The 72,089-nt window shown below is 35.7% G+C and overlaps 8 protein-coding genes across 8 annotated transcripts; 5 read left to right on the forward strand and 3 right to left on the reverse strand.

The window, feature by feature from the left end:
• Positions 1-11,395: 11,395 nt before the first annotated feature.
• LOC110710231 (polygalacturonase-like) lies at positions 11,396-14,519 on the reverse strand. Its single transcript, XM_021888503.1, has 4 exons — positions 14,514-14,519; positions 12,997-13,458; positions 11,774-12,292; positions 11,396-11,680 (listed from the first exon to the last, which is right to left on the reverse strand). Exons 1-4 carry the CDS (start codon positions 14,517-14,519, stop codon positions 11,459-11,461), a joined length of 1,209 nt encoding a protein of 402 aa, XP_021744195.1. The 3' UTR covers positions 11,396-11,458.
• A 94-nt stretch (positions 14,520-14,613) lies between these two features.
• On the forward strand, positions 14,614-16,107 carry LOC110710232 (F-box/FBD/LRR-repeat protein At5g22660-like). The gene has a single exon (XM_021888504.1). The coding sequence runs from the start codon at positions 14,614-14,616 to the stop codon at positions 16,105-16,107; it is 1,494 nt and encodes a 497-aa protein (XP_021744196.1).
• A 3,111-nt stretch (positions 16,108-19,218) lies between these two features.
• Positions 19,219-20,688, forward strand: LOC110710233 (F-box/FBD/LRR-repeat protein At4g26340-like). The gene has a single exon (XM_021888505.1). The coding sequence runs from the start codon at positions 19,219-19,221 to the stop codon at positions 20,686-20,688; it is 1,470 nt and encodes a 489-aa protein (XP_021744197.1).
• A 5,966-nt stretch (positions 20,689-26,654) lies between these two features.
• Positions 26,655-27,752, forward strand: LOC110710234. The gene is made up of 2 exons (XM_021888506.1): positions 26,655-27,447; positions 27,550-27,752. Exons 1-2 carry the CDS (start codon positions 26,655-26,657, stop codon positions 27,750-27,752), a joined length of 996 nt encoding a protein of 331 aa, XP_021744198.1.
• A 1,041-nt stretch (positions 27,753-28,793) lies between these two features.
• On the forward strand, positions 28,794-29,764 carry LOC110710235. Its single transcript, XM_021888508.1, has 2 exons — positions 28,794-29,631; positions 29,751-29,764. The coding sequence occupies exons 1-2, from the start codon at positions 28,794-28,796 to the stop codon at positions 29,762-29,764; spliced, it is 852 nt and encodes a 283-aa protein (XP_021744200.1).
• Positions 29,765-32,352: 2,588 nt separating this feature from the next.
• LOC110710236 lies at positions 32,353-32,787 on the reverse strand. The gene has a single exon (XM_021888509.1). It carries the CDS (start codon positions 32,785-32,787, stop codon positions 32,353-32,355), a length of 435 nt encoding a protein of 144 aa, XP_021744201.1.
• A 13,502-nt stretch (positions 32,788-46,289) lies between these two features.
• Positions 46,290-47,115, reverse strand: LOC110710237 (probable LRR receptor-like serine/threonine-protein kinase At5g10290). The gene is made up of 3 exons (XM_021888510.1): positions 47,016-47,115; positions 46,761-46,917; positions 46,290-46,497 (listed from the first exon to the last, which is right to left on the reverse strand). Exons 1-3 carry the CDS (start codon positions 47,113-47,115, stop codon positions 46,290-46,292), a joined length of 465 nt encoding a protein of 154 aa, XP_021744202.1.
• Positions 47,116-68,987: 21,872 nt separating this feature from the next.
• On the forward strand, positions 68,988-71,039 carry LOC110710269 (F-box/FBD/LRR-repeat protein At5g22660-like). Its single transcript, XM_021888540.1, has one exon. It carries the CDS (start codon positions 69,191-69,193, stop codon positions 70,679-70,681), a length of 1,491 nt encoding a protein of 496 aa, XP_021744232.1. The 5' UTR covers positions 68,988-69,190; the 3' UTR covers positions 70,682-71,039.
• The last annotated feature ends 1,050 nt before the right edge of the window (positions 71,040-72,089 follow it).

A 72,089-nucleotide genomic window follows, 5' to 3' on the forward strand; every position in this document is an offset into this window, starting at 1 on the left:
ATCGATTAAAAAGCTAATTTTGGTGTATGTTAGGTTTTCTGGCATAAAAAGCCTTAAACACTGGTACATTTGTGTCTCTATCTCAGTCTTAACATACATCTAGCTTAACATACAGATCAAGATAGTGTTTCTCCCTCAGGCTCGAGGTGTTGAAAATCATAGATAAATATTGAAATGTTGCTAATTATGCATGTGTCCTTGTTTTGTTAAAAAATAGGAAAATTTGCGAGAAAGGACCTTTTAAAATGACTTGTTTGTGAGAAAGGACCTTATATAAAAAAAAAAGTGGCAGATTGGGACCTTACTTCAAAAAATAGTTGTAAGATGGGACCTTATTTCAAAAAAAAATTTGCGAGATGGGACCTTTTAATGAATTTTGGCGTGGCGGAGGTGGTATTTGGGGATCGATGTGGGATTTCAGCGAGGTGGAGGTGGTATTCGGGGGTTTGTGTAGGATTTCAGCGAGGTGGAGGTGGTTTTCGAGGGTAGGGGTGAGATTTTGGCCTGATGGAGATGGTTTTCGGGGGGTTCGGTGTGGGATTTGAGTGGGGTGGAGGTGGTTTTCGGGGATTGGTGTGGGATTTAGGCGGTGGAGGTGGCTTTCGAGGGTCAAGGTGGGATTTCGGCGAGGTGGAAGTGGTTTTCGAGGGTCAATGGCCGAATTTTGTCAAAAGGTCCCATCTCACAATTTTTTTTCGAGATAAGGTCCCAATTAGTCACTTTTTTTATATAAGGTCCTTTCTTACAAACAACTCATTGTAAAAGGTCTTTTCTCGCAAATTTTCCTTAAAAATATTCTTTGTTGCTTAACTTGGTATTTAGGACCTGTATAAAGCGAATGCACTTCGCTAATCTCTGTGTTCAGGTTCTGATCTTGTGTTTGGAAGTCTTCACCAGACATACATCATGTCTTCTCTACTGGTAAGAACCCTTTTTTTTTTTTTTTTTTTTTTTAATGAAATTCTCTTAGCAATGATCATTTTCTTTCAGTCACATGATTTTATGCATATAGTTATTCGAACTTCATATCCAAGAAGAAGACAATCCTATGATTACTACAATGGTAAATTGTTTCCTATGGGGTTAATCCTAGCTCCTTTTAGAAAGAGCCAACGGAGTAATTTTCTCTGGGGTTAGTCCTGGCACCTTTTAGAAAAGAGCCGAAAGAGTAATTTTCTCCGAGGTTTATCTTAGCTCCTTTTAGAAAGAGTCGAAGGAGTAATTTGCTCTGGGGTTAATCTTAGCTCCTTTAGAAAGAGCCGAGGAAATGGGAAGAAGTTTGTGTAGCATACAGATTCTGAGCTTTTTTAAATAAGCTTCTCATGCATAATTGCGTAAATTATGTTTTCTGTCTTGCCATATGCTCTTAAGAGCCATACATTATATTGGATTATTTGTTACTTTTGAGGTAATTAATCTTCTTAGGCCGCTTTTACTGGTATTTATCTTGTGCGATATACCAACAGACAGTGCTTACTTAGTACATAGTTGCTATGTTCTCTTAGTCTTTTATAAGTCATGACTCTGTATCAGTCCAGAATTTTATACTAGCATCGTGCTCAAAGTATGATCAACAAACATGGACAAAACAATAATCTAGTTCAGTGGTTTAGGCTCGCTTAAAACTACAAATGCCACTATACAGTTGATTTATAAGTGATTGTTACAAAGTAGCATCAAATGTCAAATTGTTGGTTTTGATCTCTGAAGGCATAACACTAAGCTAGTGAAATATGTTGTCCGCAAAGATGCATCTTTTTTGAGCATTTCTTAGCTCACTCCTTTCAAACTTTACCTGTCCTTTTTTACAGTGTAAAATTTGTACAGTTCTCGACACCTAGAGATATAAAATCTTTGTGTAGCAGTGTTGAAACTTGAAAGGGATTCTCCTCAGAACTTGAAGAACAGTAAGATTGTGCAGAATCTATATTTGACTGATGATGTGAGCAAAGCTTGTACGATTCAATAAATCAATTTCTGTTCAGATTGCATTAGCTGTTGTTCTGTTTACTAAAAACCGCCCCTGACTTTTGCAGTCACCTTACTATTGGCTGGTGATAGCTTTGAAGTTGGAGTTGATGATCTGTTCTAAAACGTTTGTGCATCTTTGTTGAAGTTGGTCTTGCATTGTTGGTTGCTTTTCGCAAGTCATTTCAGCCCCTTTTTCTTTGTTATTGCTTACAAGTAATTTTTTAGGCTTTACTCCATTTATTGATTCTAACTAACTTCATTTCTCTTAACTGTACATTTATACATTGCCATATGCTTTGGATTCATATTTGGAATGGGTTCCCTTGAAACCGTCTCTTTAACAATTGGTGCTTTATGTGTTCTTAATGAATATTCACTTGTTATTCTGTAGGAGCCAAATAATTTTCGAGTCATTAACTCTAAGGGATGTTTCCTTTCTTTTTTTGGACCCTTTGGCACCTCTCTTTTGGTAAGATGTGTATCTGATGTATTACCCTTACTGTTGTCCCAAACATGATATCTGATATTGTTCACAGGGCTACCCTTTTGTTGTTCTAGTTATTTATTATGTTGTGAAAAAATCTGTCAGACAATGTTTACTGTCTTGCTTTGATTTACTTCCGTTCAGTCCATTTCTTTTTCCTCTAGTTCAAAACTTCTGTATTTAAACTTTACTGCTGCTTCTAGTAATTTTGGTTATTGCATTCTTATATGATACTCTGTCGTGCAGCAGAATATTTTCTCTGTTTTGTCAATGACTGTTGTATTATTTTGACTCCTCGTTTTTATATCACATTTGTGACTAGCGAATAATAGTGTGTGTATTGTGTTGCCGTGTTGGTGATCATTTTGCATGTCAACTGATTAATGAACTTGTTACGGCTGTTGGATAGCTCAAAGCCAAACTGATCAGTTTGATCGTAATGAAGTTTAGAATTGCGTTAAGTGTGCGCGGAGTGCGAGGGAAGAATGGAAGCATGACTGCTAATTTTATGAAATTAAAGAAGATATGAAATTAAAGTCCTCTGTTACAAGGGAATCAATCGTTCACAGATTTGTAGACAAAATTGCTAATTTTAAAAGATAATTTTTTTTTTTTTAATTATATAAGCTTTCAAGTTTAATTCAATAGTTAATCTATTGTACCGATTTTTTTTTTTACTTCTATTTTTATTTATAATTAATTAGGTGGATTTTTAAGTTTGACCTAAATGAGTATTTATTAGCCTATTATGCCGTAAAAATATTCATATCCTTGATGCAAATCAAAATTTGGTCAAAAAAGTTATTATAGCGAGAAAAATGTCTGATAGCAAGAACATCACGTACTCTACCAAACGACGATGCTGGAGGTTGAGCGAGGTGCAAGATCGATTAAGTTCACTTCCAGACGCTATTCTCATCGAAATTCTGTCTCGTCTCCCAAACGATTCCGCTGTTGCCACCTCCGAGTTATCCCATTGATGACATCATCTTTGGACTAAGTCACTCGTTGAGGCTAAAGATGAAAATCTTAGATAAATTTGAACACATCAAAATCTACATCTGACAAACCTTCATATAAGTGATGACACTTTAATTTGCTACTTTCTTCAAAATCCAACCACGTTGGTTAAGGCAAATTTAAACTTGATGATGGATAGAAGGGCTCATGAATATGTCCAAGTTTATTCGGGGATTGTCTGGTGTGCGTGAGCTATTCCTTGGGTTAAGAAGGCGGACTCATATCCACCGTTATTTTAATACTTATATGTCTACAAATTACGAGCTTATGTCGGTTTTCCCTAATCTAGTAGCTCTTACGATGAGCTTAGATTATATTGGATGTAACTTGATGGATTTGCTACTATATATGCGATGATTTCCCAACTTAACGAATCTTGTGGTGAGACTAGATAACGAAGATGATCTTGGTCAAATGAAACTTTTATGTACAAACTTTTACTAAACTTGATGGATTTGCTACTTTATATGCAATGCTCTATACCATATTGTTTAGTAAACAAGCTCAAAACAATAAAAATAATGGGACTTAAAGGGATTGATGAAGAGATCAATTTGCTAGTGTACATTCTGAGTGAAGCAACTGTTTTGGACGAGCTTTGCGTATCTGTTCGTAACAAGGGTGAAACTAAAGAAGCTCAAGTGTGGAATGCGTATAGTTTCAGTAACCTGTTGTTCATGCTTCCAAGAGTATCTTCGACTTGTGAGATCGTGTTTTCAGATGGACATATGAGAGCATCAAGTAAATTCGACAAAAATGGAAACCTTACTTTAGACATTATTCAATGTAACTTCGAATGATAATTCCATATTCAACTTCTCGCTTCCCAATGTTAGATATTTAGAGTGTTATGGTTGCGCGCTCGCGACCATGAAGAAGCGCCCGCACATTATAGGCGCGGCCGCGCAGAGATCGCGCCTTAAAACCGCGCACCTCTCTGGAAAATCTGGTTGATTTTGATGACGCGCCCGCTCCTTGGAGTGGCACGCCCGCGTCTAGACCGCGCATCAAAACCGCGCACCATTCTGGAAAAATTGGATTTTTGGAAGAACGAGGAGGAGCGCCCGCGCGAGCAAGTGGCACGCCCGCGCGCAGGGGTGGCGCGCCCGCGCCCTATGATGGCGCGCCCGCGCCTCCTCGTTCACGCCCGCGCTGCCCCCTCGACTTCGGTTTTGCGGTTATTTCCTTTATATTGTATCGAGGCCTTTGGTTTTGCGGTACAGAAGTTATATTTTCCTCTCTGAAATTCTCTCTTCTCTACACCTTTATTGAAGAAACTTGCAATCTCTTCTTTAATCCTCTATCATTTAAGTTAATTGATTGAGAATTTGATCATCTTTCTACACATTTTTAAGTGCTTAAAGTGTAGAGTTCGTCTATTGTATCTCAAAGCGTATTTCTAGTTCAACCCAAGCACTGTTGTGGGGGAAATTAACGCTTTAGGAAAGTGTTCTCACGCCTTAGACGAGTATCAAGTATCGAAGACTCACGTGGTCCATGGTATTCTCGTGTTCTTGGTTGTTTCATTGGCTTGGAGTGAGGCAAGTGATTTTCTTCATACTTGTAGTTTATTGATTTTCTGTAATTTACTATCTAGACATATTGGTGTTTGGTTTGTTGTTGTAATTGATTATATTTTACTTTGTAATTTCATATTTCTCAAATTCTTAGGGTTAGGATTTGTAGTAGCATAAGCATTTTTCATAACACCCAAAAGCTTATATTTAAGGCATATTTTTCTAATTTCCTATTGATGTATTCATATAATTTGATGTATGGGTAATTTGACTTCTCAAAGTGTTGAATTTATATCACCATACTATAGCCTTGTTTTGCATTCATGTCTTTGGCTAATTCTGTATAACTAGAAGTAGTAATAGTAGTAGATTGGCGTGCTAATTAACTAACTAGATACATCCTTATGGTATACTTATCCGTCTCATTTTATTTGTCTTTATTTGACGTGCTTGCTTTTGCTCGCTAAATTCTAAATTGGATAGCTTGTGTTTTCAAAATAAGGTGTTAGATATAAAATGCCAATTACGTACTTTTAAACAATTAAACTATTTTTTTATTAAGTTTGATTGTATTGCATATAAAGCAACGACACGGTAAAAGAAAAAGTTGATGGATTAAATCTACTTTAAATTAAAAAAACATCATATCACATTAACCTTTAAAAATAAATAGAAATCTATTAGCTAGCCTTATGGGTTGAGGAAATTGAGTAATCAAAGTAACTTATTAATGCATGCACAAACTATCACTAATTCATGATCAATTGATTTTTCTTTTGGTTTGATTTATTTCTTTTCAGGTTTAGGCATCAGTGTAATTAACTTTTTTTACATTTTAAGTGTTGTGTTTTTTATTTATAAGATACATTTTATATATATACCAAGTATGAGTTAACTCAAATAAACTCTAAACTTGATGATACAACATGACTAACCATATGTAATTATATCGTACTAATAATTACATATACCCGACTCAAGCTAAACATTTAATTTAGCAAATCTAATGACTTGGAATCTTGGAGATATATATAGCCTGTGCTTGACTCACATTCCAGTAGCTACAAGAGATTACACAATCGAAAAACAAGGCTTATGAATCCAGAAACTGCTTATAATAAAGAACGAAATACATTTTACTTAATACTAAATTTATTACATTCAACTACTCAACAATTTTCTTGACAAACTTGTTACAAATCAACTAACTCAGCAATGTTCTTGACACAAATCACACTTACAACTGATAAAAATCAATCAACAAACACAAACTGATTGATGACTGACACACACACACACTAACATGCATAATTAGAAACCTCAGTATCAACCTAAAACCGAGTAATCATACTTATTTACACACTAACTAATATCATATCATACCTAGAATTAAAGACTAATTGAAATTTATAGTCTGAAATAAAAGAATTGATACTTAGGAAAAGTTTAGTATTATTGTACTTGTACGGGATAGTGTCGATGCCGTTAGGATTTGTTATACTAAAATGCGTTACGCAGTTAGCTGTCCATTATCACGCATATCGGCTTACTCTCCATACCAGCCTTAATCATGGCCACGTGGAAAGCTGCTTCCGACCACGTAGGCACCTGTTGCCTACGAAGTTAACTTGCCACCTATGTTGATAGGTGGCACCAGCTTGCTTTTCTTCCTATAAATACCCAAGCATAATTCATTGTTAAGGTACAATCTTTATCTCTCTAACTCTCTCTCTCTAAACACTCTTCATCTTTACTCTTATTCTTCTCCTCAAATTGCTAACTTTATTTAGCATCGGAGCGGTTATCCCCGAATAATCTCCCGGGTTAGCTAATTTGTGCTGACTGTGCTGGTGCTTAATTGGCCGATAAACCATTACGGATCCCAAGACTCAAGTTACCGGAGCTCACCCGGAAGAGTACTAAAGAATCAAATTGAGCCTAGGATCACATGGTCTTTCTTACGAGCCTAGGATTCCAAGCTTGGTACAATAATAATACGCGCGTTTGAGCGAATTATTATCTTGCACGTCAAAGATCCCTTTGGAATATTGAGTAGCGTGTGGGGTAAGTGTGGTCCAAATTCCATTGCCCAACTTATTACATCTCAATGTTTCTCAAGTTTTCTAGAAAACTCTACTACGTTGAGATATTGATGGTGAATAGTGGAAGAATCTAGAATTGGTGAGTGGTTATGAAGATTCTAGATTTATGTGGCAATTCAAAGAGCATGTGTGTAGAATTTTCCACACACTTCTTCCACCTCCATACATCACCTATAAATAGTGGTGTTGACCATCATATGAGAGAACATCATCCTCCAATGCTCCGATCCGAGTTTACTTACAAATATCCGCTCCCAAAGATATATATTATGATCAGAGTTTCTACATACACACAATCTCTCTAATTCACTACTCCCTCCATGTTTTAATAACTGTTACACTTTGAACGAAACATAGTTTTAGGCAATTTAATTGACTTAAATAAAATAAGATGTAAGTGGGGTAGTTGGTGTATTAAAAAATTGTAAAAAAGATAATGGGGTTAATAGTTTATTGAAAAGTAATGAATATAAGAAAAAAGAAATTATAAAAAAAATAGTAGTGAATTTAAGTAGGAACCATAAAAGAAGAAAAATATAGTATTATTATGTCACTGATAGATGGTTTATGATAGGAAAGCTACACACATACTATTAATTCGTTCCATCCATTGTAATACACATTTGTTGTAGACTATCCAGAAAAGAAAATGTCATCTTCTTTATTTTAGGATAATAATGTGGGTCTGTTTTCCCCACACTATTTTTTAGTAACAACCGAAGATGTGTAATGTTGGCCATTCTCACAACAAAATTTTAAATGTAGCTAACATAATCAACTTCTTCAAAGTATGACAGAGTATAATATCAATACTTTCTCCCCATAATTGAGTCGGAAATCCAACAAAACATTAAACTGAAGCATATCCTGACAGATTAATTTTAGGCAATTATGGTGCATCAATGAAGATTGTAACTGGATTAATCTTTGGGGTGTATTTGAATTATTAATTCCAAAAGTGAGGTGTTAATCCTCCAATATCGGACAACGTCTTAGAAGCGGTGCCAAACATAGAGGAATTTCGGTAAATTCTTCTAAGGATAACTTCACTAGTCCTGGAAGTCGAAATTTCTATTGCAATGGGCAATTCTATCGCATCTTTGCAAAGTAACTCCAAAGTTAGTGAGACTATAACACGAAAGATAATCATCGGACTTCCGATTCCATTGTAAAAGTCTTTAAGAATGATAATTCTGAAGGGAGTTAGGGGTGAGCACGAATCGGATATCCGATCCGAAATTGGATTTTGGATCAAATATCTGTATCCGAAAATTAGGATATTTGATATCAGATATCCAATCCGAAAGTTTCGAATATCTGAAATTTTCAGATCGTGATATTTTAGATATTTAGTATCCGAAGATTTTTAAATAAAATTGTAGAAAATTTCAATTTTATTTATAAATTTTTGATTTAGTAGAAATTGAATCAAAAGAATGATAATTGTTTCAATTTCTCATTAAAAAAACCCATCGACAAAAAGATAATTGAACATTTATGAAAACTAGATCAACACATATGAAGTATCAAATTTACAATCTGAATATCAAAAAAAAAAAAAAATACGATACGAATATTTACATCGATCTATCCCTAAAAGCGAAAATGAAAAACTAGATCTTAGCTAAACTAAAATTTCAGACGATTGATGGAATTGTTCTCTGTTGATATGTTCCGATCCTCTTTCCTCGGTCCAGCTAAAAGCTCATTAATGGCGGGCATTAATGGGGATTGTAAAGCAAGTTAAGCAACCATGATGAGGGGATTTTAAAGAAATAAAGAAGTAACATATTACTCCATCCGTCCCTTATTGATAGTCCTGGTGAAATTTCACGATAATTAAGAAACTTAAATTAGAAGTAGTAAAAGTACATTGAAACGGTAAATTTACATAGGGTATGCAAAAAAGTAACTAGAGAGAGAAAGTAATAAAATTATATGATAATGCAAAATTTACATATGGAAGATAAATTTGCACAAATATTGTTGCAAATTGGAGGAAATTTTGGTAAAAATTAATATTAATAGTTGTTGGAAAAAACGACTATCATTGTACGAGACTATCAATATGAGACGGAGGGAGTATAAAGTAGGTGATATTTTCGAATATCGGATATCCGAAACCCAATTTTTGGATATCCGATCCGATATCAGATCTTTTTGAATTGGATATTTGATCCGAAATCGATTTTGGATTGTATATCCGTAATTTTCGGATCGGATTGTTCGTATTTTCGGATTTTCAGATGGTTTTGCTAAGCCCTAAAGGTAGTTGTAGGTTGAATATTTGGATTTTGGGTGATTTGAGGTGTTGTAGGATTCTGTGAAAGTTCTTCGTGACTCCGGCAGCCAAGTTTTCTTCGTCGGTTTCGAGGTAGAAACAAGTAATGCCTTTCCATACACGGATACACCCCTCCGGCGCCTCGATAGGACGGAGGTGGTTATGGCGTTGTTGATATGGAGGTGGGAAACAATCTGCGTGAGGATGTCATCAGGAAGTAAACTCAAACGATCAATAATGATGGAGCAAGTTCTGTCGACCATTTGTGCAAATAAATAAGTGTTATTGTTACTCAGCAGAAGAGAACAAAAAGAAACAGAGGGAATTCTCGGGATCTTTTTTATGAAAGTATTATTTCTGAAATTTGAGTGCTTGAAATTAAAAAGAGTTGAGAAATGATTTGATTTATAAGGGAAGGTTGATATTTATAAGTGTAGTTTGGTTGTCACATGTAATTCAAGATTTATCCTAATGGATTTATTTAATTTTTTGAAAATTGAACGCTGGTTTTATTTTTATTTTTTCAAAAGTATATATGACATGGAAATTTAGCTCTTTATAATCAGAAAAATTCCTTATTACATATTTTTTTTTGGTGATCGCAAATGGCAAGCCCTATTTATTGGAAGCATGTTATATACACCCGAATAGGTGTACTGTATACCAATGAGTATTTTGTTCTTATTTTGATGATTGTTTTTAATTTAATCATCAAATGAATAACAAACCACTAACCTTGGATTACTTGAGTGTACGATACAGCCGGGTGTGTATAATAACAAATTCTACAAGTTATTATAATTAATATTAGATAGATTTGTGGTTATGTAAAACAAAAGTAAAAAAAAAAAAAAAAAAATTAACAAACAAAGTAAAGGAATATGTGGGTTTATATAAACCAAAACAATTCTGCCGTAGTTAAGGTTGAGCATGGAAGACAGGTTTAGTTCAATTTCAGATGAGATTAAATCTTCAAGTTTATGAATATGATTAACTCGTTTAACAAAATATTTTAGACATGAGATGTGTCTTGAGTAGGTGTTGAAGTTACTATATAATAGCCATCATGGATTTAAACATTAATGCCAACAATTCATTATTTGTATTTACTATAATGAATAGTAATTGTATATATATTTTTTTTGTTGCCCAAATTTTATGGTGATATAACTTATGTTAATTTATTTCTTTTCTTATAATTATTATATATGTTATTCATACATAAACACATTGGTAAATTAAGCCTAGAAAAAGAGCATTTATGGACAAAAATTATTATCGGTGCTGATTAGTAACGTACCTTCGATGTAATTCTAATTGCCTTAATTTTTGTTTTTTTTTTTTGACGGGGCCTCGTTTTCTTTAAGATCGAGATTTTATCTCTTTGCATTATCTCTTGAATATCTCTATTAAAAAAAAAATAATAAAATAAAAACTCTCTAAATACCATTGTTGTCTCACATACACGGATACACCCACCCACCTATTTTTTTTTTTCCTACAATTTCTTGATTGTCTCATAAAAAAAATTAAAATAAATGTACCCATAGTATTTCTCCTTATGTAATGATAATGCTCTTTTGATTAATGAGTAGTTTGCTTGCTTCCCCTAAAAAAAAAAAAAAAAAGAGTTAAAATTAACCTAAAATTACACTTTTATATTACAAAATTTACCATTTTCTTAAAATATATTTTACCCTTAAAAAGCCTTTATAATGTACTATAAAAGACATTAAAGTTACCATAAAAAATATTAAAGTTATCTCAAATTGACCATCTCACCATATAATATGATAATCTAGAAAAATAAGTACAGACAATTGTCTAAATCAAAATAGAAAAATCTTGTAGAAAAAATTAGAGTACGTAGATAAGTCTAAATATAATTAGAATATTGGAGTAATGAACCGACACTAGAAACACATGTTAGGTGTATCTTTATGTGGTGAGATTTAGTGTGAAACAGTATTCCACTTAGAGCTCTTACAAATAATGTAGTATGAAAAATATTAAACTTTACTTATATATACTTGATAAAAAAAATTAAGATTTTTAATTTTGTATTCTAAATTGTAGATAAAAATCACTCTAAACAACTTTTAGGTTGAACATCCCCAAGAGTTGACCCCTCACAATTACTGCAGAATGAAGAAGCTAGCTTGTTCTTATAAGTCAAATTTATATTCTTCAACTTTATGCCCGAACAACGATGTTTTGGGCTACAATCAAATTTCACAGCAATTGATGTTGCTGATGATCCATGAATATCATCATATGTCACGTCATTTATTCTTACCCCAGAAACCTATTCACAAAAATAACAAAAACCGTTAAATTTTTTTTAAGAAAAAAAAATAATTGAAATAAGATCTCAAATTTAAAAATATAGTTTATATACCTCTCCAGGACAATTCTTATGATTGGGGCAATATTTTTGGTCAATAATAATTGGATTTCGAGCATTCTCCATCGTAAGATGTTGAAAGACAACATTACTAACTAATCCATCACTTGGTCTCCCCCATGACTTAATTCTCACTCCATTTTCCGTATTAGTGAAGGTCGACGTTTGTACAGTGACATTGTGCACTTTTGCCTCGTGAAAAGTTTTTCCTAAACTCCCAATACTTATGCCATGACCGGGACCACATGTAATACCCTGAATCCATAAATTTTTAGTTCCCGGGCCAATTGAGATACAATCATCTCCCGTAGCAATGTTCGAACTCGATATTGTAACATCAATTGACGATTGTACATGAATACCATCGGTGTTAGGGCTATGACCCGAGGCGGAAATCGTAATTCCGTGCACTTTCACGTTTCGACAACCATCAATAACAATATGGTACAATTGACTATCTAATGAGGATATACCATTTATTTCAATGTTTTGGGAATTTAGAAAACCTAAACTCTGCAATAAAAAAAAATCGTTACTTATTTAATATAAAAAAATCAATAAAAAATTATATGGATTAATAAAAAATATTAATTTAATGTTTTTAACATCAATAACTGTATATTAAAAACAAAACTAAGAATTACACTTGTTATATCCTAGCCCATTTAACTTTCCTTTTTGCTCAGATTCTTCAAGGAAATTATTTTTTAATAATCCAAAATATTTCCTTTTTGCATTGCACGGGACTTAAACAAATGTAATAAAAGAATGAATTAGTAACTCAATTATTTTCATTAAATAGGGTTATTTACTCGAACTTGTATGTTAATTAAACAGATTAAATATTAATTTGCGGAAAAGAAAAATATCATTATCACAAGCTCTTTAGTATAAGTTAATAATTTACTCAAAAAAAAAAAGGAATAAGTTAATAACATTAACACAATAAAATACTATATGATTATATATCGGAATAACAACCAAAAATCCTAATGCTAGAAGGTTAAAGATTAAATAAAACTAATTAAATAGATTAATATTATTCTTTTAAAATTTTAAAACTAACTTTTTAATTTAAGTACATGCGTCACACAATAACTTTACGACTGAGATCAAATAACATAACAAAAAATAGGTACTAGTTAAATTATATATTAGAGCATTACTTCTATCATACTAGCATATTAAAATTTACACATAGAAAATAAATAACTTACTTCCACACCACGAGGACATGCTCCTTTTCCAGATCGTTTACAATTCCATAACTCAGCTCCTGCAGCGTCAAACACTCCACCAGAAAGAGTAACACCATCGACATGCTCAAATAACACCCATGTTTTTGAGTTTTGAAGCACCCGAAAATCACTAGGGGCTTTAAGGGTTCCGTTGATAACAAAATTAATCTTACTACTTTGACATCCCTTTCCAGAAAACTTGAGGGATTTTCTAACAAAGAATTCTCCTTCCGGAATATGAATTGTCGACTCGCCCGATGAATTACAAGCTATATTCCAAGCCGCCTCCAACGCCTTAGAAGAGTCCGAATTTGAATTGGCTTTTGCTCCAAGGGTTACTACATCATAATAGTTGTAAGTTGCGCTAACAAAATTTAGGTTGATGATCACTAAAATTATTGACAATGTTACAATTATGATCTTCATAGTAACAAAAAGCGACTGTATAATTATTAAGAAAAAGAATACGTAAAATTTTGGTGCGACTGTAGAGAAAAAATATGTGAAATTTTGGTGAAAGAATCTTTAATTTATAGATGTTGGATATGATATACTAGTTCCAAAAGCATACAAACACAATTTTTTTTTTGAAAATTATGGATAATATTGTTTTTAGTTAAGATGATTTGATAAATTTTCATAAGATTCTAATCATATGTCATTTTTTTTATCTTTTTAAATATTTTACTATCGAAATTTACTGTGTACATTATAGATTGATAAGATAAAAAATAAAAAATTTAAACTTAACTATCTCTAGAGCTACGTTATTTTTGCAAGTATTTGTTCCAGCTACCCAGGGCATCTTCAACTTGTGAGATTGTGTTTAGTTTATGTGGGTTTAAAGTATTAAGTGATGACTGAAATAACATTACTCCTGAAAACATCAGCCTTTTATTCTTCGCCTCTAATTCTATCTAAGTAACATTTCTGTATGCAACTTCTTGGTTCCCCAAAGCCAAAATAATCCAAGCGTTATGGCTGACAATAAGTATTGACTTCCAATAACTTTACTCTCTTGATGTATGCAGTTGTTTGTTTTATAAGTGCTCAATGTGTATCAACAACCTAAAACCTTGCTATTTATTCATCTTTTTGGTTATTGTTATTTAATCATTTTTAATTTACTTCTTGTAATTTTTTTATTTTTTTTTATAGTGATAGTGAGGTGTGACAATATGAGGTGACAAAAGAAACTTAGAATCACAAAAGGTAGTCCTCTGAACAATATCAGAGTGATAGAGAATATTCATAGAATATTCTCATCCTAGGTTTAAATATATTTTGTGTAAGAATATTTTTATGATATCTTTACATATATTAATTACCTAATATGATCAGGACTTTCATTGTAACTTTATAAATATCTTATAAATATTGATCAATGAAAGTCACTCTAATCATATTAGGTAATTAGCAAGATATATTCTATCATCTTGGATTATTTTTCAAGTATTAGCACCCATACCATCACCTATTTTTTACAGGACCAATACCATCATCTTAGCCCTCAACTTATATAATAGAACTCTTAGATCGACAGGAAGCAAGGGAGAGAAATAGGAGGGTTTCAATAAACCTACTCAATTCTGCAGTATGTGCACTACTAAAGCCTACAGGAGAATAAAGGGCACGGAAGATCGTTTGAGTTCACTTCCAGATGAGATTCTGGCCGATATACTCTCTCGTCTCAAAATCAATTCCGCCGTTGCCACCTCCGTCTTATCCCATCGATGGCGCTACCTTTGGACTGGTGTCACCGCTTTCAAATACTACGACAATGACGTACTTTACGTTTCCGAACTAGCCTCAAACAAATTCTCCACCATTGTCGTCGACATTGTTCGACAACTGACCTCTCAGACACTCCATGTCTTCAAACTTCAGTTAAGTTCGCTGTCCAACTTATGTAAACCTAGTGTTGCAGACGCATGTTTCCGGGAAGTTTGTGGCCGAAACGTGGAGCAGATCATTATTGAATCGGATTGCCCTCATTCTATGGATTGCTTTCCTGTTCCGGCGTTTCTGTTTTCTTCCAAGAATCTGGTAGTTTTGATATTAAAAGGTATGATCAAGTTTGATTTGCCAGATATTCAACTTCCGAATTTGAGGAAGATTGATCTAAAGTATCTTGTTAACATCCCTCCTTATCAGTTTATGGGGCGTCTATTCAAGTCTTCTAAACAATTGATAGAAGCAGAATTGATATTCTGGGACTGTATAACCCAACCCGAACCCCAGATTGTTCTGAATATATCAGCACCGAATCTGAGGTCGTTGCGAATAGAGATGATGGCAGATAAGCACACCCAACGACCTAAAACCTTCATCGATGCACCCAACTTGGAGACATTTTATGTAAGTAGCCTCACTTCAGATTATTACTCTATCCGAAATTCAACGAAATTAGTCAAAGCATCGATTCTCATGCATTGGAATGGAGGGTATTTAAATTTACCAGTTGGGCAAGAAGACTGTCTACGGGACGTATTCAAGTTTGTCGGGCAAATGTCTAGTGTTAGGGAGCTTCATCTATGGCTAGAGGATGACGAACTGACCAATGTATATCGTTACCTTAATTCTGTTAACCTCGGGCTTATGACAACCTTTCCTAATCTAGAACATCTTGATACGAATTTGGATTATGTTGGATGGAAGGATTTGCTACTTTGTATGAAACGCTTTCCTAACTTAAGGCGCCTTAAAGTGTACCTAAATACGGATTCAGATCTTGTTATGGATCCCACAAATTGGTGTGTACCAGAGTGTTTAAGTAAGTTGAAGACGTTAGACATATCTGGACTAGATGCTATTGATGATGAGCTCGTGTTGCTAGAGTACATTCTACACAATGCACTTGTTTTGGAAAAGCTTTATGTAACATGCGGTGAATATTTTACTGCTGAGGAAGAAGCTCGATTAAGGGAAACGTGTAATTTCTGTGAGTCTTTGTTCCGTCTAGCCAGGGCATCTTCAACTTGTGAGATTGTGTTTAGTTTATGTGGCCTTATAACATCAAGTGATGATCAGACGCTTACCCTTACACCTGAAAGAATCAGACAATGTTTCCTCATTAATCCAAGCCTATGATATCAATATAAATTCTAATGTAGTCTTATGACTTTTGACTACCACAATTTTTTTTTTTTAAAAATTGACGGCTGAGATTGTTTGTTTTTTAGTTTAGCTTTTGATGTATGCAGTAGTTTGTTTTATGCTTAGAATGACTTTAAACCTTGCTAATTACTCGTATTATCTTTTTGGTTATGGTTATGTAATCGTCTTTAATTTAATGGTAGTTCAGTTTTTGTTTCAAAAAAAAATAAAATTGGTAGTTCAGTTTTTAAGTAAATTCTAGTTATGTGCCTCAGCATGACATGGTTATTATGGTGTGTGTATGACTCAAAATGTCATGCTCTATATTCGAAATTGGCTAATTCATGTATATATATGTTCGTTGTTAATTAACTGAGTACTAAGAAATTCGATAGTCATAGCATAGAAATATAGAATCGAGATAAGGGCACATATATTAATATGTATTTTCAAAAAGTGATTGCACAAGGTAAGTAGTCTATTGAATTTAATTAAGACGATATATATCAAAGTTATAGATCTTTTGTTTCAGGGGTTTTAATCGTTTTGTCTGCTATCAGTGATCAATCTGTAGTATGTAATTAACAAGCCCAGTTTATGGCCATTGGAATATGCTCTTAATTTGATGCTAATTTTTTGTGCCTCTTTTGCTTCCTGGAATATCATATTGATTGAAATATAGTGAGCCACTTTTAGGATTTCATGCATAATTATATTTCTATGATTTAGTTATGAGCAACTGTATTAAAAAGGATAAACACATCATTAGTTATTTGACCAATGGTATCTTAATTTAATATCAACTCGAGAGTGCTCTAGGCGATGCACTAGATATATTTTTTCATAAGTGCGTCTTGTGTGCGGCTGACCACACCATGTGGCCACTTGTAAAAGAACAAGGTAACCCCTATAACACTGACCCGGTAACCCTTGTACTATTGACCAAGTAACCCTATAACACTGACGAAGTAACCCCTGTAAAACTGAACGAGTAACCCATATAACACAAACAAAGCAACCCTCATGATGGATGGCCACACCGTGTGGCCAGCCACTTATAAAACTTTGGGATTTTTCATAATCTAGTTTAATATTGAAAATTAGACATCATAAAGTGATAAGTAAGATATTAGTAATTAACACAAAACTCTTATATCTTTTGGAATAATAGATACTCGTAGTTTATACTAATATAATTTCTGCATTTATTAGAGATACAATGTTATTTGATGCTATGTATTTCATATCATATCATATATCACTAAATAAATAAAGCCGGTCTCGCAACCAGGCCACGAGACAGCGACACTTGACATTTCAGTTATTCGCCAAGTGTCGCGCCACGTAGGCGATAAATAGGTATTGTTGTGACACGTATGATGCTAAGTAAGCGATGTTTTGATAGATTTTTTAAGATAAAATTGTTGTATAAAGTTTTATTATCGATAGAATTCTAATATTTCATATATACAAAATTAATCATAACTTTTTATAAATATCCTATAACTCAATTATATTTTCATCATCAAATTCATTTTAAAAAGTTATTCAAAATAAGATTCATTTATAATATATTTAAAATAATAGAGAATTAGTAAAAATAAGTTTTAATTGGTAAAAATACTTTCAGTTTAATAAAAATAATTTAAGTATGATATCACATGTCTAAATATGATTATATACTGTATTTAACATTCAAGTCAAAAGGTTTATCCTTAAATTCAATAAACAGCCTAGGCATCGCCCGAGGCTCAAAACTAGTCACTAATAGATAAAACTGGTCTCGCAGTGAGGTGACACTTGGCATTCCAAGTTTTCACCAAGTGTCGCGCCACATAGGAGATAAACAGGTATTATTGTGACCTATATGATGCTTAGTAAGCGTTTTTTGGATAGATTTTTAAAGATAAAATTGTTACATAGAGTTTTATTTTCAATCAGTTTTATAGGGGTTACTTTGTGATGGTGTGGTTAGCCGCATACAAAATGCATTGTTATTTAATTTATTTATTTTTTAAAAATTGAGAATCAGTAAAATAAGTTTTAATAAGTAAAAATACTTTCAGTTCAGTGAAAATAATTGAAACAAAACTATACAAAGTACACTTCATATGATATCGTATGTCCACATATCTTACACTATCAGAATGAATTATTTGACCATATTTAACATTCAAGTAAAAATTATTAAAAAAATTTATCAACCATCTGGGCATCGCTCTTATAAAGGCGTCAACTACTTGTCTATTTTTGTAACATACTTTATTACTTTTTCAAATAAACATGAGTTAGTTATTGTCATTGTTGTGATTCATGTATCATGTTCGTATCTTACCCTTAAGAGTTAAGGCTTGAAAATAGATATGACAGCTTTTTGCAGCATGTCACTTGAATAAACCTCAGTAACCTCACTCTAGTTGGGATCTCATGTACTAATGTACGTAGCATATTTAAGGCCCAACGTTTTTGTTACGGGCTATGTAATCAACTTTGAAAGTTAGCCCATATGAAAATTAAAGCTGTAAGACCTATACTTACTAGATTTTGAGTAGTCTTACACGAGATACAACAATACTTAAGTTTAGAAATACAAATACTAAGAGCTTATATATCAATTAGGCTCTTATCAGCCAAAACGGAGGCAACTACATCATTTGGATTACGGGAAGCCAGAATAATAGAATATTATTCACAATCAACTGTCCCTCTGAGATAAGTCAGATCAAAGTTTAATACTTAAACTATAAATTAAAAACCTAATCATAAATAATCATGCTAAAGATCAAACATTTAATATTAGAGAAAGAAAATTTTAATTATAACGGTAGATAATTTGTTATTTTATAATATATTTGGAAAAAGGGAATAAAATAGAAAAAAGCTAAACTAAAAGATATTTTTTCTTAATGGTGAATTATACTATCTTTATTGCTTGACGATTTAATCATTAACAGCTATACTTCTATTGAAAAGAAAATCTATACTGGTTTTTTTTTTTTTTTTTTGGAGAAAGAGCGCGACTCTAATCTTGACCTATAAAATAGAGTAGGGAGAAAAATAGGAGGTTTTTAATAAGGCAACCAAATTCTGTACTGCTACATGAGAATGGATGGTATGAAGAATATGAATTTGAGGAAGAAAGACCGGTTAAGTTCTCTTCCAGATGATATCCTCTCCGTAATACTCTCTCATCTTCAAATAAATTCCGTCGTCGCCACCTCCATCTTATCCCGTCGATGGCGCTACCTTTGGACTACTGTCACCAATTTCAAATTCGAGCATGATAATCAATACCTTTCCAAACGAAGATCAATCAAATTCTCCACCGTTGTCGTCAACATCGTCCGACAACTGACCTCTCAGAAACTCGGTGTTTTCAAACTTCAGTTGAGTTCGCTGTCCAACTTATGTGACGCTAGTGTTGCAGATTTATGCTTCCGTGAAATTTGTGGCCGCAACGTGGAGCAGATCATTATTGAAGAGGTACCTGGTTATAATAATAATTTGTTTCCAATTCCCGCGTTTCTGTTTTCTTCCCAGAATTTGGTAGTTTTGATATTAAGAGGTATGATCAAGTTTAATTTACCAGAAAAAACAGATATTCAACTTCCGAATTTGAGGAAGATTAGTCTAACCTATCTTGTTAGCGTCCCTCATCAGTTTTTGGGGAGTCTATTTAGGTCTTGTCAGCGTTTGATCGATGCAGATTTGATGTTCAATGACTATATAACCCAACCCGAACCCCAAATTGTTCTGAATATATCAGGGCCGGAGCTAAGGTCATTGCAAATAAGGTTCTTGGCACATTTGCACACCCAACGACCCAAAATCCTCATTGATGCACCCGAATTGGAGACCCTTTATATAAATAGCTTTACTTCGGATTATTATTCCATCCAGAATCCAGCGAAATTAGTCAATGTATCGATTCAAATGTACATGAATGAGGAGTATAACTATTTTCGAGAAGAAGATTGTCTAAAGGAGATGTTCAAGTTTGTCAAGCAAATGTCTAGTGTTAGGAAGCTTTTTCTACGGGTACAGGCTAATGAAGTGACCAATGTTTATCGTTATTTTAACTCTGTGAATCTCAAGGATATGACAACCTTTCCTAATCTAGAACGGCTTGAAACGAATTTGGATTATGATGATTGGAAGGATTTGATACTTTCGATGAAATGCTTTCCTAACTTAAGGCACCTTAGAGTGGACATAAATATGGATACTTATACTGATGCAATGGATTGCGATTGGTGTGTACCGGAGTGTTTAAGTAAGTTGAAGACAATAGAGATATATGGAGTACATGATATTCGTTATGATCTCACGTTGCTAGAGTACATTCTAAGCAATGCACTTGTTTTGGAAAAGCTTCATGTACAACGTACAGGTTTAAAGTCTTTAAACCTGACTGATAACAAAGCGAAGCTACGTTATTTTTGTAAGTCTTTGTTCCAGCTACCCAGGGCATCTTCAACTTGTGAGATTGTGTTTCGTTTACGTGGGTTTGTTAGAGTATCAAGTAATGACTGGAAAAATAGAAAGGTTACACCAGAAAATTTCCGCGTTATTTAATTGACATTTCATATGCAATTTCTTGGTTTCCTAAAGACAACATTGTTCAATTAAGCCTATGGTTGACAAGTAATTGATTTCTATTTTCTCTTTCGTAAGCACATTGTTTGTGATACGCTTAAAATCACTTCTCGAAAGTGCTTGATGTGTAACAGCGATCTAGACCTTGCTATCCTATTTATTCCTCTTTCTATTTATCTTTATGTAATTTATAATAACTTTTACTAGTGCAATATAATTGTATTAGTAAAAAAATTTCTATAGTATGTGCCTCTATATGACATTTTTATGGTGTATAGATGACTCGAAATGTCAATATTTCATGCTCTATACTTGTGAATGCGAAATAATATGAACTACTATGAATATGTTCTGCTGTCATGAAGCTTAGAAGGGCACATATATTAATAACAAGTGATTGCCAAATTGTCTATTGAATTTAAAAAAAGATGTCAAAAGTTACAGATCCTTTAATCTGATTCAATGGATTTTGATCATTCATTGGGCATAGGCTGCCTTATTGATATATTTTTGTGCACCTTTTGCCTCCTAGCAAGTTAAATTGTGTTAAGTGCATATTGATTTTTAGCAAAGGGTGAATACACAAGTAGTCGTTTGAAAGCAAAAAAGATATAGAAGTGATAACTCCCCTTCTTGAAGGGATCGGATTTTCTAGTTTTATCTTGAAAACAGTAGTTAAAGATGATTAGTATGCCGTAAGGCTTAAACGATATTGAGGTAAATAACAATATTCCAAAACTGAACCTCTTTATCTTGTTTTCTTTTTTCTGTTCTCTCATCCTTTTCTTAGGAAGAAAGTAAATGCAGACAGGGCAGAGAGTTAGCTTTTAGCTATATGCTAATACAGAATGTTGTGCGTTCAAGGCAGTTGCTTTGTTGCAAAGAGAGTGTTTAGTTGGGTGGAAAACAAATTTTAGGAGAGTGTTTAGTTGGGTGGAAAACAAATTTAGACTTTAAATTTCACTGTTTGTTGCTTAACAATTTAATATGGTGTTCAAAGTATTTTGTTACAAAGTTTTTGCTTCAAAATTTTGACAATGTAAAAGACTATATCATGAGATCATATATAAAGGATCACTAGATGAAAAAGGTAATTTGGCACCGGTTCAAAACCGGTGCCAACTAAAGCATTTGGCACCGGTTAACCGGTGCTAACTACATGCTTTGGCACCGGTCAAATGTAAATGCGCGCTGTTTTTTTTTTTTTAATTTTAACTACAATTGGCACCGGTTAACCGGTTCCAATTATGCCTTCAAACAGTAAAAAAAAAAAAAAAAAAAAAAAAAAAAAAAAAAAAAAAAAAAAATCAACATACAATTTATTCATCAATTCAATTTATTCATCAATCAAATTTCAGCATACAATCCAAAACAAGAAATTGAACAAGGCTATATTCATCAAATAAATTGTTTTTTACAATTTATAAAAAAAAAACAGAGAAATTGCTGAAAAATAAATTACAATCCAAAACCCAGAAACTTCGAACTTCATACTCAGCTAATTCACGACCTTCAAACCGAAAATTAAAAAATCGGAAACTTCAAACCTGCATCAATTAAAACAATAAAATCAGATAAATTCAACAAAAATCGAACAAATAAACCCACAAAATCGAACAAATAAACCCCAAAAAAATCGAAAATCAATAGAACAAATAAACCCAAAAAATCGAACAAAAATCGATCAAAAAAACCCCTTAAAAACGAACGATTAACCCAGATAAATTCAACAAAAAAAAAACCAAAAATAAATAGATCAAATAAACCCCAAAAAAATCGAAAATAAATCGAACAAATAACCTCAAAAAATCGAACAAGGCACTAAGATTCAACCCAGATAAATTCAACCAAAAAAACAAAATATAAATAGAACAAATAAACCCAAAAAAATGAAAGCCAATCGAACAATTAAACCCAAAAATTCGAACACAAATCGATCAATTAAACCCCATTAAAAACGAACGATTTCGCACAAATACACCCACAAAGATTTAACCCACAAAACCCAGAAACCTAGAAAAAAAAAAAAACAAAACCCAGAAACCCTAAGAACACAGAAAAAACCGAGCAAAATCATGTAAAAACCCAGAACCCAGGAACCCGAAACCCAGAAATTACCCAGATTCAAGAACCCAGAAATCGGAAAACCCATAAATTACCCAGATTTAAGGCGGCGGCGATGTTTGTTGTGGTTGACGGCGACGGCTTGGTTGTTGTGCTTGGTTGGAGAAAGAAGAACAGAGATGAGAGGGGTCAAAGAAGCAGAACGAGATGAGAGAAGAACTACAAATTAAAGAAGAAGAATAGAGATGAGAGAGAAGAAGAGATCGAGATGAGAGATGAGAGATTAGGAAGGAGAGCTTGCAATTATTTCAGAGGTAGAGATCAGAGAATGAAAAACGAAGAAGTTGTTAGTATAGAATGAAAGACTGAATTGAAAAACGAAGAATGAAGAATTATATATTAAGGAATTGAAACCCAGTTTTATCTCATAAATGGCACCGGTTTGACCGGTGAACCGGTGCCAACTCTCTTCCATACCATTTTTTAATTTTTTTTTTTTTTTTTTTTAAGTTGGCACCGGTTTGAACCGGTGCCAATTACAGGATTTGGCACCGGTTTTAGTTCGAACCGGTGCCAACTCTCAATTTTTCACTCCCGCCCATTTCTTTTGGCACCGGTTTTCAAGAACCGGTGCTGAAGGAGGGGTGCCTATTTCATTTTTTCTACTAGTGGATGATCTAACTCTCATCCTGCGCTCTGACAGGATGATGGCATTCTTTCAGTCTTTCCTATGTCGTACCCCCTTTCTTCCCTAACCCTGCTACAATTATCAGATCAAGCGGAATCCTTAATCCCTTGCATCAACTTTTATGTGTGGCTGGTCGATCACACCGTGTGGCCAGCTAACATACGAGTAACCCCTGACCGACCGAGTAACCCCTGACCAAGCAACCTCTGAAGGACCGAGTAACCCATGATCGAGTGAGTAACCCCTGATGCAAGTAACTCCGACCATTCTTTCAAAACAAAAATTAAAGTATGTGGCTTGAAAGTTTGTGTATCCCTTGAGTGAATTGAACGCGAAAAAGCTTCATCAAAATTGTTTTTATTTAATTTTCAATACGACATAATGTTTTCTTAAAATGTATTTTGCCTCATTGATGAAAGAGCGAAGTATGCACAATACACAAGAACATTAGTGTTTACCTTCAAGTTTACATAAACTAGGCCTTAACAAATACTAGACCACAAGTAACTTGCATAGTTGCATTGAAATGCAATGTACACCAGTGATCAAGATAATATTCCATATAAAAGGCTATTCATTTTCAAAGATTATAGACCACATAATCTACTAAAATACATAAATAAATAAATTATCATAATCTAGTAAAATAAATAAATAAATATATTATACTTCATATGATGGAGTACTAATTTTCCTGAACAAGAATGTTGAAATATCATGTTATTATCATCTCTTATAGCATTGGTACATTTCAGGCCATTAGATTAAGATTAAATTAAAGAAAAATACACCATAACCAGATAGAAACCATTTACATGCATTGGAAAAATAAATCATTGTTAACATATATTAATGAACGCGAAAACAACAATAAGCAAGATCGAAATGAAGATCAAGCTAAGAACAATCAAATGCACGAAAACTATGTTACTCTGATCGGGAATCTATGTAAAATATGAGTACGTGTCTACCTAAGTGTTTGACTAGCTTATCTATAAATACTAGGTTAGTTACTCTGTCATGCACGGTAATTTTCAATAACCATTATTAAACTACGATTATAATTATTATTTTTTTTATAAACATTCTAAATATATAGTTGAAAAATTTTGATTATAATAAAGGATTACAAAAGATATGTTAGATATAAAATGATGTAGAATGATTAAAATTATGTTAATAATTTTTTTATAGCTATATAAATATTTGTGTTAAACATATGTCAAATCTTTTTTTATTTTAAGTAAGTATATTGTATAAGATTAGGGAATTATTTTTGTATAAGATTTAATTTCTTTAATTGGATTTCATTCAAAAAAAAAAAAAATACTAAGGACACACCAGAAGATGACACGTGTCATTACTGGTGTGTCTTTTAGTATATTGTTATTGATTTTCCATTACTTTGGCCTAAAATGAATTTCTTGTCTGTCATGTCCGTATCCAGCACAAGTGAGGTGAGGCGAATTGAAGAGTTCAAGCAAGTAACATATAGGTGAAAAATAAAAAGAATGAGAACTGTTATACTTCATGGGAAATCTCTTCCTTGCCAAAGAGAATTGGTCCTTTATTCATCTTGTTTCAAATTATGACTTTGCAATTTTTTTACAGAAAATAATCATTATTAAATATGAGTCGTAACAAGAAAACACGCGCACAAAAGCTTCAACGAACACAGTCAAGGTGAAAATTTGTTAAACTTGTTGAGAAACATGATTGAATTGAACTTCACATGTGGTAATTAAAGTCAATGAAGACTTTACTAAGTACAATAATTTGTATAAAGTACAATAATGTATATTATTATATTCAATTATTTTGGCTATATAAATGAAAGTTCACGTATTGTGAACTTAAGTTGAAAAACAAGAAAAGAGTTTTCCTACCATTCTACTACTTACTTCCTATCTTCATCCCTTCACTGATAAATATCTTACCATCAGTAAAATATTTTTAACACGTTATCAGCACCAGTTTTCAGTCAGGTATATCTATACCTACTTCTAAAAATTTATAACAAATAATACTATCTAATTCTAAATGTTTCGAGGAGTATGCTCTATAGTTGCCCATATTTGGGATCCTCTATACCAGAAACTCAAACATTTACTGTATTATATATACCTCAAAACAACGGTGAAAGTTCTCTTACTTGTGAATTCATTACTATCATCTTTTGTTTTATTCATGTTGATGTTTCTTTGTTTGATTCATGTTGGTATTACATACTCATTTTACGTAAATTTTTATCTTAGTTATTATAATTGCTAAGTAGTAGCTTTGCATGCATATTATTATTAACTAGATTAACAAAAAGATGCAGCCTTTTTATACTTATTATTTTTCTTACTTTTACATACTTTTTGTGTTTCTTTCCGTTTTCGAACCCATGATCTTTTATAGATATTAGGGCTCTCGGACCACTATGGCTTGCATTCCCAGTGTGATAACCTTTTACAGTTATAAATATATATATATATATACGGACCATAATTTTATGCCAGTACATTAGACTATTATATGATATATTTACAGTTGTACAGAACAGTAACGGATAAACCTACCTCTATAAAAGACGGATTTTTCCCCCAATTTCACCACAAATCCTTTATCTCTTCCCACTTTTTATCCAAAAATCACCTAAAAAAAAAAAATTCACCCCCTTCTTCTCCGATATGTTCCCTGACGACGGCAACCAAAACACCCAAAACACCCACAACTTCACTTTTGAGGAAGATTTAATGAAGATAAAACAATATTTCCTTCTAATTACGGCGCTTGTAATTTTATTAGTAGCAATATTAATTTTTGTCATTATGTATAAGTAAAACTCACTTATTTTGTCGTTTTAGTATATTAAAAGCTTGTTTTTGTTTTATTATGTATGTTTGTTGTTATTAATCATCATTGTATAATATTACCGTTATCATTATAATTATTGTTACTACTGTCATTGTTGTCGTTTTGCTGTTTTTTTTGCAACTAACATGATTAATTTTTGTCTAATCATATAATTACTCACAATAATAAACCAAGGGGGAGAAAAGACTATATTACTTATGGTTTATTATTATTAAATTTAATTATCACGTGTCTTATTAACTTAAATATAAATATGGAAGAACTAAACATGTGAGTTGTACATATAATTTGTTATTATAATCTAATTATCACGAAATTTGTTGTAGCTAAAATGGGAGACCTTATGAAAAGACAGTTCAACATCTTAGGTTTATCTGGAAAGAAATTTCTGGAATGGAAAGTGGACGCAATGATGAATTTGAAAGCTCAAGGCTTGGAGCACACTGTTAAAGAAAATAAAAACCCCCCTGGTCAAACAACTGATACTACCACTTCTGCAATGACGGTTGAAAAACCCATTACCGAACAAAAAAAGGCAAAAGCCTTAGTGTTACTAAGGCATCATTTACATGAAGGCCTTAAAACTGAGTACATGATGGTTGAAGATCCCAAAGAATTATGGGACTGCCTTAATGAAAGATTTGGACACCACAAAAGGGTGCTCCTTCCTAAGGCATTATTTGACTGGACAAATTTACGGTTCCAGGATTTCAAATCTGTAATAGATTACAATTCAACCATACATGAGATAGTATCTATATTGAGATACTGTGATCATCCAGTCACCGATGAACAAATGATTGAAAAAACACTCACTACCTTTCATACAAGCAACATACTGTTGCAAGAACAATATCGTGAAAGAGGTTTTAAGAAGTTTAATGAATTAATGAGTGTATTGCTTGTTGCGGAACAAAATAGCGATCTTTTGTTGAAAAATCATAATCTCAGACCAACTGGGTCTTTGGCCACTCATCATGAGGCAAATGCAACAAATTCCTATCCACCCGAGTCAAATGCTACAAGAAGAGGTGGACGTGGAAATTACAATGGCCGTGGAAGAGGCCGTGGAAATTATCGCGGACGCGGCCGTGGTCGTGGTAGAAATAATTTTCAAAGAAACAGTAATTTCAAAAATTTTGAAAAACAGAAGGGACAGTTATCTGGAAGCCACAAACAAACTCCTTCAAAAGGAAAAGACACATGTTACAGATGTGGCATGACAGGACATTGGGGACGTACTTGTCGAACGGCCAAACATTTGGTAGACCTTTACCAGGCTTCTGTAAAAGGTAAAGAGAAAAATGCAGAAGCAAATTATGTTAATGAGGAAAATGCTCCTTGTCCCGGCCTTGATGTGTCTGATTATTTCATGGATAATGCTGAAATTGGAAATGATTTCATTCTTGGAGAAAACAACAATACTTAGGTTTCTCATCTACTAATGTAACATATGCTATGTTTTAATGTATTTTCTTAGTTCCCTGTATTTTAATGTACTTTTAATCTCTATCATCAATAAAAGTTTGTATGATATTATTCTAAACTAATCTCAAATTTATTTTATGAAGATATGGATCTACCTGAAGTTAGTTCCGAATATCAATGCCTTTTGGACAGTGGAACAACGCACACTATCTTAAAAGATAGAAATTATTTTTCACAACTAAAGTTGTTTCAAGCAAATGTAAACACCATTTCCGGGTCAGCTAAATTAATTGAAGGATCTGGAAAGGCTTGTATAATGCTTCCAAATGGAACAAAATTAATAATCAATAATGCTTTATATTCGAGTAAATCTCGAAGAAATCTCATAAGCTTTAAAGATGTACGCCAAAATGGCTATCATCTAGAAACAATGACGACAGATCAAAAAGAGTATATATGCCTCACGGCAGAAAAACATGGCAAGAAATATATATATGAGAAATTGTCAGCATACTCTTCGGGGTTATATCGTATAAACATACGACCCGTGGAAATCAATATGGTATCTAACCAGAAGTTAGATGACAAACATTTGACTATTTTATGGCATGATCGTTTGGGACATCCAACAACTGGGATGATGCAAAGAATAATAGCACATTCAGTTGGACATTCAATAAGAAATGTCAAAATTCCCCGATCAGATGAATTAACATGCTCTGCATGCTCACTTGGCAAATTAATAATAAGGCCATCTATGAACAAAATTGCTACTGAATCTCCAAAATTCTTGGAAAGAATTCAGGGAGACATATGTGGGCCAATTAATCCAGCATGTGGACCATTTCGATATTTCATGGTTTTAATTGATGCCTCTACACGATGGTCACATGTTAGTCTACTTTCAAGTAGAAATGTTGCCTTTGCAAAATTACTTGCCCAAATCATCAAATTAAGAGCACAATTCCCAGATCATACAATAAAGAAAATAAGACTTGACAATGCTGGGGAATTTACATCCCAAACATTTAATGATTATTGTATGTCAATTGGAATTGATGTTGAACATCCAGTAGCTCATGTCCATACACAAAATGGTCTAGCTGAATCACTAATTAAGAGATTACAATTAATTGCAAGACCATTATTAATGAGGTCAAGATTGCCATCATCTGCTTGGGGACATGCTATAATACATGCAGCAGCGCTAATTAGATTGAGACCTACAGCTTATCATAAATTCTCACCACTACAACTTGTTTGTGGTCGAGAACCAAGTATCTCACATCTAAAAATCTTTGGTTGTGCTGTATATGTTCCCATTGCTCCACCCCAACGAACAAAAATGGGTCCACAAAGAAGGCTGGGAATTTATGTCGGGTTTGAATCCCCCTCTATAATTAAATATCTTGAACCATTGACTGGTGACTTATTTACGGCTAGATTTGCGGACTGTCACTTTAATGAAACAGTATTCCCAGTCTTAGGGGGAGAGAAAGTGGACCCACGTAAGAAAGAAATTGAACTCATTTGGAATGCAACACAACTGTTGATGTTAGACCCACGAACAAATATGTGTGAACAAGAAGTTAAGAAAATTGTTCATTTACAAAGTGTTGCAAATCAATTGCCTGATGCATTTGTAGACACAAAGAAGGTGACAAAATCACATATACCAGCAGAAAATGCCCCTGCACGTATTGAAATCCCAACTGGTAATAAGGCCATAGAAAATGAATCTCAGGCACGCAGAAAGCGTGGAAGACCACTTGGTTCAAAAGATTCTAAGCCAAGAAAATTGAAAAGATTGGATGGAATAGAAAATGAGACTAATGATGTTCCCCCGTCAGAAGGTCAAGAAAGACCAAATGTGGATGAAAGTAAAGAAAATGATGATAATCCAAAAGGGGACGAACAAGAAGACAACCCTACGGGGAATGAACAAGATGTTCAAAACATCGATAACAATGAAATTTCAATGAATTACGTCTCTACAAAGACTCAGTGGAATAGGAAAGATGTTAGCGTTAATGAAACATTTGCAAATTCCATCGCAATCGACATCGTGTCTGATGAAAATGATGTTGAACCAAGAACTGTAGAAGAATGTCGACGTAGGAGTGATTGGCCAAAGTGGAAGGAGGCAATGCTGGCTGAGTTAAAGTCACTTGAAAAACGAGAAGTTTTTGGGAAAATAACCCTTACACCAGCAGGTGTAAAACCCGTTGGATACAAATGGGTATTTGTGAGAAAACGTAATGAGAAAAATGAAATAGTTAGATACAAAGCAAGACTTGTAGCCCAAGGATTTTCTCAAATTCCAGGGATTGATTATGAAGAAACATATTCTCCAGTGGTTGATGCAACTACATTAAGATTTCTGGTAAGTTTGACAGTCACAAAAGGACTGCAAATGCGATTAATGGATGTAGTGACTGCGTATTTGTATGGGTCACTCGATACGGACATTTACATGAAAGTCCCCGAAGGACTAAAACTACCAGAAAACCACAAGCCTAGACAACTGCTTTCCATAAAGCTAAAAAGGTCACTTTATGGATTGAAACAATCTGGAAGGATGTGGTACAACCGTCTGAGTGAATACCTTATGAGAGAAGGATTCAAAAACAACCAAGTTAGTCCTTGTGTTTTCATAAAGCGATCACAATCAGGATTCGCTATCATTGCAGTTTATGTTGATGATTTAAATATCATCGGAACCCCAAATGAACTCGAGAAAACTGCAAAATACTTGATGAAAGAATTTGAGATGAAAGACCTTGGGAAAACTAAATTTTGCCTTGGACTACAAATTGAGCACTTGAGTCATGGCATTTTTGTCCATCAATCAAACTATACAGAAAGAGTTTTGAAACGTTTCTTCATGGACAAAGCAACCCCAACCAACTTCCCAATGGTTGTTCGTTCTTTGAATATGAAAAATGATCCATTTAGACCCCGAGAAGAAAATGAAGAGATTTTGGGTCCAGAAGTACCATACTTAAGTGCAATTGGAGCCTTAATGTACTTAGCTAACAATACTAGACCCGACATAGCTTTCTCTGTGAATTTGTTAGCCAGGCACAGCAATGCACCAACATATAGGCATTGGAAGGGAGTTCGACACTTACTCCGGTACCTACGAGGGACACAAGACCTTGGTTTATATTACCAACCAAAACAAGATGCTGCTCTCATTGGGTATGCAGACGCTGGATACTTATCAGATCCTCAAAATGCCAAGTCACAAAATGGATATGTGTTCACTTATGGCGGCACTGCAATATCATGGAAATCAACAAAGCAGACATTGACCGCGACATCATCAAATCATGCAGAGTTGATAGCCCTCTATGAAGCAGGACGGGAATGTGTGTGGCTGAGGTCGATGACCAGTAATATCCAAAAGGAGTGTGGAATGAACACAATAACAGAAGACCCAACCATCATCTTTGAAGACAATACAGCATGTATCGCTCAAGTAACTGAAGGATATATTAAGGGAGATAAAACGAAACATATTGCCCCAAAACTGTTCTTCACACATGATCTGCAAAAGGACAAGGAAATAAATATCCAGCAAATTTAGTCTTGTGAAAATCTTGCCGACCTTTTCACCAAATCACTTCCTTCGAAGAAATTTGAACAGTTAGTTCACAAAATCGGAATGCGACATCTTCGTGAACTATGCTGAGATCAGGGGGAGTATTATATGTACTGCACTCTTTTTCCCTTCGATCAGGTTTTTATCCCACCGGGTTTTTCCTGACAAGGTTTTTAACGAGGCAGTATACCAAAGCATATAATACTATATCGTTGTACTCTTTTTCCCTAGCTATGGTATTTACCCCATAAGGGTTTTACCTAGCAAGGTTTTTAATGAGGCAACTTGTACCCCATTCCATGTGAACGTTCAAAGGGGGAGTGTTGAGAAACATGATTGAATTGAACTTCACATGTGGTAATTAAAGTCAATGAAGACTTTACTAAGTACAATAATTTGTATAAAGTACAATAATGTATATTATTATATTCAATTATTTTGGCTATATAAATGAAAGTTCACGTATTGTGAACTTAAGTTGAAAAACAAGAAAAGAGTTTTCCTACCATTCTACTACTTACTTCCTATCTTCATCCCTTCACTGATAAATATCTTACCATCAGTAAAATATTTTTAACAAAACTATATATATTGAATCGGTGACTGAGTTGGTTCACAATTGTGTAGTTTATTGTACATGAGTACATGACCGTATTGTCCTTCCTTGTACGGAGTACTTAATAGTTTATTTGTTCTTTCTTCGTTATAAGTGAAGAGAAACTTTAACTCTGTTGCGACGTTTGAAGTTAGTCAAAATCCGACCGAACCTTGAAGCAAAAAAAAAAAAAAAAAAAAAAAAAAAAAATAAAACTAACAGAACCAGGTAAATATTTGTGTTTTCTTTGTTTATCTTTTAATTGCTTTCTCTTTCTTGACAGTCATGAATATCTATTAGATAAAATTAAAAAATGATTAATCAGTGATCTAATGTTGAATTGGTAATTAATTTTTCAACTTATTTTTTTTTTTTTTCCGGGAACCGATCAAGCAAGCTTTATTAATCAATCAAAGGGCTTAAATCAGCCATTACAACCTCAGCAATACTCGAAGGAACCTCTTTCACCCACACTCTAAATGAGTCGAAGGAAGAACAAAGTTTAGCTAGAGCATGAGCAACTCGGTTGCAGTTCCTTTTAACAAAAGAAAAATAGCAAGAAAGACAACTACTAGAAAGCTGAAGTATATCATTTATGATTGACCCAAATGCAGTAGCAGGTGAGCAGCGCTTGATCAAATGGTTATGAAGCTTGAGGCTATCCGTTTCCATACAAACATTCCTGAAACCCGAGTCGATAGCAATGCTTAAGGCGTGTCTCATAGTAAGTGCCTCTGCAATGTCAACATCAAAGTTACCATGAAAGGGCAAGAAAGTTGAGGCAACTACATCACCCTCAGCATCTCTAATAACACCCCCTAACCCCACATCATTCATTCTGAAAATTGTTGCATCCGAGTTGACTTTAATTACCCCTTGTGGAGGTAATTGTCATCGATCAACCAGCTGCGGGCTTGCCTTACTCACGCCAGGAACATGCTGAGCCAGAGCATACTCCCCTGCCATGCCCACGGATTTGTATATAACCCCAGTCACCTCCTTTTTCCACCCCTCAAACACCCACACGTTTCTTAGGAGCCAAATTCCCCACAATAAGCACAAGAACAAACTCCACCACTCTCCATCCTTATGCCTCCTGCGAACAGAGACACACCATTCCCAAAAAGAATCCTTTTCATACCACTCAACCTCGAGACGTAGAGGGGAGAGATACTAGATGAAGGTTCAATGGGCACTCAAGAGGGGGGGGGGGTGAATTGAGTGTTAAGTAATCGTTGGCTAATTTTGCTTCTTTTCGGATTATGTGTGAGGAACCAGTTGTGCTGGTTCCCGTACGCAGCGGATTATAAATAAGCAATAAAGAAGACAACAAATTTAACGAAATAAAACAAAGCAATAAAGAACACAACAAATTTAACGAGGTTCAGCCAACTCAGGCCTACGTCCTCCTATCCTAAGTTCTTTATTAATCTACTCCGAAAAACAAAGACAAAGAACACTCTGCTGTTCCCTACTCCGGGAACCAGCAAACCCCACACTCTACTCCGAGTATGCTCTCAACTTACCCTCGTAAGTTCTAAACGTGTTTGAACTCACAAACACTCACCCAGCCTTTAGCCTCTTTGCCAAAGACTCAATTACAAGATCAAAACTCTCTAATGATCTAACTCTCAAAAGTTAATGTAGAGAAAATATTAAACACTAGATGCTCTTGTATATGACTTGATGAATGGGATTAGTGCTTAAGTATATGCTCTCAAATAATTGCTCTTTTAATTTCTAGAGAGGCACACGAAATATGTGAAATAAGATGAGTTTATATAAGCTTAGATTCCTAAAACCTAGTTTCCTTAAATCACACAATCTTAGAGAATAAGATATAATGTAATTTTAGGAAAGTTTTTATCTTATTTGATTTAATCACAAAGATAGAATCAATTAAGATAAATACTCCTAGTTTTTAGGTAACCAAGAATATTTCATCTTATTTCCAGCTGCACAAAATATTTTCAAGATAATCTTTTCGAAAAAATCTTTTTGTAAAATCTTTTTCCAAAACGGCAGCTCGAATACAGTGAACCTGGTTCCCCAACCTGGTTCCCTGAATTGAAACATGTTATGAAACCTGTTCCAACTTTGTACCAGATTTCATATCATACTTTAATATACTTTTAAGCACTTATATAACCCAAACATGCAAGCATACTACGGAGCATATTACATGAAAACCTAGATAACATATTAAAGCATAAATCGTCTTTTCTTCATGTAATCTTCAAGACTTGAATCTTCCTTGAATACTTCTATTATGAGCAAACAATCTTTCTTCGAAATATCTTCGAAAGGCTTCTATGCTCCAAGTCTTGGAATCAACTCAACTACTGCACATGTAACATGGTTAATGCACAATAAAGAGTATGTGACTGCTTTACCACGTAGCAACCATGGAAACAGTACATACTGGTTCCCTACCAGTACATAACACTTTTATCATATAACTGTTCCCTGTATAAAGACAAGTTAGTTCAATAAGAAAACTCATGTAAGTAATAACTTGTCTGGGAAAACAGTGTTCTATGTTAGCTGGTTCCCCTAACTGTATCGAACACTTTCAAGGACCTGTTTCCCTTAGCTGTTTGTCATCATTCAAAACTATCAATCAAAACCTAAGGGACTCAACAAATTCCCCCTTTTTGATGATGACAAACTTTTGAAGTTCCTGAACCTGTGAACATGCTCAAAAAGAAAAACCGTCAAAAACTTCAAGGACTCAAAACTCTTTGGAACAAGTCAGTTAGGCCAACTGGTTCCCTAAACAGAAAATAGAAAATACGAAATAAAAAGACTCAAACTGACTCAATCTAAACTAGCTAAACCTTAGGCTTCAACTTCAGACTACTTCCCCCTTTTGGCATCATTAAAAAGTATCCACAAGTAAAAGCAATGTGCACAAGTTAATGTGCTTATCCATACAATGGCATCAACCACCATTCAAGCATTATGCTGCAAAAAGAGATTAGTCAAACAGTTCATACCATAGCAGAGTTAGTAGTTCATACAAGCCAACAAAGTTCAACCAAAGAAGCCAAAATCCATCCAAAAAGAAAGTTCATGGAATGGAGAGAAGTAGACAGACCAACAAAATCAGTTATTTTAGAATAAATATGAGGGTGAGGAAACAAGAACAGAAACAGCATCACTCCTCATCATCATTCTCGTTCCCTTCCTCCTCCTCAAACTTTGCAACATCTTCTGTATTATCATCTGATTCCTCTTCATCTTTGTCACCATGCTCTGCCAAAATCATTATATTACTAAGCATATTCTTGTGATTCCCCAATCTGTTTCAAAACCACTTCCTGACCTGCTGGTTCCTCTTTTTTTTTTTTTTTTTTTTTTTTTTTTTTTTTTTTTTTTTTTTTTTTTTTTTTTTTTTTTTTTTTTTTTTTTATAAATCATGAGAGATATGTACTGATTCAGAATGTTCTCCTTGTTGCATAACGAGTGCAAAACTAGCATCACATCAATCAAGCAAGGAGGTTCTTGCTGGTACCCTTTTTCTCTTGGTTCCTGGAACAGCGTCAATGGACTGTTCCTCCTGCACCTTCTCAGTGAACTTCTTTAATTGAGTTACTCTACTTCGTACCATGGTCTTAGCAGTGGGTGTCTCCTCATAATAACCAACAACCTCTATTTCATCCTTTTCACTTTGACTTTTCTGAATTTCCTCCAACTTCGGGCTTAAGGACATTTATGCTTCCTTCTGATGTTCCCCCTGAGACTGAGCTGGTTCCTTGAGTGAACAGTAACCAAATGAACAATGATGAATTTAAAGCATACGAGAGAGAGAAAGAGAATTTCGAGTGATGATGATTGATGATCTGCACAAAGGGTTAGTGTATATTTTAACAATGAAGCACAAAGAGAGAAGAAGGAAAGAAAAGAGTTAGTTGAGCCAATAAAAAGCAACTGTAAAGGATATTTTTAAAATTGAAATCAAAAATTTGGTAATTATCTTTTACCATAATTATCTCAACCAACTATAAATAAGGCATATGATATGTTTGCCTTTTATATGGGATTAAATAACTGAAATAAGATAAATTCCTTCCAAAAGGAAATATCTTATAGTAATCTTCCGAAAATAAAAGATATTATCGGATGACATATCAGAGCTGGTCTGCTGTTTCCCTTTGCTGGTACCTGTATAGAACCATGTCACGCTGTTTCTGGCAATTCAGCCTGATTTCACCTGTTTCTTACAACAATGATTCTCAATCCTTTTGAGATTTTGAACCATCTACACAACACTTGAAAGATATCAACATAAGTATGTACACACACTATACAAGAGAATACCATTCTAACCAATCATTGAAGGAAGTAATTGAAGCCAATACCTAAAGTCTAACTAGACCTAAAAGGACTCTTAACCTACAAAAAGACTCTCTACACAAAGGCTTTGTGAAGATATCAGCAATTTGATCTTCACTTTTACAAAACAACATCTCCACCAATCCTTTTTCCACATTGTCTCTTAAAAAATGGTGTCTTATTTCAATGTGTTTTGTCTTGGAGTGTTGCACAGGATTCTTTGAAATATTGATTGCACTAGTGTTATCACAGAAAATAGGAACACTTTTATAAATAACACCAAAATCTTTCAGCTGGTTCCTTATCCACAGTAGCTGGGAACAGCATGAAGCTGCAGCTATATATTCAGACTCTGCCGTGGATAGGGCCACTGAATTTTGCTTTTTAGAACCCCATGAAATTAGACAAGAGCCAAGAAAGTGTGCCATACCTGATGTGCTCTTTCTATCAACTAAGAAACCAGCATAATCTGCATCTGTGTATCCAATAAGATCAATGGTACTGCCTTTGGGGTACCACAATCCCAGATTTGCTGTTCCTACAAGATACCTAAGTATCCTTCTAACAGCCTTCAAGTGAGATTCCTTTGGATTGCTTTGAAACCTAGCACACAAACCAACAGAAAACACAATGTCAGGTCTACTAGCTGTTAGGTAAAGTAGAGAACCTATCATTCCTCTATAAAGAGAAGCTTCAACATCTTTTCCCTTAAGATCAGCATCTAATTTTGTAGATGGGGGAACAGGTGTATCATAAGCTTTGCTGTTCTCCATGCCGAATTTTTTCAGCAACTCTTTTAAGTACTTTTGTTGATGGATCATTATTCCATCATCCATTTGCTTAATCTGCAGCCCTAGGAAGAATCCTAGTTCTCCCATCATGCTCATTTCAAATTCACTCTGCATAAGATTAGCAAATTCATCACATAAAACCTGATTAGTAGCACCAAATAAAATATCATCAACATAAATTTGTACTACAATCAAGTGTTTCCCCCTGGTTCTTATGAACAAGGTCTTGTCTACTGTTCCCCTCTTGTAATCATTTGCCATCAAGAAATTGGACAATCTTTCATACCAAGCCCTCGGAGCTTGTTTCAACCCATATAATGCTTTGTCCAACTTGTACACATGTTGGGGGAACAGTGCATCTTCAAAACCAGGTGGCTGCTCCACATATACTTCTTCCTTTAAATATCCATTGAGGAAGGCAGTCTTAACATCCATCTGAAACAGCTTAAAATTCATGTGAGCAGCATAAGCAATTAAAATCCTAATAGCCTCTAGCCTAGCTACTGGTGCAAACGTCTCATCATAATCAATTCCTTCTTGTTGATTGTACCCTTGCACCACTAGCCTTGCTTTGTTTCTGACTATAGTACCAAGGTCATCTAACTTGTTTCTAAAGACCCATCTAGTGCCAATGACTGATCTTTCCTTGGGACGGGGAACCAGGTGCCAAACCTGGTTCCTCTGAAACTGATTTAACTCATCTTGCATAGCTAGTACCCAATCAGGATCAGTCAATGCCATTTTATAGTCAGTAGGCTCTACATTAGACAGGAAAGAATAGAAAGCACAAAAGTTTTGAAAAACATTTGTTCTCGTTTGAATCCCCTTATTTATATCACTAATTATTTGATCAGTGGGATGAGAAGATTGATATCTATAACTTTTAAAATTAAGACTGTTTTGTGCTTTCTCATTAAGTTGGGAACCAGCATGTTCATGGATCTCTCCTTCTTCTGAGGAGCCAGGAGGATTCACATTCATGCTGTTTCCTCTATCATTACTTACCTCAGGTTCAGGAGTGGTACCTTCTTCTGTTTCCCCTGAACTCATTACCTGTCTATTATTTGAGGAACCATCAGGACTTGGTTCCCCTTCAGAGTCCTCATTATCTTCATTTTCTTCTCTAGGCACTTCATCATTATCATCTGGTGGAGTATTTGGTAGGCCTAGATCTGCTTGCACTTCATCCGTGGGACCAGTATACTGGTTCCCCGTGAAATCCATCAATCCAATCACTTCATCAGGTTGTACCTGCGCAATCTCAGAAGACATGTTAAATTCATCAAAAATGACATGGACACTCTCCTCAACACGAAGAGTCCTTTTATTAAAGACTCTATATGCTTTGCTGTGAGAAGAGTATCCAAGGAAGATTCCCTCATCACTTCTAGGATCAAATTTATCAAGCTGGTCCTTCCCATTATTATGCACATAACATTTACATCCAAAAATGCGAAAATATGTAATGTTGGGCTTTCGACCTTTAAGCAGTTCATAGGGAGTCTTATTTAACTTTGGTCTAATGAGACCTCTATTCAATATATAGCAAGCAGTGTCAACAGCTTCTCCCCAAAAACTCTTTGGGAGACCACTCTCAATGAGCATCGTCCTCGCCATCTCCTCAAGAGTTCTATTCTTCCTTTCTACAACACCATTTTGTTGAGGTGTTCTAGGGGCTGAGAAGTTGTGATTAACTCCATGTTCCCTACAATAATCAATAAAGTTAGCATTTTCAAATTCAGTACCATGGTCTGATCTTACCGAGACCAGCTTGTGGGTGAGCTGGTTCTCCACTTGTTTCACCAATGTTACCCATTCTTCAAACGTTTCATCCTTTGTGTGTAACATCATTACCCAAGTGTACCTGGAATAATCATCAACCATAACACAGACATATCTATGACCTCTTCGACTTTGTACTCTCATGGGACCACACAAATCAATGTGTACAAGTTCGAAGGGTCTGCTGGTACTCAAAACAGTTTTAGACTTAAAAGAAATTTTGACCTGTTTCCCCCTTACACATTCAGAACAAACTTTATCAGCTTCATACTTAATGTTAGGAAGGCCTACAACTAAGTCACGTGTTTTAAGTTTGTTTAGAAGTGTTAGGCTAGCATGTCCAAACCTCTTATGCCAAATCCATTGATTATTGTCAGAAACAGCTCTCAAACAGATGGACTTGTCTTGAGGGATTTTATCTAAGAAGGTGATGTAAACATCATGCTTCCTGGTTCCCTCACATACAAGTTCTCCTGTTTGTGAGTTAACTATGTGACATAGGTTGGCTTGAAACTCAACTATATTACCTTTGTCACATAATTGAGAAATACTCAAGAGATTATGTTGCAAGCCTTCAACATAATAAACATCATCTATTGCGTTAGAAAGTGTCTTACCAACCTTACCTAAACCAGTGATGGTTCCCTTGTTGTTATCCCCAAAGGTGACACTTCCTCCATCAAAGGCCACTAGTGAAAGGAATTGATCTTTATCCCCGGACATGTGTCTTGAGCAACCACTGTCCAAATACCAATAGGTGTCTCCCTTCACTCTAGCCTGCAAGAGCAAATCAAACATTAGTTTTAGGAACCCAAACATACTTGGGTCCCTTTTCAACAACATTAACATCTTGTTGATCCTTTCTTCTCCACACATATTTTACACCCTTGCTGTTCTTATTAGCACTAATTTTCTTAGCTGGACATTCATGTATCTTATGTCCATTTTTACCACAATGAAAACACACATGCATTTCTTTAGTCATGACATACTTGCCTCGTTGATATTCTTTGATCCAGGTGGTTTCTCTGGGAGACCAGTTAGTCCTGGTTCTCTGTCTAGTATAACCAAGACCATCTTTTCCTCTGTTTCCTCTTGATGAAGTCAGGTAATTTAAGGATTCTTGAGCATTCAATAATTTGTCCACATGTCTATGACTATCATTAAGTTCTTTTTCTCTGGTTTCAAGTGTTTTAGTTAACAATTCGTTTTTCTCTTTAAGAAAATCAAAGTTACTTTTTAAAGCTTCGAATTGTAGATTAAGTTTTGAAACCATAGAGTCAATAGACATGTCAACAACCACTGGTTGCTTGTCCTTTTTCAGTTGATTGATTTCCGCATGCAAATCACAAATATTACTTTCATACTTATCAATCGTATTACTGACATCTACACTGGTACCTGTAGGGGAAACAGTGAACTGTGCAGCTTTAAGTGAAGCAATTTCCTTGTGAGAGTTTTCCAGGTTGTAAGCCAATGTTTCAAAGGCCTTCAACAAGGAAGTTCTAGTACACGAATTTGCTTTACTTATAGCTACTGAAAAATCAAGAGTATCACTAGTGGTTGATAAGTCTCTAGGGAACCAGGAGGTCAGATCCTCTTCACCATCAATTGGTTCAAACGATCTTTCCTTTTCTAGTTCCACTTTACACTTGTCCAATTCAACCTCTAGTTCTGCTACTTGATTTTTTAGTTCATAACAGACTCCTTCTAGATGATCACAACTAGCAATAGCAATATTACATTCACCACGTTTTTCTTTTAATTCTCTTTTGCAAGTTATGTATGTTTCACTTAGTTTATAGCATTCATCTAGTAAGGAATCAATACAAGCAAGCATATTTTCTCTATCATATTCATGCATATCTTCTCTAATTTGCTCTAAGCTTACCTTGCGTTCATGTAGTACATCCTTCTTTGCCATAAAGCATTTGTTGAATGTACTGGTTCCCCCTCTGGTTCCTGGACCAGTGCTGTTTTCCTTGATGTTTGTAAAGGCAGTTAGGCAAACATCTGAGTTGGGTGATCCTTCTTCTTCATCTGACCCTGAGTCAGAGTCTCCCCACATGGAAGCTATCATGGCATTCTTGTATGCTTGTTTATCTCCGGATTTAGACTGTTTGTCATTCCACTTAGGACAATCTCGAGTAAGATGTCCTTTTTCTCCACACTTGAAACATCCTGTAGAAGAAGAATTAGAGTTAGATTTTTTATAGTTTTTAAAATGCTTACCTTTGAAATTCTTTCTTTGATCTCGAAGAGATCTCTCAAATCTTTTTGCAATCATGCTAATTTCATCTTCATCATCTTCTACTGTTCCCTTAAGCGCCATGCCTCTTGCTGGTTCCTTCTCAGACTTAGAGTCAATCAGCATCTCATGAGTCATAAGGGAACCAATCAGCTGTTCCAGAGACAAGGTAGACAGATCCTTTGCTTCGTATACTGCTGTTACCTTGGCTGTCCATGCATCTGTTAAACTACGCAATAATTTTCTCACAAGATCCTCGTCAGATAAATTTTTACCAAGAGATCTAAGATCATTTACAATAGTCATAAACCTACGAAAGCAATCATTGATTTTTTCATTTTTATTCATGGCAAACAATTCATATTTAGACATGATTAAATCAATTTTAGACCGTTTTACCTCGCTGGTTCCCTCAAACGCAAGTTCAAGGGTGTCCCATATCTCCTTAGCACTACTACAGCCAGAGATACGATTTGTTTCGGTCTCACCTATTGCTTGTTGTAGTATTGACATTGCCTTAGCATTCTTCTCCAGCAACTTGTAATCAGCAGTGACCAATTCGCTATCTTTCTTGGGAACCTGGTTCCCCTCAACATCTGTCTTGAGAATGATATTAGGACCATTTTTAACTACGAGCCAGCATTCATAATCAATACCCATGATAACATTCTGGATCCTGTTCTTCCACCAAGCATAATTATTTCCATTAAACTTGGGTGACTTGTTGTCATAACCGATTGCACTTAATTCTTGAGTACTCATTCTTAACTCCTCTAGATGTTACTCTTTCGAGAAGCTTAGGCTCTGATACCAATTGAAGGTTCAATGGGCACTCAAGAGGGGGGGGGTGAATTGAGTGTTAAGTAATCGTTGGCTAATTTTGCTTCTTTTCGGATTATGTGTGAGGAACCAGTTGTGCTGGTTCCCGTACGCAGCGGATTATAAATAAGCAATAAAGAAGACAACAAATTTAACGAAATAAAACAAAGCAATAAAGAACACAACAAATTTAACGAGGTTCAGCCAACTCAGGCCTACGTCCTCCTATCCTAAGTTCTTTATTAATCTACTCCGAAAAACAAAGACAAAGAACACTCTGCTGTTCCCTACTCCGGGAACCAGCAAACCCCACACTCTACTCCGAGTATGCTCTCAACTTACCCTCGTAAGTTCTAAACGTGTTTGAACTCACAAACACTCACCCAGCCTTTAGCCTCTTTGCCAAAGACTCAATTACAAGATCAAAACTCTCTAATGATCTAACTCTCAAAAGTTAATGTAGAGAAAATATTAAACACTAGATGCTCTTGTATATGACTTGATGAATGGGATTAGTGCTTAAGTATATGCTCTCAAATAATTGCTCTTTTAATTTCTAGAGAGGCACACGAAATATGTGAAATAAGATGAGTTTATATAAGCTTAGATTCCTAAAACCTAGTTTCCTTAAATCACACAATCTTAGAGAATAAGATATAATGTAATTTTAGGAAAGTTTTTATCTTATTTGATTTAATCACAAAGATAGAATCAATTAAGATAAATACTCCTAGTTTTTAGGTAACCAAGAATATTTCATCTTATTTCCAGCTGCACAAAATATTTTCAAGATAATCTTTTCGAAAAAATCTTTTTGTAAAATCTTTTTCCAAAACGGCAGCTCGAATACAGTGAACCTGGTTCCCCAACCTGGTTCCCTGAATTGAAACATGTTATGAAACCTGTTCCAACTTTGTACCAGATTTCATATCATACTTCAATATACTTTTAAGCACTTATATAACCCAAACATGCAAGCATACTACGGAGCATATTACATGAAAACCTAGATAACATATTAAAGCATAAATCGTCTTTTCTTCATGTAATCTTCAAGACTTGAATCTTCCTTGAATACTTCTATTATGAGCAAACAATCTTTCTTCGAAATATCTTCGAAAGGCTTCTATGCTCCAAGTCTTGGAATCAACTCAACTACTGCACATGTAACATGGTTAATGCACAATAAAGAGTATGTGACTGCTTTACCACGTAGCAACCATGGAAACAGTACATACTGGTTCCCTACCAGTACATAACACTTTTATCATATAACTGTTCCCTGTATAAAGACAAGTTAGTTCAATAAGAAAACTCATGTAAGTAATAACTTGTCTGGGAAAACAGTGTTCTATGTTAGCTGGTTCCCCTAACTGTATCGAACACTTTCAAGGACCTGTTTCCCTTAGCTGTTTGTCATCATTCAAAACTATCAATCAAAACCTAAGGGACTCAACACTAGAGACGTTGAGTCTTCACACAAAATAAGCATATGCAAAACACTCTCATTCTCAACACCACACAAAGGACATATAGGATCAATTTCCATATATACCTCTTTGAATCAAACTCTGACGGGTTGCACAGCTCCCTTAAGAGCTTTCCACGCAAAATGTTTAATTTTCGGAGAGACCTCAGCATGCCATATAACATTCCACTCAAAGTTACAGTTCGAACTCGAAGTAAAAGCCTTATTTTGCTTTTGCTCCACCGTGAGCATATTGTAGGCACTTCTAACCGAGTATTGCCCAGTGTGATGCCACATCCACACATCCAATCTATCATATAAGTGGATATGAATGCTACAAATTTTTGCAATTTCCACCGGAGAGAAAAGTGTATTTAGAACCTCCATGTGTAACTCGCATTGGGGCACACCCTTGCATCAAATAATGTCGAGTGAGGGAAGTACTTGCTTTAAGAACTCTTGCCGCAAGAGAGTTCGGATTCGAAATAATGCGTCAAGCTTTTTTTGCTAAGAGAGAACTATTAAAGTTTCTCATATTTCTAAAGCCAAGCCCTCCATCTTTATTTGAGGTGTATAATTTTTCCCACACAATACCCAACACAGCTTCCTCTATTCGTCTTTTTGACCCCAAAAGAAATGTCGGTACAACCTTTCAATTTCATTGAGAATGCTAGCCAGAAGCACAAAACATTGCATTACATACGTCGAGATTGCTTGAGCAATTGATTTAATTAAGACCTCTTTACCCGCACTACTACATTTTTTATCAAATCCAACAGCAAATTTCGTTGTATTAGGTGTTAAAAACCGTTGTATTAGACCTAATCCAACGCCTGTATACCGTTACATCAGCTGGCGTTGTATTAGGCCTAATACAACGGCTTATTGCATCTAATACAACGGCTGCCAATATGGCGTTGGATTAGGTACATGCCGTTGTATTAGCTTGATACCTAACCAACGACATTTTGGCTGTCGTTGTATTAGATGAATATGCAACAAAATCATGATCTATAGACCTAATCCAACGGCAAGGCTAATGCAACGGTATTTTCCACCTACTACAACGGTACATGTCACATAATATAACGGTATGTCACCTAATACAACGTATATTTTCACCTAATGCAACGGTTGTACATGAAATATACTACGTATTATATTTTTTTGAGGGAATACATATATATTTTGTTAGTTAGTTTAAATTAAAAAGGTAACAATAAATATAAAATATATCAATATATTTATAACAATAAACGAAGTATATATAATATGTACGTTACATTACAAAATATTGTTTCCATATATATGTTACACTACCGATACTAACTAATAATAAATAATAAAAGTTTACTAATTAAAAATCGTCCAAAATACAAATCCTAATCTTCACAAGCTCCAACTAAATAAAATTAGTCACCGACATGTACGCTCCATTTGTTGGATGACAAATATAATCATTGTACTTCATTCATCTCCATCTAGCTCGCCATGCACCTACATGTAAAAATAAAAGAAATTAATACTTGAATATAACGATACAAATAAGGCACTGTAAATATCATGTTGTCATTAAGAAGCATAGCTGAATACAAATAACAGACATGCAACACCAAATTTCACCCACACCTTGATAAAGTATTATGGCCAACACTGATGAATCATTATGAATATAACAATGGTAGAGCTCAAGAAAAAAACAAAACATGTTATTAGATTTCCCTTGTATTGTTTACTTAGGTAATGAGAATACGCCTGGAATTACTAAACCACTCAGAATTACCGAGCCCAGTCCTATGCTATACTCTAAAGTGGGCATTGGGCTACATTCAACACCCTATTACCTTACACCATTTTAGAGGGATCCAGTTTCAAGGTCATTACTTCATTTTTTGCTAAGCAGCTCTCTAAGGTGCCACAAGTGAAGCCAATAGCACTATTTGGGCTATGCTACGAGTCGAAATATTATTTCAACTCTGTTGGGGCTTGGAGTTCCCAGCATCGACCTTGAGCTAGAAGGTTAGGATGCAGTTTGGTCCATTTTTGGCCTGAACTCTATGGTGGAGGCCAAACCTGGAGTGTTATGCCTAGCATTTGTGAATGGTGGGATTGAGTACAGAGCTAATATCAACATTGGGCTATATCAAATGCAGGATATACAAATGAAATTTGACCTAGGCAAGTCAGTGTTGGGCTTCGGTGGCCCACTCAGCGGAATTCGGACTCATTGCTCAAATTTCAACTTCACTGCTGTTGCTTAATATTCCTAAAACAATCATGGTCGATCTCCCCTTTGGTGAATTGAACTAATAGGTATTCAGGGTCATAGGTAATACTCATTGTGAGTAGTTTGATTCTGAAATACATAGCAAACCAGAGCATTTGCCAGTAGTTTTTTTTCCCCCTCTTTTTTTGGATTGAATCAAGTGTAATGTAGGCTAAACGCTTTATTTGAAAATAATAATCACGTGTACTATTTCCAAATTACTATAACAATTTTACACTTCCTAACATAACATTGGATTGAGAATTTGGGATAGACTTCTAAGAGTCCTAACCATACCCCCCCCCCAACACACAAACTTAATTCAATTAAGTGTGGGAGAGATGACAACAAAGACAAAATAAATACTTAATCAAGAACGATTATGAAACTTAAGCCAATGTGACACTTAAACCAAACAAGAAAACAACAAGAATACAACTTTAATAGTATGATGTTCAATCACTCCAATGGTACATGCAAAGAAAAACATGTTACAGAGTTAGAAATTAAGTATCAGATTTCTGAACACAAATTTTATACAACTATAACCTGGAGCAAACAATCAACTAGGTCTTGCAGGTTACGTAAATTACCCAACTCTGGAGGGATGCTGCCTTCTATTTTGTTGCTTTACAAAAACAGATTAGTTAGACTTCTGCAGCGGCCTATTTCAGGTGGTATATTTGCTGTAAGTTTATTCTCCATGAGATGTAGGGTTTGTATGTTTATCAAGTTTCCTATGCTGGGAGGAATTATTCCAAATAACTGATTTCCACTAAGGTCTAATGCAGTCAATGTTGTTAACTTCCCAATAGTTTCAGGTATCGAACCTTCTAATCTGTTGGAATAAGCAAAGAAAATTTGGAGGTAAGCTAAATTTCCTATCTTAGATGAAATTTTTCCTGTATGATTATTATAAATGAGTGAAAGTTGTTCCAAAGATGTGCAGTTGAAGAAATTTTCAAGGATACGTCCAGTTAAGAAATTGTTTCCTAAGTTTAAATATGTCAAATTAGGCAGGTTGCCTAATGTTGCTGGTATTACCCCAGTCTACCCTCAGATATTAGCACACACAAAAGCAGGAGAAAATATTAGTTGTACCCGATTACATGTTGCACCTGATTTGGAAGATTGGCCACTATGGTTACTGATTCGATTTGGATTGGTGCACTGGATGAATTATCCGGAGTCGATTGCAGCAGAACATCAGGAATCACAATATTAATCCCAGGGTTAGCCTCGCGAATTTGAGCCAAAACTGCAGTGGTAACACTTGATATGAATTCCTTTGGGAATATGAAATCGGGCTTATTCGCTTTCTTCTTCAAATCTGTCTTTTTCACACCCGATCCATACAGATGCACACAATTTTGCGTTTAGCAGTAGGAATCACTTCGTAGTAAGGGTCATTGCAGTTATTACCATCTTCATCTTGGGAAGACTCCACAGCATCCATTTTGGCCTATTAGGTAAATATAGCATTTTATTAGCAATTATCGAACAAAATACACACAAATACAAATTATATCTAAGATGCTAACTCACAATGTTCTCCTTTGCTTTTTCACAGCTAGTTTTGTATGTCCTTCAATTCCAGAATTTCTTTTTCTCGATTCCCTATAAACCTTTGCTTGGGAAGGCTCTTGCTTATCCGGATCTTGTTGCCGCTATAAATGTTAAATAAAAAGGGTAAAGCCTCATATATATAGGATAAGTGATGAACATGAAATTGATCATGTAATTGTCTATAATTAGATAAAAGTATTTACCAATTCATGGCAAATGACTTACGACCCAAAGTGTGCATATCATCTAACATTAGACGATTGTCTTTGTTGTTGTGACTGATTTTCTATAAAATATTACAATCCAACAATAATTCAATTAAATATATATATGTGATTAAAATAAACAACGATAATAGATTAAAATCCATTTATACAATACCTTAGCCTCATCGGTATTCCAATATAGCAAAAGATCTCTAAACTGAAGATTTGAAATTGTATCAGGCTTATTTTTCCACCTTAAAGCGTCATTATAATATGCATAGAAGTGTTTTTTCTTGATCTGGCATTTATGATACCTCCAACAGTTGTTCACAGCATCCATCACCCAACTCATTCCACCATCAGGATGGAACCATAAACTTTTCCTGCACAAATTCTTATGTTAATACATTAGTAACGTGTGGAGGTCTAAGTATGAGGAAAGTAGAATAAAGTAATGCAAAACGATAATATCACTACATACTTGGACGTAATTCCATATCTTGTCAAGTGTGGGTAGGCTTGGGAAGTTAAAATAGTTAAGCGGAGCCAGTTCGGAATCCCTTGCCACGGTTCCCAAGAAAAACTTGAACTCTTGGATTATCTCCTTTGTAGGTCCAACTGGCTAACCCAATGAGTTCAAAACAATCACTTGACGCTCTTCTGTTGTACGCGCATGAACCTTACGTAGCATTGTTGGACATCGATGATTTTTCCTTTTAGAAGATAATTCATTTTCTGTTTCTGTATGCAATAATACAGGAAAAACCGTTTGCAAAAAATATAGGAAAAACTAGATTAGTAATATGAAATCAGAAGTTACTGGCACTGTTATCCATTCATTCCTACTATAAGATTTTATGATTGTTTCTGCTACTTTTCAGCCCCGCTAACTCATTTGGAGTATAAAATTCGAACTTTACAGCCACTTTAACTTATCAGAAACAATTTGACAACAAACTCCCAAAATAATTATTATTTATTTGTATTAATTATAAAAAAAACAAGCCAAAACCCATAATTTTATTTTACGTAGTATTTTTTTTTTCTGAAACATCTACTGTATTGAATACAGTATGAGTATTGAAGTTGTGTATAAATTTCAGCAAAAATGACAAATATTGAAAACCATACCTTCCATTCCATACTGTGCTACATCTTGCTGGTCAAATTCTTGATCGCCTTCACGATCAATATCAATAGCATCGACATTCTCATTCAGCCCATCATCATCATCATTCTCATTCAGCCCATCATCATCATCATTCTCATATATGGCATTATTATCATTATTCGCATTCAATGCACCATTGTCATATCGTATTCGCGCTGTCATGGAATTATGCGAAGAACGATTACTTTCTTTAAGTACTTCATTGTTTTCTATTTGTCGTTTTCGAATCTCAAGGTATGCTGGCATTGAACAAGGAGAACAGAATGCTCTTTTTTGCCTTTATTTTTTAACCAACTTGCTGCTGTTGTTGCTTCCGTTGGATGCCATGATCCTGAACTTGCTTGGCCAAATCAACAGAGTTATTGTTGCAAAAGTCATCAACATGCTGCCTTTTCTGGCTATTCATCTCCACAATAGCCATTTTACGTGTGCGAATTAAATGTGGTTTCTTTGAGACCTAAAAACATAAGCCAAAAAGTAATTACATAGCATACTAACTTCAATGTTTTAAACCCAGCCATAGTAAAATAAAGTATGAGTAGGAATATTTGAAAAGAGAAAAATTACCATAATCAGAAGTTTCCAGAAATTTAAAGCAAGGGCCAAATATTGCACGTCATACAACTGACCAACTATGGACCTATGATACACCTAGACATAATGATTAAAGAAAGCAATATCAATTTCATCCAAAGAAAGAAACAAAAAACAGAGAATTTAACAAAGAAGTTTAGGTTGATCTGACCTCTTCCATTGATGCCTTAACTTATTCCAAACAGCCAAAACAAATGATTCACCATCTTCTTAAGCTTATAAATTATTTATAATAGATCAGCTGCCAGACAGAGCTCTTTAACTTTCACAAGATATGACTATCAATTACAATGCTAGTACGTAATCTCCAGACATCAACAGTGGATTTTCTCTTATTAGTAGAGCATAACGCTAAGCATTTCATATTTAGCCCTAAATCACACGTCTTGCCTTCAATCTCACATCTCTGTCAATGATAGAAGCTCAGACAAATTCTCTATTATATACCAGAATAGTCCCATCCACACACACACACACACAAAAGGAGAAAAACTTCGTTCATAACATAACTTGCCTTTAATCTATAATGTGGCCCTAAATCAGTGGCTGAAGACCAACAATCGCAGCCTCACAAGCTTGCATACATTGAGTTCAAAGTCATAGCTAAAAAATCAATGCCATGGGCCTACATTGCATCACCTTGATGTTGATAGAGAGAAACCCAGGGGAAGGGGGGGGTGGAAGGGAACAAGTTTACTTACCTTTCTTTTTCCAGACACAAGACTGTCATCTTCCATAGTTTTGCCCTCCTCTTCAGCATCATACTCTGACGTGGAGTCATCTTCTGTCTGCCTTGCACTTGGAGAAAGTAGGTCTTTTGTTTTTTTGTTGAAGTATCTTATTCGCTAAGGATCCCGATCCTTGGGCTGACATTCTTTCTGCATTGAACTTTAATCTTTGAAGCCTTTGTAACTCATAATCTGCAACCTGACTTTGGGAAGCAAAAACTTTTGTTTTATTCCCCTTCATCTGCAAAGACAATAAATGAGAACACGTTTATTTTCCAAAAAAGATAATAAAATATGAAAAGTATTGCAATATAAAATAAGCTATCTTGAGAATGTAGTGAATTATTTAAAATTGTATGTCAATACCATCTGAAAGCTCTCTAGGTAGGATTTGAATAGCATACTGCCAACCATCTCTATTAAGATTTTCAACATAAAACACTTGATGTGCTTGAGAAGCCAATATAAATGGTTCTTCTTTGGAAATGGTCTTACACATATTAATCATAACAAGCTCATCATCATCCATTTCCGAGTGAAACCAAACACACTTAAATAAGACAACACAAAAGTAGCCATGGTAAGATATTTCAATGATTTCTATTATTGAACCATAATAATTAACATTTCCCTCAATAGGATTCTGATCTTTGGAACTCGCAAAGCTATGTGTCATGGCTGTTAGAGTGGCTCCACTATTCTGAGTGACACAGTTTGCATCGCGCTTCATGGTATGGAACCTATAACCATTGACTGAGTACCCTGTGTACTTTTTAGCAATGTGAGAAGGCCCTTTTGATAACCATAAGATATGGTTAGGGATGATGTCTTGACCCTCTTTAAGAATCAAATCAACTTTATCCCTAAACCAATCCACAAAATCCTTGCTGTGATCTTGAGCACTATTCCATTTCCTTTTTCTTCTAGCGCTTACACATATCTTGTGCTCACTATGAAATATAAAAAGATTATATTATTATCACTACAAATAAAACACATTAGTAACCAAGAGAAAAAGAAAGAAAAAACTACATTTTGGTTGGTAATCTAACCTGATATATTTCTCAACTTCCTCACAATCACAATTGAACAAGACATAACGATGCGCTTGTGCCCATGTAATGGGATCAATTATGTGTTCACGTTTTTTTTTTTTCTTTGAGGTCCTTCCTTTCCCTTTTATTGGACGTCCTACCTTAGAAAAAAATTATTGTGATGTACTACAACCATTAACCTTAGGTATGGTCGTGCTTGATCGTTTCAAAAATCTAGCTACAAAGGCAATACATTCTTTGGCTTGATATCCTTCTGCCATTGAGCCTTCTGGACGAGCTTTATTTCAAACATCTTGCTTCAGTCCATGAAGATACCTCTCAATTCCATACATACACCTTGAACTTATAGGCCCACCCAACTTAATTTGGCCCACCAAGTGTATCGGTAAATGTACCATTATATCAAAAAAGGCAGGTGGAAAAATCCTCTCAAGTAAGCATAAAGTTTCAACTATCTCAGATTGCATTTTTCCAATATGTTGAGGATTAACAGTTTTACTCCATATACTTTTAAAAAAAGCACAAAGTCTTATCAAAGGAGTAGCAACATCTTTGGGTAATGTTGTCTTCACTGCAATTGGGAGCAAATAATTCATCATAAAATGAGCATTATGGCTTTTGTAGCCTGCAATTTTCCTTTCTCCAACTTGCACACTTCGACCAATGTTAGAAGCATAGCCTTGAGGAAGCTTGACATTTTTAAAGACCTGGCAGAATTTGCGTTTTTGCTCCAATATAATGACATCCAAAAGTGAGATCTTGGAAATTCCTCCGCACCATCTTCTAATTCTATTGGTTGAAGTTCTGGCATCAAATTAAGCTCTACCAAATCTTGACGAGCACTCACATGATCCTTGGTCTTTTGAGAAATGTCTAACAATGTCCCAATAACACTATCAAACACATTTTTTCTCAATATGCATTACATCAAGATTATGACGATTAAGACAATGCTTCCAATATGGTAACTAAAAAAAATGGGTATCTTTCTCCACGGATTCGGATCATCCTCAGCACGCCTTGGTTTCTTTTGCTTCTTTCCAAATTCATTTGGAAAATCCCGCAACATATTCTCAATATCAATTCCAGTCAATAGAGTAGGTTAATGTCTTTCCTTAAGTTTCCCATCAAAATTCCTCTTATCACGACGCCAAGGGTGAAATGGATCCAAAAATTTATGATTTGCCCTTTACACATTCTTACCACTATAAGGCAACCAATCAGAATCTGTTTCATAATGACACTCAGGGCATGCTAAGTATCCTTTTGTGCTCCACCCAGATAATGTTGCGTAAGAAGGAAAATCACTCACAGTAGTCATCAATTCTACATGCATGCATGTCAAACCTCTGATTACTGGAAGCATCATAAGTTTCCAATCCAAACTCCCACAAATCCTTCAAGTCCTTCATTAGTGACTGCAAATATATGTCAATACCATTGCGTGGGGAAGAAGGACCCGGAATTAGTAATGCTAACATCAAAAACTCAGGCTTCATAATCATCCAAGGAGGCAAGTTATAATTTATCAACATAACTGGGCAGGTACTATGTACAATGCTCATTGAGTTGAACGGGCTAAAGCCATCTATGGCTAACCCTAACCTCACATTGCGCGGATCATCAACAAACTCTTTATATATGGAATCAAATTCCTTCCAAGCTTGACCGTCAGCTGGATGATGTAAAAGATGATCACTTTCACGCCCATCGACATGCCAAGTCATGTATCTCGCTGTCTCTTGACACATAAACAGTCGTTGAAGCCTTTTCTTTATCGAAAAGTACCTAAGAATCTTTTGAAGAATCCTATAGGTCTTTCCATTATCATTTTGTATCTCATTCTCCTTGTCCTTTGATTTCCATCTTGCGTTTTACAAACATGGCAGCTTGTTGCATTTTCATGCTCTTCCCAATATATCACGCAATCATTTGGACATGCATCGATCTTTGTATAATCCAACCCCAACACTTTCAAAACACTTTTCGCTTTCGTTAAAAGAAGTAGGCAACTTTGCATCAGGCAACACCTCCTTTATAAGCTCCAATATATCTCCAAATGCAGCATTGGTTAGCTTATGATCACACTTCAAAATAAAAAGGCGAATCATAAAGGAAAGTTTTGAATGATATTTGGAACCAGGATACAATTCTTCCTGGCCTTCTTTAACTAATCTCAAAAACTTTTTGCCTCATCATTTGGCCCCTTTCTAAAAGTATCACGTGCATCATGCAACAACCTACTATGTCATCGTCAGGCTCATTTGGGTTTGACCCTTTATCCCTATCCAAAATAGTTTCTTCTCTTTGGATATTGATCCCTAAATCTGATAACTTATCCGTTCTTGGAACAAAACCATTACAAATTAGGTGATCTCTCACAACACCTTCATCACCCCAAAAAACGATAATGACAAAGTTCACAAGGACAACATATTTGATTTCCTTGAGACTTAGTAGCAAAAGCCTTTTTGACATATTCGTCTACTCCCCCCGGTCATATTCATCACTCCATTTGGCAAACATCCACCAATTCTTAGTTCCACCATGCATTCTTTCGGGTTCAAATTCAGAGAGTTATTTTATCTAAGTCACAAAAACTAAAATGAAAAAAAAGTTAAATTAAAAGAATGACAAACATATCATTCTATTTCAGTTCGTATTTCGGCAAAGAAAACATAAATTAGTATCAATAAATATACACCCATCAAATCAGCAATCAGAATATTTATAGATATTCGGAAAAACTCGTCACCTATTCATAACATAATGCAAATACTTCAATATATAATTGGATATTCCAAGATGCAAAAACTTAAATCATATCATCATATCCTTAATTAAATGACACAACAAGACTAGCAACAATCACAATGCTCCACCTAAAATCCAAAAACAATAATTCTAAACAAATCTACAACATAAAATCATTCCAATTCACAATCAAACTAGATCAATCAAGGTCATCAATAATCAAGCAAAATGATACGAAATCTCTGCCAAAAATATACTGTATTTGCAATGTTGCATATACTGTATTTGCAAATCTCAGTATTTTGAAATATCTGATTGTATGCTAGTAATGTGTCCAAAATATAAAGGGTGGGACACAAAGGATAAAACCATTAGTTAGGAGTCTTGACATATAATCTCATTTCCCAACCCTTATTTAAAAGGTTATGCAAGAAATACAAAAAGCTCATTGTAGGCTTATCTTAGTGACTCCAATATAAATAAAAAGGATAGGGCTAATTTCTTGATTTCCTCTTGTATGAGCTCTCAGAGGAAATAATTCAGAGGAATAATGTTTTGTCAGAAAGACCCAAGTTTCTTACGGTTATATAGTATCCATAGGTAGTATTGACAAAACTTGTCATTAATCATATGGACTAGGAATTGAAAACGAGTGACCACTTAGAAAGGGACGGGGGAAAGTGAGCTGGTTGTTTTCTTGTCTCTGTCATTAAAGAAAATCTTTGCTTTCACGCTCATTATCAATAAACTTAACCACTCAAAACTAAAGAGTGTTTCTGAGAATTGGGAAAAAAAAAACACCTATAAACTAATTTACTAACAACTACCCATTTTTTCACCTGTTCCAGAGTTAATTTAGACCAAATTATACCAAAAAACAAAATCCATAGAAGCATAATTACTAAAGTACAATTACCTATAGAAAATACTCACTTCAACACAATCACCAGCAATTGCTACAATACTTTTGATGAATATATCCCCAGTGGCAAAGCCTATTTCTTGAATAATTTGAAACACTAAAATTTCAATCACTGTAGTCACTTAACAAACTAAAAAAAGGAAGAGCGGAACTTTCAGCATGCCATGCTGAAGCCCAGATTTTAAATTTAAACAGTACCTGAAGAATCGGTGGTGTTTTGAATATAACAATATCGGAAACCTCGAGCTGCCTAAAGATGTATGAAACCTGGAAAAAAGAACACACAATTTAACCTTCATAAGCTCCAGAATTCCATCAGACTTAAACAGAAAGACAATGCTTTAAGAAACTAAAGAGTTAAAACACCCTCAATCTATTAGCTTCATATATATCCATAAAAGATGTAAATTTGGTTCAATAAATGTTTCATAGCAGTTAACAGTAATTAAACGCTGCTCATTCCCAAGGAAATATAGAGCAACTATAAATGACTTCACAGACAATTAGACTTGCAAAAGAACGTTATTAATCTGTTAGGAAAGAAAATGAAATGATTTTAAACTGTATTCAAGTACAAACCATCTGTTACACCACACATTGCCAAAAAAAAAAAAAAAAAAAAAAAAAGAAAAAAAAAAAAAGAAATATCATCAGAAGCAGTAATCTAAATCAAATAAATGTTCACTGTTTGCCTGAGTTTCTTTCTGCATAACATATCTGCTCTAGCAGAAACAGGACAAGCACCCCAGAGGCATAGCATAATATTAACCCACCACAGCACAAAAGATCATACTATAATCCTTCACAAAATGTGAACAAACTATCAGTTCCTTTTTGCCACATTCATGTCAATCAAACTTAAAGTATCCTAAAGTTATAGGGGCAGCATACTTTAGATATTGTATCACTTCTTACTAACAAAAATTTCCCTTTAAAACAAAACACTAGTAAGTTTTAACATCTCGGTTTAGCTTAATACTGGTACAATAGAACTTTCAATTCCATTTTTCAATGGCTAAATCTTCCTGGAATTTATTTAATTTATGGCAACCAATTTGTGGGAGAATCAGAAAATTTGCTGGACTAAATGAGAACAGCATCACCATTACTGAGAAAAAAAAACATCTATAAACTAATTTACACATACCAACATAAACCAAACCAACTGAAACAAAAAAAAAAAAAACAGGAAGCCCATAAACACAGGAGGGTAACCAGCACCGACACACAGCTAGCAAAACACAGCTAAAAAAACGAAAACAAAAAACAAAGCCAACAGCCCACCAAAACAGCTCCCAGCCAGCAGCCCAAACAGTGTAGAACAGGCACCAGCAGGCCCCTGAAGAAAACAAGAAGACAGCACCAGCTGAGCAGACAGCTTCAAAGGAACAACCTCTAAACCCACAGCAGAACAGACCCAGGAAAACAGAAGCTCAAACTGCACCAGGCCTAAGAAAACAGTAGAGCACTACTGTTCAGCACCCAAACAACAACCCTATCAAGCATAGCAGGCACCAGCAGGTCCCTTTAGATAACCAGGCAATCAGCATTAGCAGAGCAGTAGCTTCACAGGAACAGCCCAAATACTCTAGCACACAGCAACACAGCATCAGAGCAAGAAATCAATATAACCGCAACTGAACTAGGCAGACTAATGCATACAGCAACACAGCAGACTACACCACAGCTAAAACAATCATAGGAACACAGAACAGCTGCACAGCAGGCCAGCAAATGGGACAAAACCAAGGCCAACCATCAGGGACAGAAACCAGAATCTCAGAAAACAAGAACAGGACACATGTCAAGAGAAAAATCAGTAAGGTATACTGCATTTTAGGAGCTGTAACCATCTTAATGGATGCATTCATCATTCCTGGATGCATGCAGGAAAATATTGATTGCTTTTTCTTCTGTGGTTTAACCCCAAAAATGAACGATCTCAATGGCACCCGAGCCCGGCTTTCAGGCCTCTCATTTTCATATTGGTTTTGTGAGGTAGAAAATCCTAGCTCGTCATTCAACCTTGCTATGGTACGCTCCATTTCAAGTTGGGGACAACGTAACACAAATGCATATTACAATTATTTCAATCCAACATAACACAAGGCATAATACAATTGTACCGTACAAAAATTCAAATTAAACCCAGAAGAATTCAAACCCATAAAATTTTAAACCCATGTTATATACTCCTTTGTCTATTATTTGACATAAACCCGAAAAAAATAAAACCAAACCATTCACCGGCATAAACACAAAGACAAAATTCAATTAACACAAACCCTAACACTACACGAAACCAGCAAATTGGCAACGATTCAAACCCCCCCAAAGGCAACGGTTTTGAACCGTTGAGTATTTGAGGGTTGCCAAATCCCAAAAAAATTGGCAACGGTTCAAAACCGTTGCCAACTCAAGCAATTGGCAACGGTTAACCGTTGCCATTGACCATGGCGCCCTTTTTTTTTTGTTTTTAAAAGTAATTGGCAACGGTTAACCGTTACCAATTGCTTGAGTTGGCAACGGTTAACCGTTGCCAAAGCCAATGGCGCGCCTTTTTTTTTTTTTTTTTTAAACATTGGCAACGGTTAACCGTTGCCAATGACCTGTATTGTTTTTTTTTTTTTTTTTTTGGCTGCACTAATATTGACCTGATTTTTGTTTTTTTTTTTTTTTTTTTTTTGCTGCACTAATATTGACCTGTTTTTTTTTTTTGGCTGCAATATTATTATTAATAATAATAATAATTATTATTATTATATTAATAATAATTATTATTATTATTATATTAATAATAATTATTATTATTAATATTATAATAGTAATAATAATAATTATTATTATTATTATTATTATTATATATGATAATAGTAACAATAATTAGTAACATTAATAACAAAACATAAATAATCACTAAAATAACAATCGCAAGAGATGATATAAATTAGAAAAATATTTCATGTATAGTACATAATTAATAAGCTAAGGCTAGGATTGATGAAGAGATGATATAGTACAAAAATGTATGACGATATTTACAAATTAAATGTGATGTAGGTCGCCAACATCTCCCGAATTACATGGAGTTCCTCGCTCGTGTATGGAAGTCCCGTTTGCCCCTTGCAAAACTTAGAATACACAAAACGTGAGTTAGTAGAAGTGAAATAATAATAATTGGGGTTAGTTATAGGTGCCTAATGCTTGAGATTACAAGAAAAGAGCAAGTAAGTGGTTTTGGGACGCAATTTCAACCAAAATGGCTCAAGTAAGGCCATTTTGGCTACTAGGATGCCTATTTTCTATATTTCTTGTCTATTGAACTCATAACTAGTTAAAACATGTCATTATCACTTAGTTATAGGTGACTAATGCTTGAGATTACAAGAAAAGAGCAAGTAAGAGGTTTTGGGACGCAATTTCAACCAAAATGGCTCAAGTAAGGCCATTTTGGCTACAAGGATGCCTATTTCCTATATTTCTTGTCTATTGAAATCATAACTAGTTAAAACATGTCATTATCACTTGGTTATAGGTGACTAATGCTTGAGATTACAAGAAAAGAGCAAGTAAGAGGTTTTGGGACGCAATTTCAACCAAAATGGCTCAAGTAAGGCCATTTTGGCTACTAGGATGCCTATTTCCTATATTTCTTGTCTATTGAACTCATAACTAGTTAAAACATGTCATTATCACTTAGTTATAGGTGACTAATGCTTGAGATTACAAGAAAAGAGCAAGTAAGAGGTTTTGGGACGCAGTTTCAACCAAAATGGCTCAAGTAAGGCCATTTTGGCTACTAGGATGCCTATTTTCTATATTTCTTGTCTATTGAACTCATAACTAGTTAAAACATGTCATTATCACTTAGTTATAGGTGACTAATGCTTGAGATTACAAGAAAAGAGCAAGTAAGAGGTTTTGGGACGCAATTTCAACAAAAATGGCATACCTCTTCAAGCTGACGTGTGTCTGTACAATGACTCATCACTATGTCATACATGAATATCATCACGTATAGGCCACAGTCAACTCCGTTTTCCTGTTGTGCGCACTAGCATGAGGAACAAAGCACATGAATCAAAATGCATAGCAAATAAGCAACATCTTAAGCATTGTAAAGTAAGAAAATCACAACATCATGGGTGAATTACCTTGGGTGCTTTCCATGTAGGACCTCGAGGAGATCGAGGATTTATCTTCTTCATGGTACTACAAAAAATCAAAGTAATAAGTTCAAATTTGACTAGTATAATCAATACATATGAGTTAAGATATGAAAAATGAATAATCAGATTTGAAACAAACTAGATGCTTACTTTTGCAGTATGGACCTCACGAGGCGCTTTCTTACTTGAGGTAACCGAGCAGAATCAAAGTATAAGATTGTGTTACTGGAAACACAAATCACAAGTAGGGTCCAATGATAACTACACACGAGACAAACAAATCAATAGTTAGTCTATTACAACAAATAAACTGGGAAAACAAATGAACTTAACTAGCATAATCAGACGTACTCCTCATAGTATGGGACAAATATGAACTTGTCTCCCGCACTCACTGATTGCCTGATACCCCGTTCAGCATAGTACAACACGTCAGCGGAGTTGCCTAAGATTCTAGCAGTGGACATCTGCTCAGGGCACAACCACCCAACTTGACAAGGAGATTCAAGCTCCCATATTTGCTCCTAGAGTGCTCTGAATGCATGATAACACAATGTTAATCGAAAACCAAACGACAAACACCACTAAACTGAATAATATAAATTGAGTATCAGTTGAATTACCTCATAGATATTTGAATGAGGGAAATGTTAAGCATTGCACCACTTAGAAATTCCTTCACATCTTCTTTGAATAGCCATGCCGTTGCATCATCATCGTAGTGGAACATTTCCTTAGGAAGTTGGATTTGGATGGGGCTGTCATTAGGCAACACGCAAACACGGTTGTGCAAATAAGCTAACTCCTGAGATAGCGATTGAAGCACCGTGTCTTCAACTAATGGAGTAGCTTGCGTAGCTGAACCTCGTGAAGGGCTCTTCATCGACGCCTTTCCACTCACCGAGCCGTGTTCACTCCTGTCCTTTGGCCCCTCCACCCTCTTCTTTGGGGTTTGGCTTTTCCTCGATGGCTAATAAGACAGATCACACAAATGGTTAGAAAAGATTTCCATCCAACTCTTGGGAAGAAAAGATTAAATCGTGAAATCTAAATCTTAATTACCTGGTTCATCAACCGTGTCCAAGCAGATGGCCATTGCACAAAACTACCTTTTGCTGCCCAGAGTATAGTGAACTCATCCTCCTCCACGGGCACAGGTATTAAGATCTCCTCAAACCCGGGAACCACAGAATGGATCCCGACAGAATAATGCTCAGGCAGAAGAGGTCGAAGATGGACCGTACCTTGTTCGGCCGGTTGTGCACTACCATAGGCAACAACTTTCAAAGGTCCATCATATGATTTGCCCGGGTGAAGAAGTTCACAACGGGTCTCTTCCTGCACCAATTAGGAAGATACTTCATTTAAATATTCATAACTAAGTATCTTAGGTGTAATATAGGAGTTAAATCAAGCATTGAGCTAAAATCATGAAAAATGGGCAAGTTAGAACTCATTTAGGCCATTTCGAGCCGTAAATACTCTAAATGAACCTAAAACTTGTGAAATTGCTTTTTTTAGGTTGTTTCAAGATTTAAATATTCATAACTAAGTATCTTAGGTGTAATATAGGAGTTAAATCAAGCATTGAGCTAAAATCATGAAAAATGGGCAAGTTAGAACTCATTTAGGCCATTTCGAGCCGTAAACACTCTAAATGAACCTAAAACTTGTGAAATTGCTTTCTTTAGGTTGTTTCAAGATTTAAATATTCATAACTAAGTATCTTAGGTGTAATATAGGAGTTAAATCAAGCATTGAGCTAAAATCATGAAAAATGGGCAAGTTAGAACTCATTTAGGCCATTTCGAGCCGTGAATACTCTAAATGAACCTAAAACTTGTGAAATTGCTTTTTTTAGGTTGTTTCAAGATTTAAATATTCATAACTAAGTATCTTAGGTGTAATATAGGAGTTAAATCAAGCATTGAGCTAAAATCATGAAAAATGGGCAAGTTAGAACTCATTTAGGCCATTTCGAGCCGTAAATACTCTAAATGAACCTAAAACTTGTGAAATTTGACAATTTGACAATTTGACAATTAGGAAGAACGAGCACCAATTAGGAAGAAACAATACAAAAAATAGGGCCTATTTGACAATTTCATTCAAAAAATATAAATACAAAAAAAAAGGTAAAAGAAAAGGCATACATATATGGCAAAGTAATACACCAAAAAAACATCAAAAGAACGAGCACCAACAAACGAGCAACAGCAACACAAATCCAGCAACACAACAAGCAAGGGAGCCGCAAAACCAGCAACATACAGCAACAGATCTGCTGTCTGCTAATCTGCTGATCTGCTGACTGCAGGCTGCTGATCTGCTGCCCTGCTGGTCTGTTGATCTGCTGACTACAGGCTGCTGATCTGCTGCACTGCTGGTCTGCAGATCTGCTGACTGCAAGCTGCTGATCTGCTGCACTGCTGGTCTGCAGGCTGCTAATCTGCTGCACTGCTGGTCTGCTGATCTGCTGACTGCGCAGGCTGCTGATATTGCTGCCTTGTTGCTTGTTGTTGCTGAATGTTGAAGCTGTTGCTGGTTTCTATTGTCGGATCTGCTGACTGTTGTTGCTGGCAGCAACACCAAAACCAACAACACAATAGCACACCAACTCACACAACATCATAGGCACAACACAGATCAAGGAGATTAAAGGTCAAAGTATCACAGATCGGGAAAATGTGAGCATGGGTCTTTCGTGATTTGCTAATAGGAGTGTAGCAATCCCGAGGAGAACTTTGCAAATTGATTGAAACGAACAACAACATTAGCTTAGCAACAGCAATTATAAAAGAACAACAACAACATCAACATCAACACCACCAACAACGACAACACAAACACAACATAATCCAAACAAGTAAGTAAAAAATCACCTGTAGAATAGGAAAGTGATGAGGTGTCGGAGTATCAAGCCCCCTTGAGTTCGCATGTGAAGGAGTACCAATCTGCAATAGTGTATTGATAGTGAAGCATTAATTAGAACCGTACCCACGTAACTCAACATATCAAAACTTATACAGTTGAATTCTAATCACATACCTCCTCGCGTGCATTTATCTCCTGTTCTCCTTCTCTTCGTGGGTGGCTACTTGAGTCGGCCGGTGTTGTCGAGGAAAAGGGCAAGGTCGGCAAATTCATTTGCTTCGCCCATGCATTGAACTCTTCGAGCATCTCATTGCGCACTTGTTCTTTAATTGACGCCACTGTGGCATCGAAGTTCTGTGGCGAGTTCACACTTGCTCGGGATCTTCCAGATTTGGTATATTCGGGACCCATTACCTTCTCCCATCCTAGCAAGCTCCCCCCAGCACCTAATACCCGTCCCGGATGGTAGGGCTTTCCCATAGCCAAGGTGAAGGGATCCTTCTCTACCGTTGGGACGAGCTTGCCTTCAACAAGCTCTCTAGTGTACTCAAGCTGTAGCAAAAATAAAATGGCAACATGAAGTAAGTGTTTATATAAAGTGATATACATGCAAATGAATAAAGTAGTTCACTAGTTCATAGTTGCTTACTAGTTTATCTGTCATTTCTTTGGTTTCCGGAGCCTTAATGGACCATTTTCCGGTCTTCTTGTCCCGCGAATGCATAGAGTTAAAGAAATCCCCAGCACGACTCACCAAAGTACTGGTCGTGGAGTCAGACGGCGCTGTGGAGGACCCTAGAAGCGCAGTGGGGTATACTCCTTCACTCACCCACGTATCCCTCCATTCATCATACGTCATTGCTCCCATATGATGGTGGTATTGCTTTTGCAATGCATTCCTGGAATTCTGCTCCTTCATTTCCTACATAAAAAGATATATATGTTAGTTTCATTACTAATAAAAAAGACGATAAATTACAACACAATTGTATTCAGAGTTCTTTAAACTTACAATTTCTTCTTTTTTACATTTTTGATGAACGAAAGCCTCCCAATCGTCCTTCGATATGCTAGGCCATATTTGCCAAGGGAGTTTCTCTTCATCGATGACATCATCATCACTGCCACCTCCTTTCTTGTTCTTTGGTTTCCTCACAAGTTTCTTTGTGATAAACCGACGAACTAAGTTACACTTGAAGCTTCTGAATCTTGCCGCAAGTAAGGATTCAAACACCCTTCGCTTGGCGTACTCATTTGGAATGTTAAATAGACTCTGCAAGCACAAATAACAAACATTATTAGTTTGCCAATAACATAACAATATATTGAAATTGTTTATAAATAATCACATCAAATCAAACTTACCCTGGTATCATTCCAAAACGTGTCAATCAAGCCTGTAGGTATGTCGCTCATACGAAGCGTAATGGGGATTTTGCGCGCACAAATCCCAACTTGACCAGCATACTGACGACGCCATTTACCTGAGGGTTGCCCTACCCTGTCATACTGAATGAAGGAGCGTTATTACTTACCTAGGTCGAAGCTGCTTCAATAACGCATGGAGGGAGGCAGAAGAGAAGAACTGAGTGCGTGCGTGAGGAGAAGAACGAAGCCCAGACAGGAGGTTGCGTGCGTGAGGAGGCAGAACCTTCAATGGAAAATGGAGAAGAACGAAGCCCAGACAGGAGCCCAGACAGGAGTGCAGTGCGTGAGGAGAAGAACGAATTGAAGCCCAAATAGGAGCTGCTGCTTGAGGAAGAACGTTGATAACAATGGAAGCTTCAATGGAAAATGGAGGAAGCTAAGCGTTTGGGAATTGAATGAAAGCAGAGGCGTCGTGGGAGGGAAAGCAGAACGAAAATCGAATTGAATTGAATGAATGAAAGTTGAAGATGAACGTTGTAAACCGGAATTTTTTTTTTTTTACTTGGCAACGGTTAACCGTTGCCAAACCTTTACCTTTTAATTTTTTTTTTTTTAAAAAAAAAACGCAATTGGCAACGGTTAACCGTTGCCAATGTTAATCAATTTTTTTTTAAAAAAAAAAAAAAAAATTGGCAACGGTTAACTATGATATTTAAAATGGCGCTCACTTAAGTTGGCAACGGTTTTCATGAACCGTTGCCATAGGGGGGTTGCCTATTTCATTTTTTCTACTAGTGTAAACACAAAGACACCAGAGATTCGAGCAAATTGAGGTATACCTTAAAAGATCCGAGGAAATTTGTCACATGCAAGAGTCGAGCAATCAGCCACCACCACCGCTACCGCTAGCGCCTTCCTTCAATTCGTCTGATCTACTTGTGAACAAAGCTGGGCAAATCGTGAATTGGGAAAAAAATGTGAATTTGTGAACAAAGCTGGGCACTGAATTGGGAAAAATGAGGAACTGAAGAGCTAAAAATCAAAATTAGGGAAAAATGAGTTATTTTCTAAAAGGCCATATTCTTCCCTAATTTTCTGGGTATGTGCGCGCGTAGTGAGAGATGTATTTGGGGAAAAATGAGGAGGGAAGTTAATAAATGAAATTTTCGTTTTGGCGCCTATATAAAAACAGTGTCGTTGCATTAGCCACTTTGCCGTTGGATTAGCCTAGGCGGGCGTAGGATTAGAATGTGCTGTTGGATTAGGCAATACTGCCGTTGGATTAGCCAAAATGAGACGTTGGATCAGCTGGCCTAATGCAACAGTTTTTTTAAAATTGTTGTATTAACCCACTTTTTGATATAATTAACATGATGCCGTTGTATTAGCCTTGTCTAATACAACGGTAATAGAAGAGCCATTGTATTAGCTCTGTCTTCACCGTTGCATTAGATCAAAAATGTAGTAGTGTCCGCTTGAGACAAAAAAATTTCTTTCCACCCCTTGAGTTTTTTTCCAAACACGATCCTAAATATTTTGGAACACTTGTTTTTTCGATCCACCAATGTAAGTTGGTAACCCAAGATACTTATCATGTCCTTTGACAGCCTTAAACGATAACTTAATCTGAAGCATATTTTTCTGTTCTTGCTCAATATTTCAGATAAAAGACACCTCCGATTTGTCCATATTCAGTTTTTGTCCCGATGCTAACTCATAAGTAGAAAGGATGTGCAACACATTCTCAATCTCCTCCTCCATCGCTCTCACAAAAAGAAGACTATCATCCGCAAAATAGATGAGAAATAGGCTTAACTTGCCTCCAAATTTTGACACCATGGAAGTGTTTCTTGCTCTCCGCATCGCGAAGAAGAGCTGACAGACCTTCCGCACACATAATAAACATAAAAGGTGAGAGAGGATCACCTTGTTTAAGGCCCCTGCTAGGCTTAAAACATCTTGACGGTTACCCATTCACCAAAACGTTAAACTCTGCAGAGCTAACACAATTCATAATCAAAGTAACGAAGTTACCCGGCAAACCTAATTTTAGCATCATTTTCTCCAGGAAGTCCCACTCCACTCTATCATAAGCCTTACTCATATCGAGTTTTAGCCCCATAAAACCTTTCTTCCCTGTTTTCTTCTTTCTGAGGTAGTGGAAGCGTTCATACGCCACCAAAACATTATCAGTGATCAATCTCCCAGGAATAAATCCACTCTGTGACTCATGAATAATAAAATGTAGTACTAACTTTAAATGGTTAGAAAGTACCTTGGTGACAATATTATATATTACATTACACAAACTAATAGGTCTATAATCAACAGGAGACTCACACTCTTTTTTTTTTTTTTAAATTAGCACAATATGAGTCTGATTAATAGAGCCTATATCACCATTATTATCTAAAATATTTATCACTTTATCAACTACATCCACCCCCACAATGTCACCAAATTTCTGAAAAAATATGGCGGACATATCATTGGGCCCGGGGGTCTCAATGTGGCATTCAGAATAAAGCAACACGCACTTCCTGAGTAGTGAAAGGGGCATTCAAAGTGCTACATTGTATGTCAGTAACGATTGGAGTCACTTTCTCGATCACAGGGTCGGTCTCAATGTGGCTGCTACCCACAAAGAGCTTCGTAAAATATTGGACAAAAGTTTCTGCAATTTGCTCCTCCTCATAAAAAAATATTTCCTGCTTCATCTTTTATTTTTTTGATGCTATTTTTTCAAGCCTTTGCTTTGCCTTTGTGTGAAAAAAGAAGTATTTTTATCACCATGTTTTAACCATTCATGTCTACTCCTTTGTTTCCAGTATATTTCTTCTCTCCTCTCCAATTCATCAATTCTATTATCTATTTCCCACATTTGAGCAATAACTTCCGATCCTCCGATTGATCTTCCTTTATAAGTCTCTCCAGCTGATCTACAAGCCTGAAATTCCTTCACAAAGTCACCAAATTTCTCTCTACTCCATGCACTCAATCTAGAGGAAGTAGAGGCAATTTTAGAGCACAAGTCACCACCCCTTTCCCACACCTCCGAGACTATTTCAGCACAATTTTCATCGCGAAGCCACATCTCTTCAAAGCGGTACTGTTTTTTCTTCTTTTTTTTTTCTTCGAAGTATGCATAGCTTCTTTCACAAATAAGAGTAAGGGGAGATGATTAGATTTTCTTTCTGAGAGGTGTGAGACAAACGAACCCGGGAAGCATTCCCTCCATTCACGATTTGCAAGAAATATGTCCAAACATTCTTGGATATTTCCACCCCACCTCTATTGTTCGACCATGTAAAATGCCCAATGTAACCCAAATCCTACAAATTACAGTGAGAAATAGCCTCCCGAAGAATGTCAGCTTCCCCACTATTAAAGGCCCTATCTCCTGCCTTCTCATTTGACTGTAGCATTAAATTTAAATCCCCTCCACACAACCAAGGCAAGCCATCAACAACCCATAAACTCTTCAACAACAAACCCGTCTTGAACTTAAACTCTTCCTTCGGATGGCTAGGCCATAAAGACCCAAAAACCTCCACTCTCTCTGCCCTATGGACTTAATCATTTGAATTCATAATCAACCTTGAATTGTTTTATTAGCATCACTCTCCTCCTTATGCACCAAACTTCCTGCCATCTCACCTTCTTCTATATTTTTTCTTTTTTCACCAGAAAACTTTTCATTGCTATTCATATATATTGTGGTCTACATCCCTTAGGTTTCTCCTCCAAACTTTATTTTTATGAGCTCCCTTCTTCTTTATTTTTTTCTCCCTCAACTAACTGATTACTCACCTCCCCTAGCTCCTCCCCACTACTAGAAATAAAGGCCTCATTGTCCAGCGAGGTTATATGATTCACAACTCCATCTTTAACATTCAAACCAACATCTACAAGTTTGTTCATTACCTCATTCACATGAGTGATACTAGCAACCTTCAATTCACTACTCTTCTTAGGCTTGGTAACAAACAAAGTTTTTGCACAACTTCCACTCTTCTTCCTCCTTGCCTCCCAGATTATACTTCCACGGAGATGCTTTCAACCAAGCCCCAAAACGAAAGGTCGGTTCTTTAGTTTCTTTATGATCCTCACAGTCTTTAAGACCATGACACATCAACCCACAAAAGAAGCAGAATAGAGGCGATTTTTCGTATTTGTCTTCAAAAACTTCTTCAATTCCACCCCTTAACTTCAATTTGACATTCTTGAAAAGGGGTTTGCGCACATTAACCATCACACGCAATCTAATGGACTTATCAATCCCTACCTTTGCTGCGACATCCATCTTCACAAACACGCCTAGTATATTCCCTATTTTCTCTATATTCACAAGGTTTAATCTACCTTTGAGTGGTAATTTATAAACCCTAATCCACATTGGCAAGTAGAATAACTCTATGTCCGAGGGTTTCACTGAGTCAGTAGTATCCCCAAGTACCAATGCGTGCCTATCAAAGTGCCAAGGTTGTTCATCGAGAGCACGATGTTTATCTCTCCAATGGTAGAATTGAAACAGAAAACGGTTCTTGCCAATATTGGAGATATCCACTCCATGCTTAGGTTGTCAAACCCCTTTAATTGTCGCAATGAAAGCATTCGTATTAACATTGCGATTTGCCCAAAGCGAGCCAACTAGAGCAAGTTCAACTCGCGCATCCTCATCTTCTTCACCAATATCGTCCCATCCGATTTCTTCATTTGGATCCTCCTTGGTCGAAGAATCTTTTATGCTACGAACATCTGACTCCTTATCATTCAATATCAAAGTCGTTGATTCAGCCTCCGCCGTTGGAATTACAAGGCCAATCAATAGAAAATTCAGGGAAAATAATTGCAAAATCTCGAGATCAAATCGAGAAAAGCCTTGAAAATCAGGAAACCCTAGCCATAAAGTTAGAAAGAAAAACCTAGAGGGAACTTTAAATTTTGAATAAATTGTAATTTTTTTTCAGGATATTTTATATTTTAACACCTGACAAAAACCCGAAAATGGTTTTTAACACCCCCAAAAAAAAACTTTTATTTTAACACCTAATAAAAAATATAAAAATGATTTTTACCACCATTTAACTGATTCCGTTTAGGAATCCGTTAAGTGGGTTCATGATCCACGTGTCGCTTTATTATTAGCCAAAAAAGGAAAAAAAAACCTAAAACTACCCAGCCACCCTAGCACAACCACCGCCCCACCACTGCCACCTTCTTCTTCACCTTGACCTACAGCCGCCGACGCAACCACCAGCGCACTACCTCCCCCTCCCTCACAGGGCGTCCTAAACCCATCTCCACCCTTTTCTCGCAGGCCTAAACCACCCTAGCTCGACCACCACCATCACCAGCCACGAATTTATGGCCGTTGATTCGGCCATTGATGGCCGAAATCAGCCGGTTAAGGCCACTCAGCCACAAAACCGGTCGATTTCAGCCATTAATGGCTAAATTCGTCGCCGTTTTTGGGGAAGGAAAGTTGCGATTTAGGCGTTTGGCGGTGCTATTGGTGATGTTAAGGGCGGTTTAGGGCTGGGGAAAGGGAAGGGGAGGGTTCAGGTGGGTCGGGTAAACGGAGGGGGAGGGATGCGCCGGCGCCGGCGCTAGGTGAGGGTGGAGAAGAAGGTGGCGGTGTCGGAGCTGGGGTGGATGGGTAGTTTTAGGATTTTTTTTTAAAAAATTTATTCTTTTTTTTTAAAATTTTTATTTTTTAAAACAAGTGAAATGGTGACACGTGTCACTGTGGACCCCACTTAACGGAATTTTTGGACGGAAACCGTTAAGTGGTGGTAAAAACCATTTTCGTAACATTTGTCTGATGTTAAAATAAAAGTTTTTTTTTTTGGGTGTTAAAAACCATTTTCATGCTTTTGTGAGGTGTTAAAATCAAAAATATCCTTTTTTTTTTTTTTTTATTTAAAGGAAAAACACAAAATTTCTACCAGTTAAAAAAAACAAAAATGAATAAATCCACAACAAGTCCACAAGACCACAGTGGGGCACAATTAAGCCAAAATAAGGCTGCCCAGCAAATAAATATCTGATACAACATACACCTACTTTCTCTTCTCTATGACAACATTCAAACACTTCAATTCCAATTTCCAAACCCAGAAAAATGACCGAAAACATCAACTACGAACAACAACTACAATACGACAACGACGACGACGACAGATTGAGCTCACTTCCCGACGCCATCATCACCGTCATACTCTCTCTCCTCCCAATCAACACCGCCGCCACCACCTCCATCTTATCCCACCGTTGGCACCGCCTTTGGACCGCCGTCACTCGCCTCGAATTTCACGCCGAGGGCTCAACCTTCACCACCACCGCCGACCACATCTTAGCTCAGCTCACCGCTCCGAAACTCCGCGTTTTCCACCTTTCTCTCACTTCGCCGTCCGAATTGCCGGAATCCGATTCGCTTGAATCGAGCTTTCGTGAAGTTTGTCGCCGAAATGTGGAGAGTGTTTTTATAGATGTAAGATGTTCGTTTTATGAGGAATTCTTTTATGTTCCTGTTTGTTTGTTTAATTCTGTTGTGATTTTGGATTTGGGATTGGTTGGTAAGCTTAAATTTGATTTTGCTGATGATCAAATTGGAGGTCTTGTACTTCCAAATTTGAAGAAATTGAGTTTGAATTATCTTCTTGATGTTCCGTTTTGGTTGGGGAATTTAATTAGGTGTTGTCCGCGGTTGGAGGATTTAGATTTGGTGTTTATATTGGATGTTGTTGAGTCTGAAATTGCGGATTCTGTGAATATTTGTGCTCTTAATTTGAAGTTGTTGAAAATTGATTTGGAGTTTGTGGGTCAGACACAGCATATTAATATATCTATTGATGCGCCTCAATTGGAGTATCTTAATTTACGTGATTGTACTTCGTTTTATAATTTCGTTCGGAGCCCAACTAGATTGGTTAGAACATGTATTGATTTGATTAAGGAGGAAAGGTATCTTGAGGATGAAGATGATATGGATTGGTTGCCTAGTGGCGATTATCTTCGCCACATGTCCAAGTTTATTGGAGGGATGTGTAGTGTTAGTAGCCTTGATTTAAAGCTTGACAGTGATACCAATATATTTACTCACCTTAGCTCTGTGGGTGATGGGTTTCTACCAGTCTTTCGTAATCTAACCAATTTCGAAATGACCTTGGATGGTATCGGGCTAAATGGTTGGAAAGATTTGATACTTTCGTTGCAATGCTTCCCTAACTTAAAGCATCTTGAGGTTAACATGGAAGGTAATCCCCCAATGGATCTTAATCATTGGTCTGCACCAGGTTCCGTGCCTGATTGTTTGGTAAGTAAGATGAAGACTATACAGATAAGGGGGCTTATTGGGATTGATGATGACCTCAAGTTGTTGGCATACATTCTGAGTAATGCAGTTGTTTTGAATGAGCTTTGCTTAGATGTTTGTATGATGGACGACTCTAAAGATCTACTATGGAAGGAACGTAAGTTCTGTATGTCCTTGTTCAAGCTCCCTAGGAGCTCATCAACTTGTGAGGTTGCGTTCTCAGGAAGGTCTGCCACAACATCAAGCAGTGCCTTTGAAGATGAATACCTTACATGTCAAATGTATTTGGCTGATTGATGATTTGACATTATATTGGCAACTTCTTACTCTTCAAAAGCCAACATTAGAGCACTTGGGTGGCAGGTATTGACTATCAAATTTCGTTTGTATATAAGTTTAATGCATGCGTATAGCTTGGTTTCTGCTTAAAGTTATTTTTGAAGTGCTAGGTGTGTATTAGTGTATAAAATCTTGCTTTGTATTTGTCTATTTGATTAGTTCTGTGTGTAAACTTCTTCTACTAATAAAATGGCAATTGCTATTGTTGACTTTAGTCCTTTCTCTTCTCCATATAGCTATGGTGTATCTTTGTTCCAATTATGACTTATAATGTAATGTTCTGTATGTTACAATAATAGTAAATGAAATTCTAATATCATACAAATGAGCAGGCAAGTAATTTATGTGCCCAGAGTACTGTATAGAGTACTGTATTTACCCTGCTAGGTGATCACATAGCCATCTAGAATTCAATAGTTGTGAAGCGTTAAATTGTGTTAAGTGCATATTGATTTATAGTAAAGGGTGAATACACAAGTAGTCATTTGAAATCAAAGAAGATATAGAAGTGATAACTCCCCTGTTTGAGGGGATTCTAGTTTTATCTTCTATTTGCAATTGAAAACAGTAGTTAGTGATGATTAATAACTTTGTATAATACCCAACTTTGGAGTATGCCATAAGGCTTAAATGCTTAAATGATATTGAGGTAAATAACAATTTCCAAACTGAACCTTTTTTTTCTTGTTTTCTTTTTCCTGTTCTCTCATCCTTTTCTTAAATTTTAACTATGTCAATAGCTTCAGGCTTTATAGTATATTATAGACTAGCCAAGAAAAGGAAGAAAGTAAATGCAGACAGGGTAAAGATTTAGCTACGTTAATAAGGGAGCCTAGGGTGGAACAGAAAAGAATGTGTGTTCAAGGCAGTTGCTTTGTTCCCCAAGAAAGTGTTTAGTTGGGTGGAAAACAAATTTCAGGAAAGTGATATTTCCCATTTTTCTTTGTTTGGTTTGTAAGGGGGTGGGAAACAGTTCCCCAGGGTGGTGGAAAACCTTTTCCTTTTGTAAGCCGTGAAAGCCAAAATTTCCACCCTACTCCTTTTCGTCCCATCCACCCCACCCCCGCCCGCCATCCTCTCCACTACAATTTTATTATTTTTTTCTTACTTTTCTTGAAGGAACCAAACAAAGGAAAAGTAGTTTACAAATATTTTTTTTCTCTTAAAAAAGTGTATGCCATGGTAAATCATTTTTCACTGGAAATGTTTTCCATCAAACCAAGTGGAGATTAAGAGTCAAAAGGATGTTATTTAGGAAGAGGGAAATGAAAAAGTCAAAAGGCATAAAGCCTAGCTGCATTTGCTTATTTATTTGATTCACATGTTTAGGGAGCTGGTATGAGTATTAGAAAATGTGTAGGAAGTA

This window comes from Chenopodium quinoa, unplaced genomic scaffold, assembly GCF_001683475.1.
Source record: "Chenopodium quinoa cultivar QQ74 unplaced genomic scaffold, ASM168347v1, whole genome shotgun sequence".
Lineage (NCBI taxonomy): Eukaryota > Viridiplantae > Streptophyta > Magnoliopsida > Caryophyllales > Amaranthaceae > Chenopodium > Chenopodium quinoa.

Excerpts from the sequence above, each read along its gene's own strand:
- LOC110710231 (XM_021888503.1), bottom strand. Across the intron at positions 12,293-12,996 it reads CATGTCCTCGTGGTGTGGAA|AGTTTAGGTTTTCTAAATTC; the intron begins GTAAGTTATTTA and ends TTTTTATTGCAG. Across the intron at positions 11,681-11,773 it reads ATAAGAATTGTCCTGGAGAG|GTTTCTGGGGTAAGAATAAA; the intron begins GTATATAAACTA and ends TTTTGTGAATAG.
- LOC110710232 (XM_021888504.1), top strand. The coding sequence starts at position 14,614 with ATGTGCACTACTAAAGCCTACAGGAGAATAAAGGGCACGGAAGATCGT.
- LOC110710233 (XM_021888505.1), top strand. The coding sequence starts at position 19,219 with ATGGATGGTATGAAGAATATGAATTTGAGGAAGAAAGACCGGTTAAGT.
- LOC110710234 (XM_021888506.1), top strand. The coding sequence starts at position 26,655 with ATGGGAGACCTTATGAAAAGACAGTTCAACATCTTAGGTTTATCTGGA. Across the intron at positions 27,448-27,549 it reads AAATAATTTTCAAAGAAACA|GACATTGGGGACGTACTTGT; the intron begins GTAATTTCAAAA and ends GTGGCATGACAG.
- LOC110710235 (XM_021888508.1), top strand. The coding sequence starts at position 28,794 with ATGTCAATTGGAATTGATGTTGAACATCCAGTAGCTCATGTCCATACA.
- LOC110710236 (XM_021888509.1), bottom strand. The coding sequence starts at position 32,787 with ATGAATGATGTGGGGTTAGGGGGTGTTATTAGAGATGCTGAGGGTGAT.
- LOC110710237 (XM_021888510.1), bottom strand. The coding sequence starts at position 47,115 with ATGGATGCTGTGGAGTCTTCCCAAGATGAAGATGGTAATAACTGCAAT. Across the intron at positions 46,918-47,015 it reads ACGCAAAATTGTGTGCATCT|TTTTGGCTCAAATTCGCGAG; the intron begins GTATGGATCGGG and ends TTACCACTGCAG. Across the intron at positions 46,498-46,760 it reads CAGGTGCAACATGTAATCGG|ATTAGAAGGTTCGATACCTG; the intron begins GTACAACTAATA and ends TTATTCCAACAG.
- LOC110710269 (XM_021888540.1), top strand. The coding sequence starts at position 69,191 with ATGACCGAAAACATCAACTACGAACAACAACTACAATACGACAACGAC.